Genomic DNA, 72089 nt, shown 5'->3' on the forward strand with positions numbered 1-72089 from the left:
CAGCACCTTCATGTCTATGTTGATCATCGTTAGGGGTCTATCAGTGGTGGGGTTATTCGCATCTCCCCTCGGCTTGAGTAACATACATATATCCTCCCGCATGGTAGGCGGCAAAATCCCTACCTCCATGGCCTCAAAAAAGACCTCCAATAATCCCTGAGCTAGTGTGGCTGAATATGCCTGATAAAAGTTGAATGGGAACCATCACTCCCAGACGCCTTAGATCGCAGAAGTGATTTCAGGTCCGTCCTGACCTCCTCCAGAGTAAGTTGTTCATACAGAGTTTCCGCCAAAGCCAACTCAAGTCGATGGAGTTCCAAACCCTCCAAAAAGGGAGTGTACGCATCAGCAACTATGGTTGAATCTTCCGTATGGACTCCTTGAAGGTTCAAACGGACTGCATCCTTTACACCCCCTCTATGTGTGTGATGAAAAAAGGCATCCCCAGTGCCATCCAAATCAATCCTCCCCAGGCATACGTATCAGAAGAGGCATGGAAGATCTGAACCCCACCATTTGTTAGCTAATCTAGAGGCCCTCAAGTCATCAAGGTGCGTTTCTTGTAGGCATGCTATGCCGATGTTATAGCGTTTGAGAAATGTGAGTATTCTGGAGCCTTTAATGTAAGTCCCCAGACCTCAGACGTTCCAGGTGAGGAATCGACAGTCAATCCCCATCCCGAGTGCGTACCACCCTTCCGCCCAAGCAATCATGTCCAGCTGCTGACAAACATCTAAATCAATCCAAATATTGCCAACAAAACCAACCAGAATTACCCCACCCCCCACGGACAGATATGGTGCAACCATTTGACCATCTATGCCCACCCACTGCATGTGCCAGGACTTGCACAGCATTTGAACAGCCACCCGGCCAGACGGCCTAACCAAGGGAACTGCGCTAGTCACGCCCCCGTGATGAAGATTTAAGTGAACCTGTCTAATGGTGTGATCACTAGTGCTGTCCGACACACCACAAACAACATCATCTGCCACATGCACCCCCTCTCAAAAAACATGCTGACATTCACAAATCCATGACCCATATCCCACTGACATGGATACATTCAGTCATCATTCATTTATAACCTATTTGCTATGCATATGTCAAGCATCAATATTCATTCACCCTCCTCATGCTGCCCCACCTCCAGGGCGACCCGAGTATCAGGCACAAAGTCAGTTACGAGTTTACTAAAGTTATATTTAAACAGGGTGGGATGGGAAGGGTTAACCAGATGCTTCCTTCATGGTCGTCTTCCCCAGTGGTTAATTTGTAAAATAAAACGTGCCGGGGCTCTCCTTAGAAGGCAGCGCTAATGGGAGAAATGTGCTGTGCAAAGTGCCTCCTGACTAGAGCCCCAGCACTTATTATTCCGGAGAGAACTTTGCCTAATGACTAGAGCTGCCGATTTCGAAGCTGGGGAACAGTGTTCGAGTCTCGGCGTGGCTCAAAATCCTTTGATTCTGTGGAATATCACATGCCTTCCAAATGTGTGTGTCCTTAACTGGTGCTATAAGCACCGGTGCTCAGGATTAGGTGCCGGTGCTGAACACCGGAAACCACCTGCTCAAATTAAGCACTGGTCTTCCCCTGGACGAATGTCATTCTGCGTTCTTAGCTGTAGGATAGTGCAGGTTTTGTTTAAGTCCTTTTCTTTTTTTTCTCTTCAGGTCCGGGTCAGAGGTTGGCCCCAAATGTCCCTAAAAAACAAGAGAAAATCCAGGCAGGTGAAAAAGGAAAATTAAAATCAGAAAGAAAAGAAATGAAAGCTAAGCTATCTGCTTTAAAATTGTGCCGCCCTGCTCATCCCATTCAGTGCCTGGGGCTTTAAAGGTAAAACACTCTTATTAGCTTGGGAAGGCTTTCATTACTTTTACTCTGTTTTCCTTGTACTATCTGTGAGTTCTCCGTCTACTTTTCTTTCCTCACGGAGTCCTGACCAAGACCCATATCTCTCTTCCCTTTTTACTAAATCTCATATCGCTGGGTTAAAACGCAGGTTTTGGGGGGGGTGGAAAAAAAATTAATAGTTAACCAACTTTCCCCTGTCTTATTGTCATCACCCCGAGTGCCCTTATACAGTGGTTTCCGCTTCCTACATCCAGCGTCTACCCAAGTGCCTTAGCAGAGGTTCTGGGTAGTCTATATCTCCTCTTGTTCTTCCCCAGCATGCACCCCCCTTAGCCTAATTGCAATCCCTAAGTTTTTTCACTCACCGCTGTTGAGACAACTCTCCTGAGTTGTGGCAGACGTGTCTACGGATGTAAGCGACAATCACACTCCGACCAACGGTCGGCTTCTTCAACTTCAGCTTCCTTGCCTGTCCCGTCATGCAGATTTTATTACAAGACCGGAGGCTCATATTATGCAGTCTTTTCTTTCTGTTTATTAATATCTTTTCTTGCTGCTTATTAATAGCAGCCAACCAAAAAAGAAACTAAATTACCCAAAACATCTGAAAGAGAAAACGAACAAAGATGATCTCATAATAAAACAACCAATAGAATATTCAGTTTAGTTAAATAATTAACTGAGAACAGCAGATACACGCAGTCAAGATAAGTATATTTTCTCTACCATTACTGTAAAATTATTTTTATATTCAGAATAAACGTTTTCATTGTTTATTATTGTGCCTCATAGTTGCCCCATTACCGTATGTTTGCTGTTAGCGCGCACTCGTTAAGCTTCCCATCAACACTTGCACCATATTTGCTCACAAGTCTGTTATTTCAGCGTGTTCTGCGGCCTGGTAGCTCCACAGCCTGCTGTCTCCTATGCTGCTCGAGCTCCTCTCTCAGCCTGCTGCCTTGGCGCTGCTCGCGTCTCGTTTCTTGTTGTGCGGCCACACCCGTCTCCCTCAGAAACTTTGGCAGCCTCCCCTTGTCACATGACAACTCCCCTCACAAGCCCCTTTGCCCAAACCACTCCCCCTGGCTTTCTTTCTGGGTGTTTAACCCTTTAATTGCTGTTTTTACAGACAGTTTTGCATTACTTGTTTTATTTATTTTCTTTGGCCAGTTTTTATTTTTATTTATTATATGTGAGGAAAAAGACTCATAGGTATTTAAAGATAATTTAAAATCCTTTATCAAGGATTCTGTCCAACAAGCTGTTGCTGTTTCCATGTTAGATGTATCAAAATCCATAGAAGCATTACTGTCTAAAATGCTTTCTTCCTCTGAAACACCTTCTAAAAGACACCTCTGATGTCTTTCAAAAAGACATTTCTCTTACTACTGGTCCTCCCACTCGAAAGGTTGCTTTTTCGGGGCTCCCTTCCTCTCCCCTACTTATTACCCACCTCAAAGACTCTGATGACGATGACGATTATGTCATCAATAATAATGCTTTAGATGGATTTTCTAATCCTGCATCTTATGAGCCTCCGGAGAAAAGGCACAAAATTTCTCCTTCTGACGGTGGTATTGCTCACCCAGTGTCTGATGATTTGCTTGATCATCTTGGCAAACCTATGCTCGACCCCTCCCTCATACACCATCCCAACTCTACCGAGTGGTTTCCCTCAGAGCATGTGGCTTATTATGTTTCATTTACCTTCGCCACGCTCTTGACAAGTCTTTTCGTAATAAATTAAAAGCTGAATGCCTTCCTAATAATGTCCCTTACACTCCTGTTATTGATCCCAGTATGCTCACGTTTTTCACCAAATTTAGCAAAGACCCGAAGAAGGGTGTTGACAGGGCCTGGTCCAATTGGCTAGACCGTATTTTGGATTTGGTGAGTCCTCTCATCAGGATTCTGGATTTAGCTGAAGAAGCAAACATGGAGGATCCTGATACTTTATCTAACTGGGCTCAAAGGGCCATATGCATTCTGGGTAACACCAATGGCCACATTTCTCAGGAAAGAAAAAAGAAATCATCTTCTGAAGAATGATCCCAAACTCAGCAGTCTGGCCACCAAAGAAGAAGGTCCTCTGGCTAATGGCCTTTTATTTGGAGACTCCTTAATTTAGGAACAAGGCAAATATGTTTCTTCTTTTGCCACAATCGCCTAGGCCCGACTTTCTCTGAAGAAAATCTTCTCTCCTTGGGTTTTCGCCAGGGCCGACAAAGGCAGGAGCCACTTTGTTGGCCGTTTCAACACAAAAGGTCAATCCCTCTCCAGAGACTCCTTCGACCATCAATCCCAAGTTGATACCTACACTGGGTACAAACCCCAGTTTTATCCCTGCCGCTTCAGAGGCTTCCGCTCCAGGGGATACAGGAATATAGGAAACCAATGTTCAGGTAAGCCCTTTGAATTCTGGCCTTCCTCCCAGAGGAGGCAGATTAGTATTTTGTCTAAACGCTTGGTTGTCTCTAACTTCAGATCCCTGGGAGGTCCATACGGTGTGAGGCTATCTTATAGAGCTATATAAAAAAACAAATCCAATCCCATCCTCCCCTTCCTTGTCGTTTTTCTCAACAACAATCACTCAATCTCAACAACAATCACTCTTAATCAGGATGAGATTGCTTCTCTGCTAACCTTCCAGGCCATAGAATAGACAGAGTTCAATCCGTTAGGTTTTATCAGCACAATCATTTTAGCGCCAAAGAAAATGAAAAATGTTGCCTAGTCTTAAATTTAAAGGTTTTCAATAATTTTGTTGTCTATCAGCATTTTAAAATGGAAACCATTCTTCATGTCAGAGATATCCTTCTCCAGGACGATTTGATGGTTAAGTTGGATCTGCAGAATGCTTACCTCTCAATTCCGATTCATCCTTCTCACAGGAAGTTTCTTCAGTTCCAATGGGGAACCTCACTCATCCACTTCAGAACTCCCCCTTCAGTCTTTCGTCAGCCCCTTGGTATTTCACCAAGACCCTTAAACCCGTAGTATCCTTCATCCGAGAGCAAGGGATCAGACTCATTGTCTATCTCGACGACTTTTTGATCATGGCTCAGAACAGGGAAATTCTGTTAACTCATTTACAGTGTTGTCAGGACCTGCTCCTTCGACTTGGGTTTCTCATCAGTGTTCCAAAATCAGAGTTAACCACTACCCGGCAATTGGAATTTCTCGGTTTCCTAATAGATACCTCTCGATCTGTTCTACAACTGCCTCTCCGAAAGATAATTCTTATCAAAAAGAGATTCATCACACTCTCTCTTTCTCTCCCATTTCTCTCTCAGATCATTAGCCCGTCTGGTGCATCTTCTGGCTTCCTCAATTCAAGCAATCTTTCTGGGTCCTCTACATTATCGGGCCCTTCAGAGATTAAAGATTCGTCATCTTCACAGAAGTGTCGCCTATTCAGACCTTGTTACTTTAGATCCAGAGTCCAAAGAAGCACATCTTTGGGGACTGACCCACCTAGACACTTGGAACGGGAGAACGATTTTCTCTGCAGCCCCAGATCTTGTCTTAGAATCTGATGCAAGTCGTACAGGATGGGACGCAAGATGCTGTCAGTTCTCTACTAGAGGTACATGGTCTCCTCTGGAGTCATTCTAGCACATAAACAGTTTAGAGATGCTTGCAGTTTCCTTTGCCATCCAGTCCTTTACAAAAGACAAAGCAAAATGTGTGATTCTATTATGCATGGACAATCTGACAGCAGTATGATACATAAATCATCTGGGTGGAACAAGGTCTGATGTACTTCCTTCTGGATAATTTAAATTCATTTAGATTGTGCCAAATGGGAGAAAAGCATATTAATTGGATTGTGATCTCTGTTAAGAACTAATTGATAGAGCGTAATTATAATATGGTTACATTAAAATGTTAATGCTCTCTTTTTCCTTAGATAGCTAGAAGCTAGCAGGAATCTACTAACACCAAATACAATGAGTTGTGAGCTATCTGAATTTAGTATTCTCAGCACCTCTAAGTGTTTCCTGATCTTCAAGTTCTGACACAGAGGCTTGATCCAATTTCTTCTGGGAACTACATATGCTCAACAAAAGAAAAAAATGTGTGCAATATCTTCATTCATACCTGATAAACATAGGGTGCACTTGGAGTCCCTTCCTGCAGTCTGTGATGTGACCCACTTGGCTGTGAAAGAGTTTATCTGCAGTGTCTCATATCAAAATTGTAGATAAAGTGTCTTTGCTAATTGGCGTTCGATTTTGTCCAGAAATTGTTCAAAACTCTGGACCATTTTTATAGACAGAAATTGTGTAGCAACTCTCCATGATGTGGAATCTAAAGTGACTCTGCAGGATAAAATTCCAATAAATGTGTTTAAGCTCACTCTTTGAATCTTGCGTCAGCAGGTTAGGGTTTACCCAAAACCTACTCAGGCCCCCCTCCAAGAGCCATTTTCGCACATGGGCAAGAAAGGGGAATGTAAGATGGACATCATGTTCCAATAGTTCACACAATGTCTGCCTATATGTTTTTAATTCTTCAGTGGTCCAGATTCTGACCCAATAGGACAGGGATCTCCATATAGCTAAGTGCTCCAATCTTTTAATGCCTTTATCATATGTTAATTGAATCACTGGGGTGTTTAGGGGGAGTGACGTAAACATCCACATGATTTTGTTTTCCCCTATCGTTATAGGATTTAGGTTTTCGCCACCCCATAACTCTGACCCATAGAGGGCAGCAGTTTGAGCCCTGAGCTTGAGGACCTCCAAAGCCAGAGTGATGGCCTTTGACACTGTAGACTGTTGCTTTTTTACTATAGGGATGGAGTTTTGCAGTAAAATTGTCCTATTTAATTGTGTCTTCCACGACAATTTTGAATCAAGTGTGACACCCAAAAAAATAAAGTTGGCAACACACTCCAATTGCACTTGATTTAAGACTATTTCATTTTTAAAACTTTTGTGAGGTCTTAGTCTTGGTGGGATTTATTTCTAGGCCCTTTAGTCTGCAGTAATGGCTGAAGCTTTCAAGTAGAGTTTTAACATCCTAGGGGTCTGGTACAGTAAGATTGTGTCATCAGCAAACGTTAGGGCACAAATATGGGTCCCTCCAAACTTGGGTGAATCATTGGAGGCTTTCTGCAAGTGCTGGTTCAGATCGTTCACATATAGTAAAAACGGGGTTGGTGCCAAGACACAGCCCTGCTGCATGCCCATCCTGACAGGAATCTCCTCTGTAAGCTCCCCCCCCATGTCCCAGCGAACCGTGGCAAACTTACCTTCATGGAGCCTTGCTATCTGTTTTAAAATTTCCTCTGGCACTCCTTGCTTGCGTAAACTTCCCCATAAGAGATCTCTTGGAATTGAGTCAAATGCTGCTTTCAAGTCAATGAAAGCAACATATAGGTGTCCAGATTTCAGCTTGGTATACTGCCAAGCTACTTCTAGAAGGAGGAGGAACCAAGAGCTTTTTTAATGAGGTCCTGCACCATGCTCCGAGGAGTATAGACAAAAACCAAGGGGTGCAGTTCCTCTGGGGGGTGGAAAAGAGGGGGGAAGAGCGGTTAGTCTCTATATAATGCCCTCACACACCTAGCAAGGTGTCATGCTTCATCATAGGGCTGTGCTCCTCGTCGGGCCGGCGCTGCAATGCCCGACGGGCTCCCGCGGAGGGGCTCTTTATCGGAGTTCTTTTTAAGAGACAGCCGTATGGGTGCGTGGGGGTCAGTGCAACAAGTGTAGTGAGTGGTGGTGTAGTGAGTTAAAATAGGTGTGGTATTACCAGGCAATGTGTCAATTTATTTTGATGGTATACCAGCCTAAGTAAAAATATAAGTGATCCCAAAGGGATTATGATGGTCCCTAGGGAACTCAAACGGTCAACATGTTTCTTGCTCTATGCCCAAAGGGTCGGTGGCAATTCATCAGGACCATTGTGAGAAAGTGCTCAAAGAAAATTGTGAGAACTCTACTACATAATTCGTGATGTAGAAATTATCCATACATCACCATGCAATCCAATGGGGTCCCTAAGGAAGTGGACCCGTTGTTGCAGTACCCCTATTTGGGAGTAAACTTTCCGTACGGGTTCGCCTGGCGGCCAGGGAGCGCCTGCAGAGAGTCGGCGCATTCGCTGCCGGATACCTACTGCGGCTCAGTAGGTATCCGGCAGCGAATGCGCCGACTCTCTGCAGGCGCTCCCTGGCCGCCAGGCGAACCCGTACGGAAAGTTTACTCCCAAATAGGGGTACTGCAACAACGGGTCCACTTCCTTAGGGACCCCATTGGATTGCATGGTGATGTATGGATAATTTCTACATCACGAATTATGTAGTAGAGTTCTCACAATTTTCTTTGAGCACTTTCTCACAATGGTCCTGATGAATTGCCACCGACCCTTTGGGCATAGAGCAAGAAACATGTTGACCGTTTGAGTTCCCTAGGGACCATCATAATCCCTTTGGGATCACTTATATTTTTACTTAGGCTGGTATACCATCAAAATAAATTGACACATTGCCTGGTAATACCACACCTATTTTAACTCACTACACCACCACTCACTACACTTGTTGCACTGACCCCCACGCACCCATACGGCTGTCTCTTAAAAAGAACTCCGATAAAGAGCCCCTCCGCGGGAGCCCGTCGGGCATTGCAGCGCCGGCCCGACGAGGAGCACAGCCCTATGATGAAGCATGACACCTTGCTAGGTGTGTGAGGGCATTATATAGAGACTAACCGCTCTTCCCCCCTCTTTTCCACCCCCCAGAGGAACTGCACCCCTTGGTTTTTGTCTATACTGCCAAGCTAAACATAAGAGTCTACAAACTTGGTCAATTATACCTATTTTGGCATGAAGCCAGCCTGGCAGGGTGTGAGTACATTGTTCTCCAGTATCCAGTCATTTAATTTGGCCAGAATTTGCTTTGCGTAGACTTTTTGAAGGGTATCCATCAGGCTAATAGGCCTGTAGTTAGCTGGATCCTCCCTCTGCCCTTTTTGTAAATGGGAACTATCTCAATCCCTTTCCAGAATTCTGGAATAGACCCCCTCTAGCTACTGCGTTACTTAAAAGGTTCCCATATGGCACCCAGACTTCTGGGTCATGTTTCAAAAGATCCCCTGATATTTAATCTGGGCCAGGCGCCTTTGCTAGCTTACTGGCGGCTATGGCTGATGCAGTTTCTTCAATACTAAATTGAAGTGGTGGATTTTGTGTAAAGCATAGAGGCCCCTCAGTAAGAGCAATAGTATCTGGACCAGGCTCACTGGACGTGGCATATAAATCAGAAAAATGTCTATGCCAAGGACAGGGGTCCCAGAAGTGATCTCTGTCGGTCTTGCCCATTTTACTGCCATGTGCTATTTCTCCAGAACGCAGATTGGTCCTTTAGCCTGGCGATGGTAATAAGGTCACCCCAGATGGCGTCTTTCCAATTCCTCAGTGCTGCCTCCTGCACTTTTTTGTATTCCGCTCTCTGGTACCTAATCTGGATTTTATTTTTGGCCTTATTGGCCAATAAAAGCCATTGTTTTACCTTTTTTCGTTGGAGACCAGATCCACAAGCTCTTGCAACAGACGCCTTTCTTCAATCTTGGCCCCCTTCTCTTCTCTATGCCGTCCCTCCTTTTCTTTTAATTGCCAGAGTTTTAGCTCAAGCTCACAGACAACATTCTTCTCCAGTTCTAATAACCCCCTTTTGGCAAGCTCAACCCTGGTTTCCCACTCTGTTGGAACTGTCATCAGATTTCCCAGTTTGACTTCCTCATTTTCCCAATCTCTTACTCAACCCCCAGGGTCTTTAACACAACATGATTCTGCAGGGATCCCTAATTCTCATTGCGTGGAGAATTTCGGGTCTTCCTGGAGAACTCCAGGAATTTTGCAATAAGCTATCCTCCTCATCCAACCATCATGGGCCCCTGGCACATCCAAGCTCTATAAATCAGCCTGGTTGGCCTGGAATAATTGGTGTTTGGACAGGAATTCCAATCTCGTTTTAGCGGATGTAACTCTTGTAGTCGATTTTTAGCCTCTCTTGCTTCGCAAGGCAAAGCCTATCGTACAATCAACACCTATAGGTGAGCCATTTCTGCTGAACATATTCGAGTTGATGGAAGACCCATCGGAGAACACCCTTTGGTTTGTTGTCTGTCAAAGGGAGTATGTTATGTAAATCCTCCTTTTACTAAGTACAGGGCTTTATGGGATGTCAATTTGGTATTGAATTTGTTTGTTACATGGCAAGATAATATGTCTCTTTCTCTCAGTTATCTTTAAAATTAACAATGTTATTATGTTTAATATCTCTGAAATGTGTTTCTGATATTAGAGCTCTGGATGTGTCCTCTTTTCAATATTCTCCTCATGGTGTTACTTTTCAGGTTCATAGACGTACCAAGACCAATTTGTCTACAGTTTATTACCCCTTTTTCCCTTCTCAGCCTAAACTATGTGTTGGAAATTGCCTGAAATCATACATTTCACGAAATGCAGATTTGAGGTTCTCCTCTCCTACTCAGTTTAATCTCTTATCAGAAACCCCATATGACTGTTCTTCCCCCTCTTTAACCCGCTGGGTTAAGTGGATCATGTCCTTGGCTGGGATTGATAGTTCTTCATTTGGTGCCCATTCGGCCAAAGGAGCTATGGCTTCTCGGGCCTTCTGGGCCGGTGCAGGTTTGCCAGACATCCTCAAATCTGCAGATTGGTCAAACGTTAATACATTAAAAACCTTGTATCGTGAACCTATTGCTAATATATCTGATTTTGTTGTTGCGTTGCTTTGAACAAGCATAATATGAGCTTCCGGTCATGTAAAAAAATGAGATTTCCCTAGCCTTGGTGTCAGAAAGGCTAGATTTTATCAAAGACACGGAGGCGAGTAGTATCTCACCACTAGTTTTAACCTACCCTGTCTGTTTTTTCTGCAAATCTGGTGCCCTCTACTGGTGCTTCCTCCTCCACATGATCTTTCTATACTTTCTCGTTTAATGAATTTGGGATCAATTCTAAATGTATTCCCATATGACTCTGCCTCGTTTTATGTTCTTATGCCTGGCAGATTTTTTGACTGTTCTTTTTTCTTTTACTACCGTTACATTGGACTAATTCGCTTCAAGAAGTAGTTTCTTTTTTCATTGGCTGCTATTGATAAACAGCAAGAAAAGCTATTAATAAACAGCAAGAAAAGACTGCATAGTACTCGCCTCCATGTCTTTAATAAAATCTAGCTTTTCTGACACCAAGTCCAGGAAAATCTCAATTCTCCTCATGCTCTGTCCCACTTTGTAACACTGAGGTTGTTTTTGCCCGCCGTTTCTCCTTGCGGTTGTTCTGTCTTGCCTCTGCGCGTTTTCTTTGTCGATCTCTTTGTCTCTTTCTGTTCCTCTGACATTCTTTTTTCTTCCTGTAGTGTGAAGAACCGGGCCGTTAAGGGCCTGGCGGCGCAGGGCACGCCTGAAATCTCCGAGTTCACCTGCCTTGTTGTACAGAGACACGGAATACTCTGTTAGCGTAGAAAACCAAATTTATTAGCTGCAGCTACGCACAGTTATCCTAGAAGTACATCAGTGGTAGGTTCTCAGGAGACTGCCACTTTACTCTGTGGCTCACAGTCTTTTATAACCTTATACACCCAAAGAAAAACACTCCCCATGCACCAAATATTAGCCAATAGGAAATCATTCAAAACAAGGCACCATGTAACCAGAACATCCCCCTTGAGTCGTGTTCTTGCCCAACCCCATAAGTCAATCAATGACAGCACCTATAGGTCAATCAGTAATGGCAGGACGTGTTTGTGTGCTTCAAAGGACGACTTGCAAAATAAGATAATGCAGAGAAAGAATACCGATGGCCAACAGATAGTTGGGACAAGGATTAGTCAGTCTAGACAAGGATTAGTCAGTCTGGCTAGTTCCTGGAATTGGCTTCACAACAAGGAAGGGGGGTTATTTGACACGTAGCAGTACAAAGGGCAGAAACACTTCGTTCGCCGAGCTGCTTGAGTGAGGGCAACACAAAATGGTGACGGAATACAAAATGAAGTCGAAACTAAATTACCTCAGACCCTCCTTTTGCCATTACGCAGGCAAAACACATAGACTCATGTTAATCTGAGTCAATGTCAATAGCCATGAGGTCGTCAAGCTGTTGCTGTAACATCCTTTTCATATTTTCTGCTTTCTGTGAGACAGGCCTTGGAACACACATGGTGGCACAAAGGCCGCAGATAGCAGGACCACATTGTAGACAGAGGCAACACGAGAAGATAATGGCCAAAATCATTCCAATGAAAGTCAATACTTTCCATCCCCATGTGGACAGTAATCCCCAAAACCATTCTGTCAAAGACCAATCTCCTTCGTCCTGGTGAATGGACTCAGTGATCAGATGCAATTTAGAGATGGCCTGGTATACTGTAGGGGCGTTGTCAGGTATGTAAATGCAACAGCTGGATCCAATCAATTTACATACTCCACCACGGTCCGCAAGAATGATATCTAAAACCATCCTGTTCTGTAATGTCATAAGGCGGTCCGCCTGAAGCTCGGCTGTGAGGTTACTCAGTGCACCTACAGTTTCATCTATCGTTTTAAAATTTCCTCTGGCACTCCTTGCTTGCGTAAACTTACCCATAAGAGATCTCTTGGAATTGAGTCAAATGCTGCTTTCAAGTCAATGAAAGCAACATATAGGTGTCCAGGTTTCAGCTTGGTATACTGCCAAGCTAAACATAAGAGTCTACAAACTTGGTCAATTATACCTATTTTGGCATGAAGCCAGCCTGGCAGGGTGTGAGTACATTGTTCTCCAGTATCCAGTCATTTAATTTGGCCAGAATTTGCTTTGCGTAGACTTTTTGAAGGGTATCCATCAGGCTAATAGGCCTGTAGTTAGCTGGATCCTCCCTCTGCCCTTTTTGTAAATGGGAACTATCTCAATCCCTTTCCAGAATTCTGGAATAGACCCCCTCTAGCTACTGCGTTACTTAAAAGGTTCACATATGGCACCCAGACTTCTGGGTCATGTTTCAAAAGATCCCCTGATATTTAATCTGGGCCAGGCGCCTTTGCTAGCTTAATGGCGGCTATGGCTGATGCAGTTTCTTCAATACTAAATTGAAGTGGTGGATTTTGTGTAAAGCATAGAGGCCCCTCAGTAAGAGCAATAGTATCTGGACCAGGCTCACTGGACGTGGCATATAAATCAGAAAAATGTCTATGCCAAGGACAGGGGTCCCAGAAGTGATCTCTGTCGGTCTTGCCCATTTTACTGCCATGTGCTATTTCTCCAGAACGCAGATTGGTCCTTTAGCCTGGCGATGGTAATAAGGTCACGCCAGATGGCGTCTTTCCAATTCCTCAGTGCTGCCTCCTGCACTTTTTTGTATTCCGCTCTCTGGTACCTAATCTGGATTTTATTTTGGCCTTATTGGCCAATAAAAGCCATTGTTTTACCTTTTTTTCGTTGGAGACCAGATCCACAAGCTCTTGCAACAGACGCCTTTCTTCAATCTTGGCCCCCTTCTCTTCTCTATGCCGTCCCTCCTTTTCTTTTAATTGCCAGAGTTTTAGCTCAAGCTCACAGACAACATTCTTCTCCGGTTCTAATAACCCCCTTTTGGCAAGCTCAATCCTGGTTTCCAACTCTGTTGGAACTGTCATCAGATTTCCCAGTTTGACTTCCTCATTTTCCCAATCTCTTACTCAACCCCCAGGGTCTTTAACACAACATGATTCTGCAGAGATCCCTAATTCTCATTGCGTGGAGAATTTTGGGTCTTCCTGGAGAACTCCAGGAATTTTGCAATAAGCTATCCTCCTCATCCAACCATCTTGGGCCCCTGGCACATCCAAGCTCTATAAATCAGCCTGGTTGGCCTGGAATAATTGGTGTTTGGACAGGAATTCCAATCTCGTTTTAGTGGATGTCACTCTTGTAGTCGATTTTTAGCCTCTCTTGCTTCGCAAGGCAAAGCCTATCGTACAATCAACACCTATAGGTGAGCCATTTCTGCTGAACATATTCGAGTTGATGGAAGACCCACCGGAGAACACGCTTTGGTTTGTTGTCTGTCAAAGGGAGTATGTTATGTAAATCCTCCTTTTACTAAGTACAGGGCTTTATGGGATGTCAATTTGGTATTGAATTTGTTTGTTACATGGCAAGATAATATGTCTCTTTCTCTCAGTTATCTTCAAAATTAACAATGTTATTATGTTTAATATCTCTGAAATGTGTTTCTGATATTAGAGCTCTGGATGTGTCCTCTTTTCAATATTCTCCTCATGGTGTTACTTTTCAGGTTCATAGACGTACCAAGACCAATTTGTCTACAGTTTATTACCCCTTTTTCCCTTCTCAGCCTAAACTATGTGTTGGAAATTGCCTGAAATCATACATTTCACGAAATGCAGATTTGAGGTTCTCCTCTCCTACTCAGTTTAATCTCTTATCAGAAACCCCATAAGACTGTTCTTCCCCCTCTTTAACCCGCTGGGTTAAGTGGATAATGTCCTTGGCTGGGATTGATATTTCTTCATTTGGTGCCCATTCGGCCAAAGGAGCTATGGCTTCTCGGGCCTTCTGCGCCGGTACAGGTTTGCCAGACATCCTCAAATCTGCAGATTGGTCAAACGTTAATACATTAAAAACCTTGTATCGTGAACCTATTGCTAATATATCTGATTTTGTTGTTGCATTGCTTTGAACAAGCATAATATGAGCTTACTTGAAACAGAAGGGGGATGGGAGCACACTGCTACCTCCCAGCACAGTTCGCCCCTTTGCATCCTGGTACATGCAGTTCAATTTAAATGCTTACTTGAAATTTTGCAGAGTGTCTCACCAAAGTTGGTGCAGGTTAGTGCTGTTAATCTCTAGACACATGTGTTTCTGGATTTCATCCTTCTTCAGTAGAGATAAAACAAAATTCTTCTGGGGTTTGCTGAGAAAGCTGCCACAATACTCTCAGGTCTCTGTACCTCTCCCTGGCGCACAGGTGCCTCCTATGAGCTCGTCAGCCCAGTGGCTCAAGGGAGCCTTTTTGAAACAGAAGGGGGATGGGAGCACACTGCTACCTCCCAGCACAGTTCGCCCCTTTGCATCCTGGTACATGCAGTTCAATTTAAATGCTTACTTGAAATTTTGCAGAGTGTCTCACCAAAGTTGGTGCAGGTTAGAGCTGTTAATCTCTAGACACATGTGTTTCTGGATTTCATTCTTCTTCAGTAGAGATAAAACAAAATTCTTCTGGGGTTTGCTGAGAAAGCTGCCACAATACTCTCAGGTCTCTGTACCTCTCCCTGGCGCACAGGTGCCTCCCATGAGCTCGTCAGCCCAGTGGCTCAAGGGAGCCTTTTTGAAACAGAAGGGGGATGGGAGCACACTGCTACCTCCCAGCACAGTTCGCCCCTTTGCATCCTGGTACATGCAGTTCAATTTAAATGCTTACTTGAAATTTTGCAGAGTGTCTCACCAAAGTTGGTGCAGGTTAGTGCTGTTAATCTCTAGACACATGTGTTTCTGGATTTCATCCTTCTTCAGTAGAGATAAAACAAAATTCTTCTGGGGTTTGCTGAGAAAGCTGCCACAATACTCTAAGGTCTCTGTACCTCTCCCTGGTGCACAGGTGCCTCCCATGAGCTCGTCAGCCCAGTGGCTCAAGGGAGCCTTTTTGAAACAGAAGGGGGATGGGAGCACACTGCTACCTCCCAGCACAGTTCGCCCCTTTGCATCCTGGTACATGCAGTTCAATTTAAATGCTTACTTGAAATTTTGCAGAGTGTCTCACCAAAGTTGGTGCAGGTTAGTGCTGTTAATCTCTAGACACATGTGTTTCTGGATTTCATCCTTCTTCAGTAGAGATAAAACAAAATTCTTCTGGGGTTTGCTGAGAAAGCTGCCACAATACTCTCAGGTCTCTGTACCTCTCCCTGGCGCACAGGTGCCTCCCATGAGCTCGTCAGCCCAGTGGCTCAAGGGAGCCATTTTGAAACAGAAGGGGGATGGGAGCACACTGCTACCTACCAGCACAGTTCGCCCCTTTGCATCCTGGTACATGCAGTTCAATTTAAATGCTTACTTGAAATTTTGCAGAGTGTCTCACCAAAGTTGGTGCAGGTTAGTACTGTTAATCTCTAGACACATGTGTTTCTGGATTTCATCCTTCTTCAGTAGTGATAAAACAAAATTCTTCTGGGGTTTGCTGAGAAAGCTGCCACAATACTCTCAGGTCTCTGTACCTCTCCCTGGCGCACAGGTGCCTCCCATGAGCTCGTCGGCCCAGTGGCTCAAGGGATGGCTAAATGCAACACATACTGTTTTCTTTTTACACATCGTGGCATAGGCGTACCCGCCGTCGCCACTACATTCACCACAGTCCTTTGGGGCAACTTGCTGGTGTGACGAGCAGTGTGCGACCAACTTGTGTTCAAATTATTACGGCTCCCGTGAGCTATCGGGCTGACGAGCCCTGGTTCTGCACCTGCGCGCCATGAGAGGTATTTGACCTGTTTTAATTACATTTTGGCAGTCCACTCGGCACCCCTTTACATTGTCCTGCTCCCTGCTGACGAGAGGCAACTACCTCGAAACACGTGTCCAGGGATGGCTAAATGCAACACATACTGTTTTCTTTTTACACATCGTGGCATAGGCGTACCCGCCGTCGCCACTACATTCACCACAGTCCTTTGGGGCAACTTGCTGGTGTGACGAGCAGTGTGCGACCAACTTGTGTTCAAATTATTACGGCTCCCGTGAGCTATCGGGCTGACGAGCCCTGGTTCTGCACCTGCGCGCCATGAGAGGTATTTGACCTGTTTTAATTACATTTTGGCAGTCCACTCTGCACCCCTTTACATTGTCCTGCTCCCTGCTGACGAGAGGCAACTACCTCGAAACACGTGTCCAGGGATGGCTAAATGCAACACATACTGTTTTCTTTTTACACATCGTGGCATAGGCGTACCCGCCGTCGCCACTACATTCACCACAGTCCTTTGGGGCAACTTGCTGGTGTGACGAGCAGTGTGCGACCAACTTGTGTTCAAATTATTACGGCTCCCGTGACCTATTGGGCTGACGAGCCCTGGTTCTGCACCTGCGCGCCATGAGAGGTATTTGACCTGTTTTAATTACATTTTGGCAGTCCACTCGGCACCCCTTTACATTGTCCTGCTCCCTGCTGACGAGAGGCAACTACCTCGAAACACGTGTCCAGGGATGGCTAAATGCAACACATACTGTTTTCTTTTTACACATCGTGGCATAGGCGTACCCGCCGTCGCCATTACATTCACCAAAGTCCTTTGGGGCAACTTGCTGGTGTGACGAGCAGTGTGCGACCAACTTGTGTTCAAATTATTACGGCTCCCATGAGCTATCGGGCTGACGAGCCCTGGTTCTGCACCTGCGCGCCATGAGAGGTATTTGACCTGTTTTAATTACATTTTGGCAGTCCACTCGGCACCCCTTTACATTGTCCTGCTCCCTGCTGACGAGAGGCAACTACCTCGAAACACGTGTCCAGGGATGGCTAAATGCAACACATACTGTTTTCTTTTTACACATCGTGGCATAGGCGTACCCGCCGTCGCCACTACATTCACCACAGTCCTTTGGGGCAACTTGCTGGTGTGACGAGCAGTGTGCGACCAACTTGTGTTCAAATTATTACGGCTCCCGTGAGCTATCGGGCTGACGAGCCCTGGTTCTGCACCTGCGCGCCATGAGAGGTATTTGACCTGTTTTAATCACATTTTGGCAGTCCACTCGGCACCCCTTTACATTGTCCTGCTCCCTGCTGACGAGAGGCAACTACCTCGAAACATGTGTCCAGGGATGGCTAAATGCAACACATACTGTTTTCTTTTTACACATCGTGGCATAGGCGTACCCGCCGTCGCCACTACATTCACCACAGTCCTTTGGGGCAACTTGCTGGTGTGACGAGCAGTGTGCGACCAACTTGTGTTCAAATTATGACGGCTCCCGTGAGCTATCGGGCTGACGAGCCCTGGTTCTGCACCTGCGCGCCATGAGAGGTATTTGACCTGTTTTAATTACATTTTGGCAGTCCACTCGGCACCCCTTTACATTGTCCTGCTCCCTGCTGACGAGAGGCAACTACCTCGAAACACGTGTCCAGGGATGGCTAAATGCAACACATACTGTTTTCTTTTTACACATCGTGGCATAGGCGTACCCGCCGTCGCCACTACATTCACCACAGTCCTTTGGGGCAACTTGCTGGTGTGACGAGCAGTGTGCGACCAACTTGTGTTCAAATTATTACGGCTCCCGTGAGCTATCGGGCTGACGAGCCCTGGTTCTGCACCTGCGCGCCATGAGAGGTATTTGACCTGTTTTAATTACATTTTGGCAGTCCACTCGGCACCCCTTTACATTGTCCTGCTCCCTGCTGACGAGAGGCAACTACCTCGAAACACGTGTCCAGGGATGGCTAAATGCAACACATACTGTTTTCTTTTTACACATCGTGGCATAGGCGTACCCGCCGTCGCCACTACATTCACCACAGTCCTTTGGGGCAACTTGTTGGTGTGACGAGCAGTGTGCGACCAACTTGTGTTCAAATTATTACGGCTCCCGTGAGCTATCGGGCTGACGAGCCCTGGTTCTGCACCTGCGCGCCATGAGAGGTATTTGACCTGTTTTAATTACATTTTGGCAGTCCACTCGGCACCCCTTTACATTGTCCTGCTCCCTGCTGACGAGATGCAACTACCTCGAAACACGTGTCCAGGGATGGCTAAATGCAACACATACTGTTTTCTTTTTACACATCGTGGCATAGGCGTACCCGCCGTCGCCACTACATTCACCACAGTCCTTTGGGGCAACTTGCTGGTGTGACGAGCAGTGTGCGACCAACTTGTGTTCAGGGGAGGAAAACGGTAACCAGCGAAAACGGACTACATCTCCCAGGATGCTTAGCGGTTGAGAGGTTATGTAAACAGGAGAGCTGTTACATAACTCAAGGAAAACACGCCCTTATGTAAACAGGAGAGCTGTTACATAACTCAAGGAAAACACGCCCTTATGTAAACAGGAGAGCTGTTACATAACTCAAGGAAAACACGCCCTTATGTAAACAGGAGAGCTGTTACATAACTCAAGGAAAACACGCCCTTATGTAAACAGGAGAGCTGTTACATAACCCAAGGAAAACACGCCCTATAAAGGGAGGAACCGGGAGGTACAACGCGGTCGGATATTGTGTTTACACCGACGTACCTGCTTAGTGAAGAGCAGTGTTCCGGAGTGGTGCTCCAGTAAGGCAAGAACGGAGGTAGGTCGAGTCGTTACTCCCTGGGCCGTGTCTTGCCCCATCGTCACCTGTGAAGGACCCGGAAGCTCTACCGGATAACCATTGAGCTTCGCTTTTTGACTCGGCTGAGTCAAAGCGCAGTGGCGCTTTTGCTGGTTGGAGTCGTAACTCCCAGCCCGACCAGAGATACAGGGACTGCCAGCTGTAACGCACACCAGGAGGTGTTTGCCGCGTTACAGACTCGGAAGTCCACGGGATCGATCGAGCGGCTGCTCTCGGTTCAGTCTTCTTTGCTTGTGATTGGGGTATCGGTGACGCATCACCAGGAGGTGACTCCGCGTCCCGGTGCAGTCTGAGGAAGAGGTTGAGCGGCTGCTCCCTTCAGGTAGAGACCCCGGCTGGGTGTTTCCCTGACTCCTCGATTCTCTCCAACACTCTTCGTGCCCCTCACAGCCTACCGATTGGCATTGTCGGCCATTTCATTTCTGCCCTCTGTTGGCATACGCCGGGATCGGCGTATATGCAGAGGACGGTTAGGACCATCCGTGCTGTGGGCTGGTAACGTACTTAGCCTGGAGGATTCCAGTGACTATAACCTTTGTTTATTCCTTGTATTATTTTTGCCTTCATTAAAATAACTAAACCTTCACAAGTGGTTGCGTTCTCATTATCGTGTCTGTTAAACGATCCTGAGCGCAACCACTTGTGAAGGTTTAGTTATTTTAATGAAGGCAAAAATAATACAAGGAATAAACAAAGGTTATAGTCACTGGAATCCTCCAGGCTAAGTACGTTACCAGCCCACAGCACGGATGGTCCTAACCGTCCTCTGCATATACGCCGATCCCGGCGTATGCCAACAGAGGGCAGAAATGAAATGGCCGACAATGCCAATCGGTAGGCTGTGAGGGGCACGAAGAGTGTTGGAGAGAATCGAGGAGTCAGGGAAACACCCAGCCGGGGTCTCTACCTGAAGGGAGCAGCCGCTCAACCTCTTCCTCAGACTGCACCGGGACGCGGAGTCACCTCCTGGTGATGCGTCACCGATACCCCAATCACAAGCAAAGAAGACTGAACCGAGAGCAGCCGCTCGATCGATCCCGTGGACTTCCGAGTCTGTAACGCGGCAAACACCTCCTGGTGTGCGTTACAGCTGGCAGTCCCTGTATCTCTGGTCGGGCTGGGAGTTACGACTCCAACCAGCAAAAGCGCCACTGCGCTTTGACTCAGCCGAGTCAAAAAGCGAAGCTCAATGGTTATCCGGTAGAGCTTCCGGGTCCTTCACAGGTGACGATGGGGCAAGACACGGCCCAGGGAGTAACGACTCGACCTACCTCCGTTCTTGCCTTACTGGAGCACCACTCCGGAACACTGCTCTTCACTAAGCAGGTACGTCGGTGTAAACACAATATCCGACCGCGTTGTACCTCCCGGTTCCTCCCTTTATAGGGCGTGTTTTCCTTGGGTTATGTAACAGCTCTCCTGTTTACATAAGGGCGTGTTTTCCTTGAGTTATGTAACAGCTCTCCTGTTTACATAAGGGCGTGTTTATATTTGACCTGTTTTAATTACATTTTGGCAGTCCACTCGGCACCCCTTTACATTGTCCTGCTCCCTGCTGACGAGAGGCAACTACCTCGAAACACGTGTCCAGGGATGGCTAAATGCAACACATACTGTTTTCTTTTTACACATCGTGGCATAGGCGTACCCGCCGTCGCCACTACATTCACCACAGTCCTTTGGGGCAACTTGCTGGTGTGACGAGCAGTGTGCGACCAACTTGTGTTCAAATTATTACGGCTCCCGTGAGCTATCGGGCTGACGAGCCCTGGTTCTGCACCTGCGCGCCATGAGAGGTATTTGACCTGTTTTAATTACATTTTGGCAGTCCACTCGGCACCCCTTTACATTGTCCTGCTCCCTGCTGACGAGAGGCAACTACCTCGAAACACGTGTCCAGGGATGGCTAAATGCAACACATACTGTTTTCTTTTTACACATCGTGGCATAGGCGTACCCGCCGTCGCCACTACATTCACCACAGTCCTTTGGGGCAACTTGCTGGTGTGACGAGCAGTGTGCGACCAACTTGTGTTCATAATATGAGCTTCCCGTCATGTAAAAAAATGAGATTTCCGTAGCCTTGGTGTCAGAAAGGCTAGATTTTAGTAAAGACACGGAGGCGAGTAGTATCTCACCACTAGTTTTAACCGACCCTGTCTGTTTTTTCTGCAGTTCTGGCGCCCTCTACTGGTGCTTCCTCCTCCACATGATCTTTCTGGACTTTCTCGTTTAATGAATTTGGGATCAATTCTAAATGTATTCCCATAAGACTCTGCCTCATTTTATGTTCTTATGCCTGGCAGATTTTTTGACTGTTCTTTTTTCTTTTACTACAGTTATATTGGACTAATTCGCTTCAAGAAGTAGTTATTTTTTTCATTGGCTGCTATTGATAAACAGCAAGAAAAGCTATTGATAAACAGCAAGAAAAGACTGCATAGTACTCGCCTCCATGTCTTTAATAAAATCTAGCTTTTCTGACACCAAGTCCAGGAAAATCTCAATTCTCCTCATGCTCTGTCCCACTTTGTAACACTGAGGTTGTTTTTGCCCGCCGTTTCTCCTTGCGGTTGTTCTGTCTTGCCTCTGCGCGTCTTCTTTGTAGATCTCTTTGTCTCTTTCTGTTCCTCTGACATTCTTTTTTCTTCCTGTAGTGTGAAGAACCGGGCCTTTAAGGGCCTGGCGGCGCAGGGCACGCCTGAAATCTCCGAGTTCAACTGCCTTGTTGTACAGAGACACGGAATACTCTGTTAGCGTAGAAAACCAAATTTATTAGCTGCAGCTACGCACAGTTATCCTAGAAGTACATCAGTGGTAGGTTCTCAGGAGACTGCCACTTTACTCCGTGGCTCACAGTCTTTTATAACCTTATACACCCAAAGAAAAACACTCCCCATGCACCAAATATTAGCCAATAGGAAAACATTCAAAACAAGGCACCATGTAACCAGAACATCCCCCTTGAGTCGTGTTCTTGCCCAACCCCATAAGTCAATCAATGACAGCACCTATAGGTCAATCAGTAATGGCAGGACGTGTTTGTGTGCTTCAAAGGACGACTTGCAAAATAAGATAATGCAGAGAAAGAATACCGATGGCCAACAGATAGTTGGGACAAGGATTAGTCAGTCTAGACAAGGATTAGTCAGTCTGGCTAGTTCCTGGAATTGGCTTCACAACAAGGAAGGGGGGTTATTTGACACGTAGCAGTACAAAGGGCAGAAACACTTTGTTCGCCGAGCTGCTTGAGTGAGGGCAACACAAAATGGCGACGGAATACAAAATGAAGTCGAAACTAAATTACCTCAGACCCTCCTTTTGCCATTACGCAGGCAAAACACATAGACTCATGTTAATCTGAGTCAATGTCAATAGCCATGAGGTCGTCAAGCTGTTGCTGTAACATCATTTTCATATTTTCTGCTTTCTGTGAGACAGGCCTTGGAACACACATGGTGGCACAAAGGCCGCAGATAGCAGGACCACATTGTAGACAGAGGCAACATGAGAAGATAATGGCCAAAATCATTCCAATGAAAGTCAATACTTTCCATCCCCATGTGGACAGTAATCCCCAAAACCATTCTGTCAAAGACCAATCTCCTTCGTCCTGGTGAATGGACTCAGCGATCAGATGCAATTTAGAGATGGCCTGGTATACTGTAGGGGCGTTGTCAGGTATGTAAATGCAACAGCTGGATCCAATCAATTTACATACTCCACCACGGTCCGCAAGAATGATATCTAAAACCATTCTGTTCTGTAATGTCATAAGGCGGTCCGCCTGAAGCTCGGCTGTGAGGTTACTCAGTGCCCCTACAGTTTCATCTATCGTTGCCTCAACAACTCGAGTGAGGTGCCTTATGTTTCTGCTATTGGCCATAGGGCCCCAAAATGGGAGGAATCCTTTGAAAAAGTCGCCTCCCTCTTGTCCTGCTGTATCTTCTGAATTAATGACGCCCCTACTGTACCTATTTCTGTGATGTCCCGAAGGGGCGGTATATGTCGGAGGAAGGAGAAAAGCCACGTAACATGATCCTGAGAAATTAGTTGGTAACCATGTATAGGCCCTGTCATGGCAAACGAAATACGTTCCCTGTTATTGGCACTAACGGTGGAGAAGTCTTAGATGCATAGGTAGATGTATGTGCACAAGAGCTCGTTCCCAATTGGGCCTTAGCATTCTGACCATTTCCTTGGAGACACAGGTGGCCTCGGTGGGGTACAGTCCATATGGGCGGGGATCTCTTTCGTCTGGCCCTATCTGTAAGGCTAGTAACGTAACAGGTCATGTTCCAGCCAATGTATGCCCGTCGTTCGTCGGCGGGGAACTTATTAATTTTACTGTAATATTTGGTCATAGCCAATATTCCCTTTACCAGAGGGTCATGACTAACTTCAACCCCCCCCCCATATGGACCAACAGGGTGCCGGGGTTGGTTCTCGTAAGCATTAGAGAACATAGACACATAAGCCCAAGCAGACCCCTCCAGGAAAAAAGGTAAAACTAAATATGGCATCCCTTTATCCGTAGTATGGGGCAGGAGTCCACAAACCCACCAATCGGTGGTATTGACCAACAATTGATGCTGGTGCAACAATTGAATGAATGAATTATTGAAATATTCCATTCTCCTACTTTGCTCATGTTCTGGTAGTGTATGTAACTGGTGCGGGGAGGCAGTGGTGTGAAAAGACACGGGATGGGAGGGAGGTGTAGGTGTCTGCTGCATAATATAAGTAACCCAACCCACACAAGCTAATATAATACATAAAAAGATTAAAATACACAACATTATACCACATCTATTATACAATAATTTGCAATATTTCTTCTTCATTTTATCGTTCATATCATTTTTCCTTAATATAATAGAATCCATCCTCTAAATGTTGCTCGTGGCAGTCTTCCTTCTTCACTCAGCTGTGATTATCAGCCGTCCTATGACACTGCAAGTCCTGCAGGCCTATTGCCACTACTCAGGTCACAAACTAAGACTCTTACCACGACCCTGCAACCTAATTGGATGGTCAGTATCACTGAAAAGCGTAATCAAAAGAAAAATTCTCAATTGTCTCTAGCCACTCTAGGCCTCAAATTGTATCTCGTTTTATTCGGCACAGTCTGGTCCTGAAAAAGTGTCTCCGGATTAGTCGTGTTTAACCTGAGATGTGGTGGTACAGCCTCCTGCAGAACGTCATCATCCTCTTTCTCAGATCGAGTCCAATCTAGGTGTGCATTGCTAAAAGGTACGAATCGGAGGACCCTTTCACCTTCAAAATCGCCAATACCTAAACGGACCCACTGGTCTTAAGGCAAAGGCAAGGGTACCTTCTTACAATGCACACCGTGGATCCAATTTTTCTTTCCGACCACCTTCACGGCTGTGCGTGTTGTCAATAATACTTGACGAGGCTCTTTCCAGCGAGGTTCCAAGTTCTTCGATCTTTGAAAATTCTTCACACACACCCAATCGCCGGGTTGTATGGTATGACCAGGATCAGTAGAAGCCTGAGGCAAAGCTTCTTGTACCTGTTGATGAAGGACACGCAATTTAGTGGTGAGGTCATGCAAATAATCAATCAATATTGGATGCTCTATCTCGGAATACTTCTTTGGCCTTGGGACTCCCCAGACATTTGCTGGGCGTCCAAACACAACCTTGTAGGGACTGAGTCCCATACGGGAATGAACAGTTGTTTGAGTAGACAAAAGAGCCAAGGGTAAAGCATCGGGCCAGGCAAGACCCGTGCTGGCCTGTATCTTCGCGAGCTTGTGCCATGGTAACTACTGGAAGTACATAGGCGTCTGGTAACAGCCAGTGCTGATGTTCCAACAATTCTGTCCAACACCCTGTCGCGTCCAACATTCCTGTGCCCTCTCTCCACTTACTCAGTTCTTTCTCTGTAGCCTCTACCTGGATCATTTTTACACTTTCTATTGTGTCCTCACACATCCCTCCTTGTCTGACCCATCTAGCAGGGCCCGCAACATACATGCGGCTTGGGACGTCTCTGGCTGTCTCTTTCGCTGTCTGGTCTGCAAAAGCATTTCCTCAACCCACATCATCAGTGATTTTCTTATGCGCACTACATTTGACAATTGCTATCTGAGTGGGCAAGGTGAGTGATTCGAGAAGGTCATTTATCAACTGACCATGCTGTATCTTAGTGCCGTGGCTATCAGTGAACACATTCACTCTCTTTCCTTCAGCCAACACACAAGCTCTAGTCAGAGCTATCAATTCAGCTGCCTGGGCTGAATTGTTCCTAATGCGTGCTGTTTCCGCAATTGTGTACAAAGTAGTGACTGCGTAGGCCGAAGTCGTCTCACCATTGGGGAGCTTGAAACAAGAACCATCCACCCATAGGATCCCATCCGGGTCCAGGAGTGGAGTGTCCTTTAGATCCACTCTACCTTTTGTCTCCTCCTCTGTACGGAGGAAACAATCATGCTGCTCCTGAGTACCTGTTTCTACTGGGATCGGGAACAGTGTGGCTGGGTTTAGGGTATTGCATCGTTTAATATGTACATGACTGGCCAAGAGCGTCAGCTCGTACCCTGACAAGCGGGCGCTTGTAAGGTGCTGAGTCTTTGTTCTATTTAGGAGAGTATCTACTGCATGCGGCACCATGACAATAAGAGTATTGTCCAGTACCAATCCAGCAGACTGGCGAATGGAAACTGCTGCTGCTGCTGTGGCATTCAGACAACTGGGTAACGCCTTGGCCACTGGGTCTAGTGTGGCCGAAAAATAGGCACATGGGCGCAGCTTGTCTCCAAATGGTTGCATTAAAACTGACAATGCGCAACCTTCTCTCTCATGAACGTAGAGTGTGAAAGGCTTACTGTAATCAGGAGTACCTAACACCGGAGCAGAGCACAAGGAAGTACGTAAATCAGTAAAACTTTTCTGACATTCCGCAGTCCAAGGGAGAGGTTGGGGTGTATCTTTGAGAGTCAGTGCCAACAGAGGTTTTGCTAGCAAAGAAACATTTGGAATCCACTGTCTACAATAAGAGGTAATGCCCAAAAAGGCACGCACCTCCCTTTGTGTACATGGTACAGACATTTGAGCAATTGCTTGGATACGTTCTGGGGTCAATCGCCGTCCCTCGTTCGACAAGAGATGACCTAGATAGGTAACCTCTTGGCGACAATATTGCAATTTAGAGGGTGAAACCTTGTGATGAAGGTCAGACAAGTGACGTAACAGTGAAATAGTAACCTGTTTACAAGTGTCCTCAGAATCAGCAGCAACCAACAGGTCATCTACGTATTGAATAAGGATGGCACCTGGGGGCAAAGAGAAAGCATCAAGCTGCGTTTTCAAAGCTTGACTGTAAATGGAGGGACTCTCGCAATAGACTTCCTCAAGTGAACCGGAAACTTCGGCCTCCTAAAGAGAAGCCGAAAATATCCCTACTTTCCTCAGCAATAGGAATGCTGAAGAAAGCATTCTTAAGGTCGATAACAGAAAACCAAGCAGCCGAAGCAGGTATCATTGTCAATAGGGCAGTGATATCTGGGACGACAGGAAATTGGGGTACAACAATCTTGTTGACCTCCCGGAGGTCAATCACAAAACGATAAACGGGTGGCTGGGGAGAGTCAGTGCATTTAAGAACAGGTAAAACAGGACTATTGCATACATCTCCCCTTGTCTCTTCAATCACGCCTTTCTGAACCAAATCATAAGTAATAGCCAATAGAGCTTTTTCACCATCACTGGAAATCTTGTACTGTGGAATGCGGGGTAACTTAACATTGGATTTGAGGGTGACGATGTAGGGCGGAATCCGCAGAAGACCAACATCATTGGGACCTGTAGCCCAGAGGGTTGCAGGAAGGGAGCGCAATTCAGGGGGGAGTTGGTCTTTAGACAAATACGCCGGGGAAATCAATTTCTTACCTAAAGTGAGGTGTACACCAGAAGGGGAACAATGCAATGTCACGTACAGTCTTTTTAACAAGTCCAAACCTAACAAATTTTCACCACAACCAGTTGTCAAAATAAGCGGAGCCTCCAAATCATAAGGACCTATTGAGATGGGCAGAGGACAAGAAACTGGGTTATGAACTGGGGCGCCAGAAAATCCTACAGAAACATTTGTTAAGCCAGACAAAGGTGCCCCAGGGAGTTTAGAGGGGATGATAGAACTCTTCGTTGCACCAGTGTCCAATAGAAATGGCTCTGAAACACCTAGTGCAACGACTTTAACATAAGGCCCATTTTGGTCCACTGGAACTGATCTGACTCCCTCACTTTGTCTATGGGTGTCCTAGCTAGTATGAAAACCCTGACTCTCATCCTCGGTATAATAATCATCATTGTAATAATGGGCAGACTTAGCATTATGCTGATCAAAATAATTCATGGCGTTTTGAGGGGAAAAGGAACGCTGGTCTTGAGATGATGTGCCTCGCCCCCTACCCCTGGGTGTTGACTGGTAGCCACCTCGGCCTCGCGGCCCAGGCATGCCACCAGCACGCTGCAACAAAACCGGGCAACTATTTTTGAAGTGACCTTCCTCCTTACAATAAGCGCATTGATTTGGACCCAGTGGGGGCCGGGGAACAAAGGGCTCAGGTTTTTGCAACAGCTTCTGGAATTGGGGAAGCGGCTGGAACTGACGCTGAGCTGGGCGAGGGGGATAAGCCTGTTCCAAAAGAACTTACGTTTTTAATTCCTTAGTCTTTTTATCAAGTTTGTCCTTTTCCTCTTTATCCCTATTTTCATAATACTGAGCAGTAGCCAATATCTGTGCAGAAGAGGAAACGGCCCACGCACTTTCGGAATCCTTCAGTTTATTGGAAGTTCAGGGAGCAAATTAAACACAAATTTATCTACAAATAATCGTTGGCCACCTTCCGTGCTCATATCCTGACCACTGTGATCAAGAAACATCTCCTCAAATCGAGTAAAAAAGTCGGAAACGCTTTCATCTTTCTTTTGCTTACAGGCAGCTAACTTGTCCCAATTAACTCGCAGAGCGGGCATCATAGTTTTCATCAAGGTAATAATCCTAGCGGGAAGGTCTGCAATTAAGGCATCAGGTTTAGCACCACCCACTTGGAGTCTATCTGTGGCAAGTATAGCAGCCCAATCACCCCCCAATTCTTGGGCATGGTCCTCTTTCCGAATCCTAGCCCACAATGGTTATGGGACCACATTTCCCATCAGCATGTATATATTGGCTAAATTCATAATGCATGCATCAACAGTCTGGGGCAGTTCTTTGTAACAACCAGCAGGATTTTTACGGGGGTCTGGTAAGGATTGTTTAAGGGTCAGAACCTCAGATCTTTTCCAAGGAACATGTACCCATACACGTTGGAAATGAGCGGGTATACCAGGATTGGCGCCGTGGGGTGCAACCGCTTCTCTCCACACCGGAGGAACTTCTCTCATAGGATAGTGTTTTAGTTTCCTTTTAACAGAAGGATCTAGTTCAGGCAGAGACCGGTAAGTGAACATTGTTCTAAAGGTGACAAGTGTCCTTACAGCATCCTCAACCTCAGCACCCACAATTATCCCTTTGTTAAAGTCAGCCTGAACATCTAGCAGACCCTGGGGGGCTGATCCTAATCCCATATCCTCCCACTCTTGACCAAGAATGACACACATGTTATCAAAAACATGTCTTTGTGTGGGCGCATCCCACTGCTGAAAAGTGTCCATGATATCTTGTATACCATACTGGGGGTCATTCATGATCCACTTACGGGTGAAGAGGTCTAACGCATCACGTTCTTGGGGACCTGGGAGCTGACGACGGGTCTGCCTACGAGGAAGAACAGGAGTCATGTTTAATGACCCAAAGAAAGGGGACAAAAGGCCAGAAACAGTGTCAACCAGCCGCTTACGAACTGAGGGGGAATTCGACATAAGGACAGGGGACAAGGTATTAGGCGGGGCAGAAGAGGGGGCAGAAGAGGGGGTGACAGGTATAAAGGGGGTCAAAGGCAAAGGAGTCTGAGGCAAAGGAGGTGGCGGGATTGGCATTACCAGAAGGGGCTGTGGTTGAGGTGCAAGGACCTGTTGGGGAACAACAGGTAGTTGAGCGGGTGGCAATAGTAGGGGTGCATTGGCACCCTGTGCATAGGGCGGGGGTAATTTCAGCAGGTGGGACATTAAAGGATCCTTTTCGGGGTCAACATCCTTGTCTGGAGGGGAAGTGGGCAACACCGGATAACACTTATCTACTGCCATACGATGTTGTCTATCTAAAACCTCAATTGTATAATCATTCTCATTATCTTTAAACTGCTGGGCAGCCTGTATAACAGTCATGCCCTTTTCCTTCCTATCTCTTTTTGCCTGTTTTATTTCTTTCTGTTTGGCTTCCTTGCGCCAAAGGCGAAAAGAGTCAAACATAGCCGGCCGGGCTTTTCTTTTAAACAATGTAGCTTCCAAATTATCTAATATATCAGGCTCAAAACTACAATTTTTTGGCCACTGCAAAACGCCATCTTTTCTCGTATAGCGGACCCACACTTCATTAAAGGTGATGGGGCCCACACCATGTTTAGAATAGAGCTCATAGGTGGGAGTTCCAGACGGAGGAATTGGACAAGAGTCCTCCAGTCGGGAATCTCTATTACAACAACAACAACACCACCTTCTGAACTTACTGAAACCAGGCATCGTTATTTCACTGACCTCTTTACAAGCATCAAGGGGTTAATCAACCAACACAGCACAAATGTACTCACCCCTTGACTTCGGCTTTTGCAAGAGCCGAATCAAAAAATCAAAAACAAAGAAGTGGGAGCTACCCACTATTACTTAACCAAATGTTCTCTCACGCCAACAGAGGTCCGTCTAACGTCTCGCAATACCAGTCATCACCAAAGGGGGGCCAAGGCAGGGCGGCAGTCAGGGCAGCAATCACAAGCAGCCGTTGGAAAGGAGAAGCCGCGCTGCAAAGACCTTCAGTCCACTTGCGACATGCAGGGGTCGATCACGTGGTGCGCTTCCTCTGGAATTTTCCTTGCGGGGCTCCTCACGACCCTCGGGCTCGACCGCTACCTCTGAAGCCGCCTCACAGAGGGCACCAATTGAAGAACCGGGCCTTTAAGGGCCTGGCGGTGCAGGGCATGCCTGAAATCTCCGAGTTCACCTGCCTTGTTGTACAGAGACACGGAATACTCTGTTAGCGTAGAAAACCAAATTTATTCGCTGCAGCTACGCACAGTTATCCTAGAAGTGCATCAGTGGTAGGTTCTCAGGAGACTGCCACTTTACTCCGTGGCTCACAGTCTTTTATAACCTTATACACCCAAAGAAAAACACTCCCCATGAACCAAATATTAGCCAATAGGAAAACATTCAAAACAAGGCACCATGTAACCAGAACATCCCCCTTGAGTCGTGTTCTTGCCCAACCCCATAAGTCAATCAATGACAGCACCTATAGGTCAATCAGTAATGGCAGGACGTGTTTGTGTGCTTCAAAGGATGACTTGCAAAATAAGATAATGCAGAGAAAGAATACCGATGGCCAACAGATAGTTGGGACAAGGATTAGTCAGTCTAGGCAAGGATTAGTCAGTCTGGCTAGTTCCTAGAATTGGCTTCACAACAAGGAAGGGGGGTTATTTGACACGTAGCAGTACAAAGGGCAGAAACACTTCGTTCGCCGAGCTGCCTGAGTGAGGGCAACACAAAATGGCGACGGAATACAAAATGGAGTCGAAACTAAATTACCTCAAGTGCCACCCCTCTTTTCCTGGAGGCGGTAGTCCTTTGTCACTGTTTGGTTTTATTTACAGGTTAGCCCATCCCATTTACTTAATGATGGTCTTTACAGTCGAAGCCGTAGACTCAGTGGGTACTAACATTGGAGCCCTTTCTTCAGCAGTTGAGACAAGGAAGCATCACCAGCTTCAGGAGAAGGTTAGTTAAGGGCAGGCCCTATTTAGTAGGTTCTCCTGCCAAGAATGTTGGGATGGAGGAAACATTCCATGTAGAATACCAGAATAAACATGAATGGGACAAGACTTCCAATGAGTAAGATCTTTGGTAACCAGAATGGTAGGCAATGGTGGTCCTGTAAAATGACCCCTTGGAGATATGAAGTTCAATAGGAACAATGAAGTGGGAGCAAATGTATCCACGCCCTGTCCCAAGGGGCATCTGGGGTATGAGTCCAAAGGCACATTTACCAGTTCTGCAGAATGTTGAGAAAAGTCTTGCAATCTGGCAGACCCAGCATGCAATCAGGTCAGGCTGGTTAAGAAGGTCAAACTCAGGGGAAGATCCTCAGGACTCTGAAGAGAGGTGGGGGATGTGAGGAGAAGTAAGAAACACATTGATTGCTTCAGTGAAGGTAAACAGGACTGAAAAGGTCATAGTGGCATTAACAGGATCAGCTGAGACACCCCTGAGGACTCTCAGAAGGGTGAATGGTGACAGGTCTATCCTGTCCAGCAGGCTGGCATTTGCACCCCAGTCATCTTGGTCTGGACGTCAGCTCATAAATCTTGAGAGCTGATGATTTATGGGTGATGGAAAGAGATCCACATCCAGGGGATTCCACCACCAGTGCTCCTCCTGAAATGCTTCAGCGTCTAGCATTCCATTCTTTGAGTCACGAAGTGCCTGAAGTACTAATCTGCACTTGAATCAGAGAGGGCGAAGTGATGCTCACCAGTGACTTCCTGGTTTTTCGTTCGGCGGTATCCCAAAAGATCCGCTTGTGAGCATGCACTCCATGTTTGTTCACACATTCAACCGCAGATTATCTGTTCGGCCAAGCTCCCCGTGGGAAAATGCAAATAAGAAGGTGTAGAGCAGTGGTTAGTAACCTTTGAGTTTTGTGGACCTCACTGAATCATTACTGGAATCCGGGGACCCCACTGTGTCAGTATTGGAATATGGGGGCCCCCGGCTGAAGCATTTTCGATGAAATGCACAAAAATACAAAAGCAAGCATACACAAAACAAATGGTCAAATATTGAAATAGTTTGTGCAATTCACAATCAAATATAAAACAGGTTTTCACATTTTCAATGTTGCTTGTTTCTCCCTCACACTGATGCAGTGCTGAGTTGTTTACATTGTTTTCCCCTTTGGCCCTTAGGCAGGGAAAGGGGGCTGTCCTTCTCTCTGGTTCCCTTTAGTCAAGAGAGGTTTAGCATAGAGAACCATTACCTGAAATTTGCACATGCAGTAAGTGATCAGGCATTGTCTCTTTACCCATACCCGTAGACAAGGCTGGTAGGGAGTAAATTAACCCTGCTGTCCTTAGATAGGCCTGAGGTCTGCAATTAGCCCCTCTGGTCCTGACTGGAGGAGGGGTTATGGTGAAAAGCAATTCAACATGCTGTAGAGGGATATTTTTAAGTTTGTAGGCTTATCCACCCACTTATGAGTGCTGTGTCATTGGCTCTCCTCGGCTGCTGCTTTCTGCTGCAAACACTGAGAGAAAAACACCTGTGAGCGGCCAGTATTTGTGCAAAGAATGTTCTAGATGTGCGCTGGATTATTATTGCCCACAATCAATAATGTCAGGATTGTACCATTCTGCCAGCAGGTGTAACTCACCACAAGAGCCACTAGTTTAGCACAGATCACTTTCTGGCACCCTTCCTCCACATCTGACTCTACTCCTAGTTTCCATTCCACCATTTTGATTATGACGAAAACAAAAGTGGCCCCATTTGCAAACTGTGTAGTAAGAAAATGCGGCCCACATTTATAAATCAAGAAACTCAGAATTTTTATGACAGATTGTCTCTGAGGCATGAGGAGCTGCAGTCATTTTTATGGTAATATCAGGGAAATGCAGCAGTGACATACATAGTGGTCCCACCCTATCGAAAAGATAAAACCTTGACGCATCTCTGCTCAACTACTCCCAGAGTTCCCTTGGTCCATTGACTCTGCCTTGTATGAGATAACAGCATCAACAATGCACACTCCTCTCTCCCTCCATCGTGTCCCTCTCCTTCCCTCTCTCCTGGTCCCACGTTTCCACCAAAACTGTCCCCATCGGTGCTTTAGGGGGCGGTGCCATCTTATTCTGGGTTCAAACATGTGATTGATTGGTTACATGCAGCCCTTTGCAGTAGACAGATTCTTCTCAAGTTGTGTTTCGATTATTCAAACTTCAAGCCATAGGTTTCACACAGATATTTTTACCTGATGCAACATAAAACCTGAAGAGAAATGTTTATATAAACAAAATAACCAGTAGATGGCAGTGTTGTCCAGTTCTACCAATATGGGGAGAAAGTGACCTGAGATTGTCACACGGGCTCGTGCAGGCACACTCATATATCTGCCCAAAACAAGGTCATAAAATCGAGTTACTCCTCGGTGGCGTCACAATAAAAAGACCAGGAATGTAACAGCTGGTTCATGCATGCAACCAGTAAACAACAAAAGAAGTTCCACACAACAGTGAATGAAGCCAGTAATTCAACCACGGGAACATGTAAGAGCCCCCTTTTGAGATATATTAAATACAAGAGATTTCAGAAGCACAGCACAAGCACTGTGCAAGCGAAACCTAAAAAAGTCACTGCAAAGGGACATTTAACTGTTAGGTGGGCAGAGCCTGAACCCCTGATTATGCGCTTTGCAAACGAACCCTGGCAAATCTAACAACAATCTGGCCGTATTTGTAAATTTGAGAGGTCCGTCACATGACCATGCTGTCCTGACCAGTGCTTTATTTTTATCTCCTAGAAGCCTTGGTCTGGTTGTCTTCTGCCACTTTAGACAATAGACAGCAAAGGCAGAGCACATTGGTGGGCGGCATGGCAAGGCCTTCTTCCTTCCATGCCTTCTAAAAGTAGGCCGCAACCCTCTTTCACCTAAACTAACTACAAAAAATACCACTCAGCAAGTGGGGCGAGGGAATAATAAGCAGTGTTCACCCCAGGTATAATTTTGTGAAGTCATCAGTTGCATTGGCTGGATCTGGACTGTTCAACGCAAGACGGAGCTGAAGACGCCATTGCAGGCTCTACATGTTGCCCTTAAAAAGAACCAGACAGATGGTGCAGTTTAGGCAGGGGCGGCTGGTGACATTTGAAAGTGGCGGGGCGTAAAATGATTGCAAAGGAAGCAAACGAACGTGTGAGCAGTCGCGAGGGGGGGGGTCACGCGCGGGGGGTGGGGTGGGGGCATCGCACGGGAGATAAGCAAACGAACGTGTGAGCAGTCGCGAGAAGGGGGGTTGCGAGGGGGGGGATCACACGGGGGGGGTCGCACGGGAGAATACTATGAAAATTAAAAGGAAAACTTACCTGACCGCCTCTGCTCCTGGTCCGCGTTGGCGCCTCTGCCCTCTTCAAACTGGATGGAACAGCACGTCACGTCAGCACTGCAGTGGCAACCCCTCAGCCAATCCTGGCGCTGCTGCAGCGCCAGGATTGGCTGAGGGCACAGCCTAGTCCTCGCCCGCCGTCTGCCCATTAGGAGACCGAGGGGCTCCTAATGGGCATGCGCAAATCTGTGAAAACACAAGTGCGCATGACTGGGCACGGGCTAAAAATTAGCTCACCATGCCCACTCATGCGCACTTGTGCTGCAGTGCTGCCTGGTCTGACAATGCATGTCAGTCAACATGACACCGGACCGCCCACGGTCCGACGTCATGCTGACTGACATGCATTGTCAGTTCTCCCCACCCTCGGCGTCTCTGAACTTAAGCAAACTAAGTTCAGAGACACCGAGGGAGATGTGGGCGCGGACGGGTGCGCGGGGGCGGGGGGGCAACGCCCCCACGCCCCAATGGACGCACCGCGCCTGAGTTTAGGGTAGAGGAAACAGCTTGGACTGTCACTGAATGGCATAGTCTTGGGCTGACTTGATCTTTGGAAAAGATTGCGCAGGCTGGGGGTCACTGACAGAATATCGGCAAAAGAAATTTCGTGCGGACATTATATTGTGTCAAAACTATCTTGGTTCAAAATATCGAGTGCAAATGGGTAAGACTAGATTTACTATACTTAACTCCACATCTATCTTGAAGAGATATACAGAAGGTACATATGCATGGAGTTATATATAGTATAACTTTGCTTACCTATAGAAACTTACCTCCACACTATTTGTGCCCTCAATATTCTTGACACAATATCTTGGTTCACAATACTCCTGTTTCTGGTAATCTGTCTAAATACCCAGGCAGTGGCCACCCCACCTCCTGCTCTGTCTTAAGGGGGGGGGGGGCATATTCTCTAATCGCTGGCCCCAAGAAAACTGTCAGTAGCAGCAGTGGGTGACAGCAGGGCCTTGGACTATCTGGCACTGGGTAAGAGCATGCATGGATAGTGCTGCAGGCAATCAGGTGATTGGTTTATATATCTACCTCCCTGACAATGGCTAGTTGATAAGGACATTCAGGAGAGCGCCCACTGTGGCTTCTTCAGTGTGCCACTCATGTGCATGGGACTCCGCAAACACCCTGCCCAGGCTGCCCAGCAAGGGGATATGGGTGGAGGAGCAGGCTACATGTTCTCCCTTTTATTTACTTTCTGAAGTCTATATAGAAAGCACTTTGGCCATCCTAAATGTGAGTACAGAAAGGTGAAAATAGAGATGGGAGATTAGTGGAGAGGCAGAAGAAGCAGGAAGATGGGAAGAAGGCATGGGATAGAGGGAAAACAAGACATAAAAGATGGGTGGATGCAAAGAAGAGGGGTGAGGAAAGGCATTGGAGAGGTAAGTGGACTAATGTGGTGTTCTTGTGGGGATACTTTCACCAGGACCTATGGGCCCTTTCAATGCTACTGTGCATTACACTACATTGGAGTGTTCCTATTACTGATTGTTTGGGTTTATGAACCTTCCAACTTGTACTGTCAAAACATAATTGAAGGATCAGGCATTCTTGGCTACTCCCTTCTCATCATGTCCCCAGTTACCCACAAGGGCGTTTTCCACCATAACTGAACTCCAATGCAAATGCCAGCACTTATCTTGACCAGACCAATTCATTTCTCCAATGAAAGCGAGTTCTGTAAAAAAACTATTGTTTCTTCTACCCCACAACACTATATTGCTCAGAAACTTGAATGAACACATTAATTTACTTTATTTTATAAGCATGACTGCTACCTTCAGATTTCACACAATTGGTTCTGGACTCACCGGGGCCCATCGGGAGGTACCTGATGAGATTCTAGTACAACTTTAAAAAAATAATCTTGAACAATCAGTGATTCATGGCATTTCTCTAATTACCTAACAACAGTTTAGAACAACTGAAGGGCCCTTGTTCTCCGTGTGTTCAGAATTAACCCATCCACAGGTTGGCCATGCAATAGTAGCAAGGTGAGCATATGTTCGAAGTTGCCCTAATGGCAAGTCATATTTCTAATTCAGCTCTTCTAGAAAGGTGCTACCTTCAAATAAATCCTCAATATGACTTTTTCATGCCACTATCGAAGTCTCCTCCGAACTTCTAATGATGGATGTGGAGGGCTTTTTCTGATGATGTGCGCATAAATACAAATTAACCTAAATGTATGATAAACATGACCGCACTCATTCTTTAGAGCATTAAGTAAAAGGCTTGGGGCACAGAAAACTGATATATTGAATAGTGTAGAACTGCCACATAGTAATCAGGATGACATTAGCCATGCTAACAGAAATGCAGCAAAGAGGAAACTTCCCTTATTTTGCTCAGAAAGGGACGTGTAGTGAGGAGAATCGCAAGGTCAATGGGCCAGATAGGGAGCTAGGGTTTTGATACAATGCTTGCCTTGCTGTTATGTCTCTAGCTGAGGCATGGTTTACGCATTGATACAAGAAACGGTGCAGTAATTCCCTCTCCATGGAGAATCACTGCCTGGGAAGATACAAGGAGGCCTAAAACGTTGTGCGGGGCAGACACTGACACGAAGACTCGTGAATGGCGAGCCGATATCTGACTTCAGGCCTGGATGCTTCCGTGAATGGCGAGCCGATATCTGACTCCAGGCCTGGATGTGAATGGCGAGCCGATATCTGACTCCAGGCCTGGATGCTTCCGTGAGCCGATACCGGACTCCAGGCCTGGATGCTTCCGTGAGCTGATATCTGACTCCAGGCCTGGATGCTTCCGTGAATGGCGAGCCGATATCTGACTCCAGGCCAGGATGCTTCCGTGAATGGCGAGCCGATATCTGACTCCAGGCCTCGATGTGAATGGCGAGCCGATATCTGACTCCAGGCCTGGATGCTTCCGTGAGCCGATATCTGACTCCAGGCCTGGATGCTTCCGTGAATGGCGAGCAGATATCTGACTCCAGGCCTGGATGCTTCTGTGAATGGCGAGCCGATATCTGACTCCAGGCCTGGATGCTTCCGTGAATGGCGAGCCGATATCTGAATCCAGGCCTGGATGCTTCCGTGAATGGCGAGCCGATATCTGACTCCAGGCCTGGATGTGAATGGCGAGCCGATATCTGACTCCAGGCCTGGATGCTTCCGTGAGCCGATATCTTACTCCAGGCCTGGATGCTTCCTTCCATGAATGCTGGTGAGCCGATATCTGACTCCAGGCCTGGATGCTTCCGTGAATGGCGAGCCGATATCTGACTCCAGGCCTGGATGCTTCCGTGAATGGCGAGCCGATATCTGACTCCAGGCCTGATGTGAATGGCGAGCCGATATCTGACTCCAGGCCTGGATGCTTCCGTGAGCCGATATCTGACTCCAGGCCTAGATGCTTCCGTGAATGGCGAGCCGATATCTGACTCCAGGCCTGGATTCTTCCGTGAATGGCGAGCCGATATCTGACTCCAGGCCTGGATGCTTCCGTGAGCCGATATCTGACTCCAGGCCTGGATGCTTCCGTGAATGCTGGCGAGCCGATATCTGACTCCAGGCCTGGATGCTTCCGTGAATGGCGAGCCGATATCTGACTTCAGGCCTGGATGCTTCCGTGAATGCTGGCGAGCTGATATCTGACTCCAGGCCTGGATGCTTCCGTGAATGGCGAGCCGATATCTGACTCCAGGCCTGGATGCTTCCGTGAATGGCGAGCCGATATCTGACTCCAGGCCTGATGTGAATGGCGAGCCGATATCTGACTCCAGGCCTGTATGCTTCCGTGAGCCGATATCTGACTCCAGGCCTAGATGCTTCCGTGAATGGCGAGCCGATATCTGACTCCAGGCCTGGATTCTTCCGTGAATGGCGAGCCGATATCTGACTCCAGGCCTGGATGCTTCCGTGAGCCGATATCTGACTCCAGGCCTGGATGCTTCCGTGAATGGCGAGCCGATATCTGACTCCAGGCCTGGATGCTTCCGTGAATGCTGGCGAGCCGATATCTGACTCTAGGCCTGGATGCTTCCATGAATGGCGAGCCGATATCTGACCCCAGGCCTGGATGCTTCCTAGGGGTGTGCGGGGACAGCACATGGCTGGGCATAAGGTAGTGACGAATCATTCAGCCAATACCATAATTAGGAATCTGATAATATTGTTATTTTTTTACTGAGTTTTATATATCACGAACTTGACCGGAATCAGGTATCAGAGCGCTTTACATAGTACCAGTTGCATTACACGAGGACACATTCATTTTTGTGAGGAACGGGAGATTAAGTGATTTGCCCAGAATCACAGGATGTTCAGCGTCATTGCCGAGACTCGAACCCAGGTCCCCAAATTTTCCAGACTCTCCCCAATATTTATAGATATAAATATAAATATTAGGTAGAGGTTAGACTCATTATTACAGATAGTAGGGATGTGCGATGTAAGAAGCTTTGGGTTTGTCTAATATTCATCTTGTTTTATCTTCTGGCTGGCAAGGTTATAACCATACTTATCACAGTTCTGATACACAAGGTTTTTGTGTGGATTCTACATACTATGTCATCATTATAAACACCAACTGCTATGCATGTCCAATGCCTTCAGGGTGAGGGTCCTTGCACCTACAAATGGCCCCTGCAGATAAGAGCTTCTCTGGCAGGGTGTCTGACTCACAACTCTCTGAATCTAGATAAGCCCAACTCCTTACAGAGAAGAGTGAGAGGCAAGATACTCCTCTGTTTTTCTTTTCTCTGATGGGGGTACAACAAGCAAATACCTCCTGGGGCTAAGAACATCTTTCCAGGTGTGCCGTTCGAATTGGGGGGTTTCACGACACAAGATCCAGTTCACTTAAACCCTTGGCGTCACTAGAGAGGAAGGTGTGGGGCATATGGCCTTGTGCAGCTAGAGTATATACAGTATTGACTCTAGCTAGAATCTTTACATCACTCATAAAAGTGAGGTAAGCACGCTTTGTCTACGGTGCTCACCCCTAAGTCTGCCTCTAGCATGGTTAGAGATGGAAAAGCATGTTCTCTGTGTCAAGCCTCTTTGTGTTTGTCTGGAGGCTAGCCGCCCACTGTAGCTGAGTTTGAGTTTATTTCAACACTTTCAGCTACCAGAGCATTCCTTGTGAGAGATAATAAAAATCACGAAAACAGTGAGCAACTAATGACTTATTCATGTTTTAATTGACACTTATGTTTATTGTTGTATAGCATTAAGGGCAGAACAGAAGGAAAAGGAAAAAAGAAATGCAAAGCAACCAGACACTACATCTGATATACATCGTGACAACCAAACTCCACCGTTTACGTACAGTATTTGAGTACAATGAGGAACATTCATCATGGGGTATGGATCCTGAATTCCACGGGTCTCTCCATTTGTAGAATTCTTTTTCAGCACTATAGCAGTAGCAGTAGTCCATGCTGCAAGACCAAGCGGACTCAAGATGGGGATCAGGTGATGTCCAGCTTCGAGCAATGTCTCTTATGGCTACTAAGTAGCCTGTACCTAGAACTCCACCTCACGGAGCACACGTGCGCATGTCTTCGGGCAATGTGGGTGGGCGGGAAGGACATTGCATGTTACTCAAATTATGCACGCGGAGTAGCCATATTCCTATGGAAGGACATAAGCACACAGCACTTTGTGACACACAGGGGCGATATGTGATGCTGGAGGGTGTATTAGCAGGGCACCCTATAAAACTGATCTCAATATCCGGGCTGAACTCGGACAACCCAGACATCTTTACAGGCATCTGGAGACTAGCGGACACACTTGGCCCAGGCAGGGGACAATAACATTGTGCTTGATCCTACTGTAGACCGATCGACCAATTTATGCCGACCCCAGCCCAGGGCGGCCACTCTTTTACAGTCCACCATGGCTGACTTTGGTCTGGTAGATGTCTGGCGCAGCAGGAACTTTGGTGCTCCATAGGGAACCTGTGCATCATCTGCCTGGCCCTCGTGGTCGCGGATCGACTACTGGCTGACCTCGCGGGATGTGGCTGGTTGGGCGGTGGAGGTGCTCCATCTGCCCCGCACGCTCTTGGACCACTTCCCTGTGCTGCTCAAGTTGGACTTGCCTGATTACCCGACCAAGGCGTTCATCTGGAAACTCTCGCCTGGTGCACTGCATGACCAGGTGTTTCGGGAATCCATCAGACAGGCGATAGTCACATTTTTTATGCTCATTGAAGGATCGGTCGACTCCCCCTCAACTTTGTGGTTGGCGTTTAAGACCGTTGTACATCGCTGAGCAGGCCAGCGTGCTGCGCTCACTCCGTAGGGATATCCAACGACTAGAGAGTGATATACGTGCCCGAGAGATTGAGTTTTTCGCCAGCAAAAGTGAAACCACATTGAGGCTAATTAGGGAGAAGATCGACGTATTTGAAGAGGCAGCCACCAGCGAGACGCACTACCTCAGCAGAGAGATCAGAACCCGTAGATACGGGGAAGGAGATCGGGCCGGGAGGGATGCTAGCGGGTCTCCTTAGGAAGCCATGAGCCAGCAACTACATCGCTGAGCTGCGTACTCCAGAGGACATGCTGGTCTCGGGACAGGCAGCTGTAAATCCAAAACGGTCTCCTTCTACGAGCCCCTATACAGCTCTCTATGGAGAATGCCTCCCCCGGACCTCGAGCCATTCTTTGATTCCATACAACTGCAGTGGCTGGAGAGTGGACACAGAGCCTACATGGATACACCGTTCTCGGTGGAAGAGGTGGTGTGGGCTGCCAAGTAAAAAAAACCCTAGCTTGGACGGCTTGTCTGCTGCTTTTTATAAGGAATATGCGACAATACTTGCCCCACACCTGATGCACATGCACGAGGAGTCCTTGGAGCGGGGGATGCTACCCTCCTCGGTAAAAGAAGCCCTCATGATAACTACCCTAAAAAGGATCCTCTAAGATACGACTCGTACCGGCCGCTCTCCATGATCAATCTTGACAATAAGATACTCACTAAGCTTATTGCCGCCTGGCTACTCCCTTTGCTACCTCAGGTGCTGAGACCTGATTAATGGGGTTTTGTGCCGGGTAGATCCATTGCTCACATCCTGCGTATACTCTACGCTACCATGCAGGAGGTGGACCGGATGCTGCAAGCTGTAGAGGTTTTCCTCGATGCCACCAAGGCATTAACATGCTCGAATGGTCATACATGTTTGCGCTTCTCGCCCGCATTGGGCTAAGCGCCAAATTCATTTAACCTATATCCTTGCCGGACTCCTCCCCCTCCGCTCGAATCCAGGTGAATGAGGTAGTGTCCTTCTGGTTTCCGGTATCTAGGGGCAAGCGCCAGGGGTGTCCGCTGTTGCCCTTATTATTCGCCATGGCCATGGAGCCCCTGGCGGCATGCCTAGGACAGCACCATGCCCCGTGGGTGATACTGGTCTCACTGTATGTGGACGATGTCACACTGTACATCAAATGTCCGGAGGAGAACTTGGCCCCCCTGATCAGGGAATTTCTTAGATTCAGTGGACTCTCTGGCATTTCCATAAACTCATCCAAGTCTGTGATTTTCCCACTAACAGATGTGACAAAGCACTTTCAGGCAGAGTTTCCGCTGCAATGGCCCGAAGGTCCAGTTTGTTATCTAAGCATTTGGGTGAGTCGTAACGTTGAGGAATTGTGGAGATCTAATTATGGACGGTTGATGGACTGGCTCGAGGCCCGTATTGCTGGCTGGACCAAACTCCCATTGTCAAATCAAATCAAATCAAAGATAGCTTTATTCGATTTAAGAACTAAATAATAAAAGCACAATTTTAAACATTCGTTTAAATACACTCTAAAGACATTTTTTGCAGAGTAGAGAATTACACTGATAGTTAAAAAATAATCAGGGGTCAAATACCCCCATATATTTTCTATAATTAATGACACTTTTCAAATAAGAAGCAACGGATAACATAGTCAACTCACCATCTAAAATTTGTAACATTAGGAACGCTGTGCAACATTGTCTCAAACCCCTCTTTTTTAAAATCGATTTTAAAAATCTTTTTCTTGGGTACAGATAAAACTTACAAAATAAGGTAATATGCAGTGTAGATTGTTGCGATATGGCATCACACGGGTAAACACCCACATTTTTGGACCAATCATTTGTTGTTGTGAAGCTTATAAGTCTGGAACTCCCATTGTCATTAATGGCGCGCATAGCCATCGCAAAAATGTTAGTCTTGCCCAAGTTCCTTTATCTTTTTGCCAACCTACCCCTTCCAATCAACGCCGTGTTCAGAGACAGACTGCAGTCTAGCATGATCTCGCTGATGTGGGCTGGGAAACAGCCCAAGATCTCCTAGGATACCCGGATGCTCCTTTTTGAACAGAGTGGGTTGGCCGGCCCAGACTTTGATCTTTATTACTACTGCGCCCAAGCGCAGTTTGGTTTTCATTGGGTGTTCCCGATGCTGTTTATGGCACACACAGCTCCTGAATGGGATCAGGCAACACCGCACCCGCTCCACATGCGCTATCCCACAGATAGGGCTGGAAATGCTCTATGCCCCCTCAATCCTTCTACCCAAACACTCTGCCTTGCTTTCTCTATCAAAGGCAGGCCCATGCAAGCGACTAGAGAGACTTCATATCACCTCAATGGGAGACGCGTTCCCTGAGGGGACCTTCATAGAGCTCAAGCAGGTGCGGGAAGGAGGGGAAATTACTTGCCCTATAGAAAATGACCTACTTTCAGTTACGGGCGGCACTGCGCGATTACATAGCTTCTTTCCTCGCAGCACTGCCCACCCTTCACCGCGCACTTTGGTTACACAGCTATACACCGACATGCAACGCACAGCGCCCATATGCACCCATATGCACCCCAAGGGCCCACAGAGAGTGGGAAGTCTCACTTGGCATAGCGATTACTCCAGAGTAATGGTCCTTCTGCTGCACGCAGATAAAAGCCCTGCACCCTAACTATCAGCTGCACCTCCTTCACTTCAAATTCCTGCATAGATTGTATAGAATACCTGATTGGTCTGGCTGCTGAAGCACGTCTGGGCATACCTGGCGCACTTTGGGCGAGAAAGCAAAAGACACACAGTTGATGGACGGAATGCAGAACAAATCAAAACATTCATCCCCAGTCAAGAGATCTGGGTTAAATTCATCATTCTTTTGCTCACCGTCCATCACCGTCCTTCAATTGTGTGTCTTTTACTTTCTCGCCCTAAGTGCGCCAGGTATGCCCAGACGAGGGTCCTGGGCTCACTGGGCCACTGGAATCAAGCTATCCTGGCAGAAGAGGGGTGAAACCCCGAAACCGGTCCTAGGATGCTTGTTTCCGGTCCAGGGAGGACCTGGCTTGGCAGTTCAGGCTGGACTGTTCCCATGAGACACAGGGTCAAGACTGATTTGAATATGGCCAGGTCTGAACTGGGGTGACTTGGTGAGCAAAAGAATGATGGATTTAACCCAGATCTCTTGACTGGGGGTGAATGTTTTGATTTGTTCTGCATTCCGTCCATCAATTGTGTGTCTTTTGCTTTCTCGCCCTAAGTGCGCCAGGTATGCCAAAACGAGGGTCCTGGGCTCACTGGGCCACTGGAATTAAGCTATTCTGGCTGAAGAGGGGTGAAACCCCGAAACCGGTCCTAGGATGCTTGTTTCCGGTCCAGGGAGGACCTGGCTTGGCAGTTCAGGCTGGACTGTTCCCATGAGGCACAGGGTCAAGACTGATTTGCATATGGCCAGGTCTAAACTGGGGTGACTTGGTGAGCAAAAGAATGATGGATTTAACCCAGATCTCTTGACTGGGGGTGAATGTTTTGATTTGTTTTGCATTCCGTCCATCAATTGTGTGTCTTTTGCTCTCTCGCCCTAAGTGCGCCAGGTATGCCCAGACATGGGTCCTGGGCTCACTGTGCCACAGGAATCAAGCTATCCTGGCTGAAGAGGGGCGAAACCCTGAAACCGGTCCTAGGATGCTTGTTTCCGGTCCAGGGAGGACCTGGCTTGGCAGTTCGGGCTGGACTGTTCCCTTTGGGCACAGGGTCAATACAGATTTGCATATTGCCAGGTCTAAACTGGGGTGGCATGGTGAGCAAACAAATGATGGATTTAACCCAGATATCTTGACTGGGGGTGAATGTTTTGATTTGTTCTGCATTCCGTCCATCAATTGTGTGTCTTTTGCTTAGTTATTGGAATAGGCTCCATGTGATCTGTAGTCTGGTGTACGGCATGGGTGAGAGAATCGACCCAGTCAGGTGTATATAGTGAGATTCCCCCAAACTAACCTGCAATCCCGAAGCATCTCCACATATATTGATCATTTGGGTCTGACAGGGCAGAGTCGTCTGGGGAGGTGGTAGGTATAATAACATTATAGAAACACAGAGAGAGAAAGGGAATTATAGTGGAGCCACTCTTTGTCCCCTTTGTAATCTATAAATAAACAATGAAATAGTGATTCCAAATGATTGGCTTGAATAAGACAGAAGGAGTCACAACTATGTTTTAAAAGAACCCTCACTCACCAACCTAGTTGGTGACATGCTTCATCATAGGGTTGCCACCTGAGGGGCCGAGTGCCTCTCGGGTGTGCTGCGACGCCTAATTACAGCTGAGCGGGTTTTGTTGGAATGTGCAGTGAGTGAGCAATAACACCATGAGTATTAAAATTGCCTTTACTTATCCTAAATAATTGTAATAATGGAGAAGTAAGGCAAGATTAAAAAGTACTAGTGGATGCTTTAACTGGTTAAATTGACCAGTAACATCCTTAAGTGAATCAGAGATTCAACTGACTAAAAATCACTTTAAAACCACGATTACTGCCTATAAAAAGAAGCTTGATTAACTGAATAAGGAAATCAATGAATATAAAGAGAATTTAACACAATCCAAATCCAAAAGTATCAGAAAGATCTGAAACGTTTTTCCTTCAACAAAACCTATCCTTATGTAGATCCAGATTTTGTTCCCCCTACAAAAAATGCCAACAACTCTGACCTCTCGGAGGATGACTAGTGGAGGGAGTTTCAAATCTAGACAAAGAGGGAGAAACAGATTTCATAACACACAACAGCCGCGGCCCCCCTACCCAACACCCAGAGGGGGAGGTTTCCCCAACCATTTCAATCCACATCATCAATGTTCAATGATGGGCTGGAATCCGGCCTACCTACTTGCCCCACAACCACTCCTCTTCCCTCAGAACACTTAAAGACTGCCTTTTTTAGGGAGAGGCAGGAGGGGAAGATGAAGGAGAAGAGGAATGAACCAGGTTCATTGGGAGGAGGACGACCCAGTAGGGAACAATACCCGGAGCAAGTCATGGGAACAACAGGCAGGGACGAGCAACCTGAGAGCCTGATTACAAATTTGTCTTCAGTCACCTTAACACCCATAGAAGAAAAAGTACTCAATCGTGGACTGGGTTTTGTACCAACGGCCCGTCTTGATAAATGTATTTTCATTGTGAATTATCCGAATTCTTCAGGAAACTGAGACTAAAAGCTTGCTTGAAAAACAGGAAACTAGGGAGAATCCCGTGGGCAAAACAGGACTACGGTTAAAATCCAGTTTCTGTCCACCAACACACACCACACCTGTAGAAATTCTAACATTCGAGCAGGCAGTGTTTAATGACATAGAAGAAGTGGAAAACAGAGGCAGCTTCATAAACCTGAGCAATGAAGAGACCAAAGCCCTACAACATTTGCAGGCTAATGACACTATTGTGATCAAGCCAGCTGAAATGGGAGGAGAGGTGGTCATACAGGATAAATAAGAGTACCAAAAAGAATGTAGACGTCTTCTAAATGATCGCACTAATTACACCCCCTTGACAACTAATCCTACCCAAGAATTGAAAAACAAGATCGGAAATCTGGGTGGCAATGCAGAAACTAATGGGCACATCTCCAAACATGAGGCAGATTTTTTAACAACTGGGGAAGAAAAAATCTCGTATTTTATGCTCTGCCCAAAATACATAAAAACAGGACCCCTGCCCTACCCGCCCAATCGTCTCGGGGATTGGGTCCTTGTTGGAACCGCTGTCTCGCTTTTGAGATTTCTTCCTGAAACCCCTTATACAACAAACGCCAACTTATCTGAAGGATACCAAGAGCCTACTTAACATGCTACATGACATGACAGTGGATGATGACTCAACAATTCTGGTGACCCTCAATATCGAGAGTCTATATACAAGCATCCCACAAGATGATATAATCAAAGTAATTACCAAGGCTTTGGTGGAGTCAAACTGGATCTTCCGAACACCGAGACAATTTGCCATTGAGTGTGCTACACTGGCTGTCAAAGAGAACTTTTTCGAATACGAAGGCGAGTTATTCCTCCAGACCACTGGCACTTCAATGGCAGCACTTTTGCCCCCGGTGTGGCAAGGCTGTATGTGCATGATTTTGAGAAAAGATACATCTTGGACGAAAGCAATCCCTTTGGCAGATGTATCTCTTTTTGGAAGAGATACATTGATGATGTCCTTGTCATTTGGCAAGGACAGGAACATACACTCACAGATTTCCTGGAATGGATAAACAACTGCAACATCAACCTCAAGTTTACCCATTCCTTCGACAGGAAGGAAATGGTTTTCCAGGATGTAACCATCACTAAAGAAACCAGTAAATTTGAGACAAGGACGTATTACAAACCAACTAAAAAGAACAACCTCCTTGAATTTTCCAGTTTTCGCCCGAGGGCTTTGAGAGAGAATTTGCCTTATGGGCAGTACCTCTGCATAAGGAGAAATTGCAGTAAACTGGAGGATTTCTGCACCAAAGCAGCAGATCTATCTAAGAGACTTAGAAACCAAGGTTACCCGGAAAGAATTCTGAATAAAAGCCAAAAACGAGCTTAAAATCAGCCGTGTGAGGTGTTACTGGAAGACAATCCTAGACACACTAAAGAGATCCCTTTGACCTGTGTGACCACCTACAGCACAATATCAAATGCTGTTACAAAATCGATCATATAACACTGGAGAATCTTAGAGACCAACAGCATGAAATGGGTTAAACCCCTTTTTTTATTTAAAAGAGCTAGGAGTCTGAGGGACTCCCTAGTGTGCACCCGTCCCAGGAAAAACAGACTACGACTTAAATCCCTCTGTCCTTAGTGCCTGTGGTTTTACAAGTGTGACAGGGCACTTTCCCTGTGGGAAATGTAGCATCTGCCACTTGACATCCCCGACAAAAACCCTGGATCTTGAGCATAACAAAACCCGGACTTTGAGGACACCAATTGTAACTCTATGAACGCGGTGTATCTGATTACATGCCCATGTGGCCTCCAATATCTGGGGTTAACCAGCAGGAAAGTGAAGCAGCGCATTTGCAAGCACAGAAGTACTATCCGCTGTAAAAAGAATACCACCCGAATGACGGAACATTTCCTGCTAAAAAAGCACACTACCAACAATCTGAGATGGAATACACTAGAACAGATAAAACCCACGATAAACACACCCAAACTCCTGTTTGAAAAAGAGCAGCGTTGGATTTACAGGCTTTCCACGCACAAACAGGGGTTAAATGATAATATTCTATGGAATTTGTCATGCAAAACTAGACATCTCGTATTGACAATTCAAGGAATCCATACTAGTACACCCCAATAGATCAACACTGTATACACACTTTAAATGCCCAGGGCACACTCTGTCCCCCTGGTGGGTTATATATTAGACATATGCAGCAGATGCTTTATTTGCCTCTTTTTAAGTGCCCCAAACCTGACATATGTCTGCCATAGGCAAAGATGATATAATTACAACCAATCTATGGGATACGGTTATACGGAGTCTTAATTTCATGTTATATGTCCTGAACCACTTGATTTTAGACTCAAAACTGTAGATCTACTTGCTCGGTTAACCAATAAAGTTTTCAAATAGCCAACCTTCCGAGAAAGTTAGCACATCACTCTCCTCATACTCGAGAGACCAATCAGGGCGGCCACATCCGCACGCAAGCGCGATGACGTGTACGCTCCGTGCCGGCAAATGCTGATGCGGCACGCCTTCCAATGCAACCATGACGGTTTAAATACACCCGATGCAAGGTCTCCCGCATCCATGGGGTCCTGGATCAGAACAGAACTAGGTGCCGAGAGGGCGTTTGATCTTGGCGTAGCGAGTATGACAACCTCGAACTCCAGTCTGAAGGTATGACTCCGACATGCGCATCTGTTTTAACTTGAGGAAGCTACCTTATCCCTGCTTCCTAGTGTGTGACTACAGACCAACACCCCCCGCTAGGATTCATGGAGTAGGAACTTTCTACAGCCCATGTAAGCCTTTTATTGACCATCTCCCCCAGGCCTGAAAGAGTATGAGCACAAAGACACCGTGTTGCGCATCGATTTGTCATGTTCACAACTTATTCTCCACCGAAATTATAATGTTAAAATCAGCAACCCACAGGACATGGAGTGCTGATGAAAAATAGATGTAGTGCCAAGACACACTGAGTATGTGTTTAGTCTAACACAGCACTTTGGATAAACTTAGTCCACCTAATGTACTAGCGAATAAACTGTAGTGCTAAAATGGAATCACCGACAGAATATCGACCTACAAAAATATCACAGCAAGAATATCGAGGTCAAGAATATCGACATCCTATCTACATTATGGTAAGTACAAAACTATCGGGAAAAAAATATCGATATCAAAAATATCGTTAAAAATATTGTTTTTTATTTAAGTTAAAACAATGATGTAAATAAAGTACATAATACATACAATTAAAATAAACATAGTTAAAATTATTACAAAGGTGCCGATTCCGATCCGTCAAAAAAAATTACCGTCCGACTCACATCCGTATTTTTTTACGTACGAATCGTACAAGTCCCGTACAAACGGCGAAGTACGATTCGTACGTGAAAAATCCATACGAATGACTCCGGGAAAAGTCCCTTGACATTTTTACATACAAATTGTAAAAGTGAAGTCCGAGCGCGCAAGTACGATCTGTACCGGCCGTCCGAAAACACAAGCGCATGGGAAAGGCTCCGTACGGATCGAACGCAGTACCACTCGTGTCCGGGTAAACTTGTGCCCAGGATACGAGTCGTACAGCCCCCCCCCTCCCCCCACATGTGTGCCCCGTACCCCCCCATGTCTGCACTGTACCCCAGCCCTGTACGTGTACGCACCGTACCCCACCACCCTACCCCAATCCCTTACTAGTACGCACCGTACCCCAAAACCGTCCCTCAGCCCCATACTTGTACGCACTGTACCCCACCACCGTACCCCAGCCGCGTACTTGGATGCACTGTACCCCACCACCGTACCCCAGCCCCGTACCCCAGCCCCGTACATGTACGCACTGTACCCCACCACTCTACCCCAGCCCCTAACTTGTACGCACCGTACCCCCCCACCGTCCCCCAGCCCCTTACTTGTATGCACCGTACCCCGCCACCGTACCCCAGCCGCGTACTTGGAGGCACCGTACCCCACCACCGTACCCCACCACCCTACCCCAGCCCCTAACTTGTACGCACCGTACCCCACCACCGTCCCCCAGCCCCTTACTTGTACGCACCGTACCCCGCCACCCTACCCCAGCCGTGTACTTGGAGGCACCATACCCCACCACCATACCCCAGCCCCTTACTTGTATGCACCATACCCCAACACCGTCCCCCAGCACCATACTTGTACGCACAGTACCCCACCACCGTACCCCAGCCGCGTACTTGGATGCACCGTACCCCACCACCGTACCCCACCACCCTACCCCAGCCGCGTACTTGGATGCACCGTACCCCACCACCGTACCCCAGCATCCTGTATGTACGAACCGTACAACAATATTGCATATGTGAGCACTGTACAACAACATCGCGTATGTACGCACGTTACATACGCTAAAACGACTCGTACAGAACCAGGACACTGCAAAACAGCACAAGGAGGGTCAATTCAAATCGCACAACACCACAAAAAACATCTACAGTACTAAAAACATCTAAAAGACTGACCTGGCACATCCAAACAGGCAAACAGAGGCCCAAACTCACAACCACCTCTTATGACACACCCACCAAAAATTCAAACCCAGCCACTCCCACAAATGGACCAATAAAAAGGGCCCACACTCACAAACCATGAGCCTTTGCAACAGACTCACTGCTGACAGACACCACACACAAACAACTGCACCCATACACCTTATCTTACACACCATCACACAACCTCCTTCACACATACCCCCTCTACAAATTCACACACACACCTACACATTCACACCCACACACCCACAACCATCCACACCCACACCCCACACCATGCCCACAGACAAGAATCCAAAGTTCACAAGGGAGGAGCTGGACATCCTTGTCAACGAAGTCATCAGAGTCGAGCCACAGCTCTTTGGAACATTGGTCACACAGACAAGCATAGCTGAAAAATCACACCTGTGGCAGAGGATCGTCGATCGGGTGAATGCTGTTGCGCCCATCAGAAGGACCAGGAATGAATGCCAAGCCAGGTGGTACGATCTGCGCAAGGCAGTCAAGCGCAAAATGAACGAGGACTACGCCCAGAGTAACATCACAGGAGGTGGGCTGCCCCGCAGAGCGGTACATTACCATCCCTGGGAGGAGAAGGTGATGGCCCTGCTTCCGCCGGTGGGAGTACACGGAGTCGAAGGAGTTGCCGAGCCTGGTGAGTACACAAACAACTTACGTAACATGGGGGTAATGGCATCCACACCCCAACTACAACAAATGCACACACCTACCCCCAAGCCCTCACCGGACACAACCACACTCAAAAACAACGCTCATGCCACTAACATGTGTATGCCCCATTCACAAAGCAAGGCCATGCCATGTCCCAGCCTACACAAACCACAAACCCAAGACTGGATGTCCAGGATGCTGGGAGGGTGGGGATCACCAAACATATTGTACAACTCAGAAACAGACACCATTGCCCACAGCCCATATGGCCCAGGTACATACCCATGCACCATGCGCAATGCACAGGGACTGGCAAAGTACTGACAAGGTAGCTGACACTTGGCCCTGCTGTAGCCAGCACAAGGCCCTCCTGTGACAACTGCAAAATCTAACACTAACACAACCAGCTCAGATACCCAGGACAGGAACTCACACTCACTGACATGGCAGCATGCTCCATGGGGGGACAGATACATCACCTGGGAGACCCACTGCCAAATCACACTACACCCACCAGCAGGCACCGTCAATCAATCAACAATCAATCAGGGTACTTGTAAGGCGTGCTACTTACCTGTGAGGGTCTCAAGGTGCTGAGGGGGGGGGGGAGGGTTCCACTACTGCTCGAAGAGCCAGGTCTTGAGGAGTCATCTGAAGGCAAGTAGGTCTTGGGTCAGTCGTAGATGGGTTGGGAGGGTGTTCCAGGTCTTGGCGGCGAGGAAGGAGAAGGATCTCCCGCAGGCGGTCGTACGTTGGATGCGGGGGATAGCTGCGAGGGCGAGGCTGCCGGAGCGGAGCTGGCGGGTGGGGTTGTAGAAGCTGAGTCTGATGTTCAGGTAGGCTTGTCCGGCGTTGTGGAGTGCCTTGTGTGAGTGGGTGAGGAGCTGGAAGGTGATCCTCTTGTCGATGTGGAGCCAGTGCAGGTCACTCAGGAGGGGGGTGAAGTGGCTGTGGCGGGGGGCATTGTCGATCAGTCGTGCGGAGCCTTTTTGGAAGCGTTGTATCCGCCGTTGGTGTTTGGATGGGAGTCCTGCGTAGAGTGCATTGCCGTAGTCCAGTCAGCTGCTGACGAGGGCCTGTGTCACAGTTCTACTTGTTTCGGTCGGGATCCACCAGTCGATCCGGCGGAGCGTGCGTACGGTGTCGTAGCAGGAGGAGGAGACGGCGTTGACATGCTTGGACATGGAGAGGGAGGATGCGAGGATCAATCCTAGGTTGCATGCGTGGTGGGTGGGTGTCGGTGCTGTCCCCAGAGCGATCGGCCACCAGGAGTCGTCCCAGGCTGAGGGTGTGGGTCCCAGGATGCGGACCTCTGTCTTGTCCGAGTTCGGTTTCATTTGGCCGCTCCGCATCCAGTCGGCGATGGACCACAGTCCTTGTGGATGTATTTTTTGGCGGTGTGAGGGTCCTTGGTGAGGGAGAGGATGAGCTGGGTGTCGTCGGCATAGGAGATGGTTTTGAGGTGGTGGGGCGGGCCACTTGTGTGAGGGGGGCCATGTGGATGTTGAACAGCGTCGGGCTGAGGCATGATCACTCACCCCTTACACAAGCACACACCCCCGGGGCAGCCAATGGAGTTACCCACTCTCACAATGGACATGTGACACAACAAGATCAAGCCACAGCCAAAGAAGCATCCAAGCCCAAATTCGACATGTCAAACACCCTGGAGAACATTTCAATCAGTCCCCTGCAACATACCCATCCACAAGTGAACATTGATGTGAATGCTAGGCACATACAACTACCTTGAGGAACTGTGGCAAATAGAATATGTGTGAAACATGGATGTCGCATTAAACAGCATTAACATTGTTTCTCTCTCACACACAGGGCAACGTCATGGATCTCCCCCCAACAATGGGGGAGAAGAACCACAGTCCCAGGCTCGGGAGGAACCTGATCCCACCGGCAGCGACACCTCACAACACTCCACGGATGACCCCAACCCACCTGGCCCCTCTGGTGTCCAAGCCCCTGCAGCACCTGCTTCAGGTACATCTGTGCCAACCACCACCACCATTCCTGCCACATCCCAGGAGACACCCAGGAGCTCTGCCCACACTGAACAACTGAGCCAGTCTGACTTGGAGGGACAAGGTTCGCCGGGCACCCAGGAGGAGGCAGACAACACCGACACTGCCATCCCTCAGGGGTCCCGTAGACCCGATGTGCCCACAACGGCAGGCCAGGCCCGTGTGGGCAGGGGTGGTGGGAGTGGAGGCAGGCGGAGGCGAGAACCTGACCAGCCAGCTGAAGGAACTGGTATGTCACACATCCGCAACATCATGGAGGCATACCGGCGTGACACCAGGGCCATCAGTCAGGTAGTGGCGACCCTCACAGACATTAAGAATCAGCAGGCCGAGCAACACGCCAGTCAACAAAAACACCAAGGACGGATGGAGGCAAGACTGGCTGAGCTCGTGGCGGTGCAAAGGGACATAAGCCATTCACTCCATTGGATCGCCGACAACATCGGCAACCCTCCCTGTGACACCAGGCGCAGACCAGCACCAGCCACAGGGAGGGAGGAGGAGGAGGAGGATTCGTCCGACGGAGCGTCCCAAACATCGTCAAGGCCTGCATCTGAGGGTCCCCGGAGGAAGGTGGGTCGTCCACGGAAAAGACCGTGAGAGCCATCGGACCATCCACATCTCCCAGGTCACCTGGACTGGCACCTGGCCTCCATGCGCAACAGCAGCACATCATTCACTGACATTCTCTGCCACATGGACTTGCTGGTCACAGTCTGACCAATGATGACCAACACTGTGGTCTTGACTCTGATGCCTTCAAATGCCAAGGATAGCATCTCCCCCTGTGAACTTTGGATTCTATGCACCCGTTAGAGCACCTTATGTCATCTACCAAAACACGCACCCCACCGGGAATAAAACGTTTTTTTTTTTCATGAGATGTTGCCGTCATTTTGCATTAGTCCACAACATACCTGTGTGTTAAGGTCAAACTATGCCTCAGTGTGGAACCAACTCCAGCCATCCATACCCTGGGATCTGGGTCGGGTACAGGACACACATGGGTCACAATGTATCATCCAATACAGCCTGGGAGCCCAATACTCACCCGTGATGGCCTCAAGCTGCTGAGGGGGGGCTTGAAGTACTGTGCTCACACACCAATCAGGAAGACGATGATGAAGGCCTACAGGTCATGGCTCATATGGAGGTTCCCGGGGAGTGAGTCCCAGGTATGTTTGGCCAGGTGGGAGAACCATCTCCTTCATGCTGGAGTGTTGTGGATGTGAAGAATGGTGGCCAGGCCAAGTTCGGATGCATTGAGTTGGGCCAACGGGGTCTTGGATGACAGACGTACAAGGTTGGTATTGGGCTCTGGGGTTGTTGACTGCCTCCTGAGTGTGTGTGAGGAGTGTGAAGGTCATCCTGCAGCACACAGTGATCCCTTGCAGCTATCTCAGGTGGACGGTGATGTTGATGGGCCGCGGGATGTTGAAGCTGAGTTGTGCAGATGCACCCTGGATGTGGACAATTTTCCTGTGAGTTAGGATGTACTTGCTCCGTAGAGGGCGGGGCAGTAGTTGACACGGCTGGTGTCGTGGACCTGGGGGATGGTCTGTCTTTCCTTGGAGTGGATCTATCAGAGGATCATGTGCATCATGCAGAGGGTGCTGCAGCATGAGGTACAGATGATGGTGATTTGCATGGCAAATGTGAGTGACAAATCCATGATGCACAACATCTTGTGTGCGTGGCCACTGGGACACAAGGAGTTGAGCCAGCTGTAAGGGGACAATCCTCAGATGCTTACCTCAGTCCTGTACAAGTTCAGCCTCAGGTGGCTGATGTTCAGCCATTCATCCACGGACCAAATGCCTTCTTGAACGTTGGAACTGGCAATGGCTGGGTCTTTGGTGAGGGTGAGGAGTACCTGGGTATCAATGGCATACAACATGATGATGAGGTTGTGTGCGCATGTGATGGTGGAGAGGGGGGTCCTGGACACATTGAAGATTGACACGCTGAGAGATGAGCCCTGGGCCATGTGCCAGATGATGCCACTATACCACATGCTGAAGGCCTGAGTCCCACTCCCATGGCCTTGCTGGTGTGGAGCAGGAGGGACATGATCTGGTTGGTGTGACAGGGCCTGGAAGGAGTGGCAGCGCTGTGTAGGCAGTTGGAGTTGCACACTCAGCATGCAAAGGTGTCATGTGTGCGCTTAGGGTATGGCTGAGAGCAGGCGGTTGAGTTTCGAATAGACATTGCTTGGAGGGTGACTACAACCTCAGACTGCAAGGACATGAGGGTCGTGCAATGTGCACGTTGCATGTGCTGACGGACCTGCCTTTGGCACCGCGTGTACCCAACAGTGGCACAGACAAGGCGATGACAGGGGTACGCACCGTACATACATGGGTGGGGGTACGACTCGAACGTACACGGGTGTACATACACGGGGGGTACGACACGTACACGGGTGTACATACACGGGGGGTACGACACGTACACGGGTGTACATACACGGGGGTACGACTCGAACGTACACGGGTGTACATACACGGGTGGGGGTACGACAAGTACACGGGTGCACATACACGGGGGGTTCGGCGCGTACTCACGGGGGCTGGGGGGGTTCGGCGCGTATGCGGGCACCTGTCTCCATGGTTGCTATAGGAGTTCGGTCCGTACGGTGCATTTTCAATACGGTTGTGACATCGGACGCACGGGATGGATCGTACTTGCGCGCTCGGACTTCACTTTTCACATTTGTACGTAAAATCTTCCGGGGATGTGTCGGACACTTTTCCCGACCCGAGGACGTGTGGGGAAATTTTCCGAATGCGATTCGTATGGTCTTTTTCCCATCCGAATCGTACTTGGCAGTTTGTACGCTACTTGTACGATTCGTACGGTAAAAAGACCGGATACGAGTCGTACGGGGAATTTTTTTCCAGGATCGTAATTGGCACAAAAATGGTGGCACAATATGAAATGGAGTCAGTCTCGAGAATTACAGAACCTCAGACCCTCTTTTTGCCATTACGTAGGCAATAACCTAAGGCTCATGTTAATCTGAATCTAGGTCTATATCGATATTCATTAGGTCGTCAAGGTGTTGCTGTAACATCATCTTTATTATTCTCTACTTCTCTCGGGACAGGACTCCGAACACACATAGTAGCACAAAGACTCACTTCTGGTGGACCATTTTTGGATGCTAGAGGCGGAGCCACTTCCTCTTCCATGGCAATTCAGTCAAATGAGAACTTAATTAACATTTACTTTACACAATTGCACTGAAATCGCGTGTGCAACTGTGCTCAAAGTCCGTTCAAAGCCTCTCTGGCAGGCTTCTATCGTCCATCAAATCTGCTTCCATTGTCTTCTTCCGCATTGGGCCTCTCGATTCAGGCCTCTTCATGAAAATAGTACTGCTTAGTTGGAGTGCCCTCCTAGCAAACACTCACAGCTCACTCGAAAGTCTCAATGTCTCAAGGCAGTGCACCAGTGTCTCTCCTCTGCAGCAGACACTACAAATAATGTGCTCTTCATTGGTCATGGGCACAGAGCATCTTGTGCAGACCCGGGTCTACATTCTCAGGATCCAACACTCATTATTCAGTGTCAAAGGACGCTCAGGCTGCTCTTTCATGGGCACCATAATGTAGTGCATTTTGTCAATCTTAGATCCTCCGGTGCACTGCCCTTCCATTGGAGCAAAGAAAAGGGGGGGGGGGTGTGGCCAAAACTCAGGCCAAGGGGTTCAAGGGACTGCCCACTGTCAGAGGTTACCAGCACATGACAGGTAGAAAACTCAAGGCTCAAATCAACCCTGCCATCAACAGCTCCTCCTTCTTTTCTGATGTTCAACGCCTTCTGATGAAGCAAGCACGATGCTTTGGAGATACCATTGATGGCGCGCTGGCGATCACTGTCCAGCCTTGCTACTTTTCTGGGTGCTTGGACTGTGGGGCCAAGACCTCCGGCCCTCATCTGTAGCTGTCACTGATGGGAATTAGGCTTAAATCAGCGTTCTGCAGGTTATTATGACTTAATTCCCGCAGAATCTAGTGACGTAGGAAATGTGACACAGTTGTTAGTTTCCTTCAATTTAGTACAAAAAACAGTTCATTGTATTTAACAATGGGACTGCAAGCAGGTGGCCTACAATCTGCAAGGGAGTGACCATACGCCATGGGACAACTCTGGTCTAGAATACACTGTCATTCTCCAAGGCAGTACTTCTAGTCTCTTCAATTTGGGTACCCTTCATTATCCTCTGCCATCTAAGGGTAGATAGTTACATGGAAATTCTATCTGAATAGATGTCCTCACACATAGTGGCATTGTCTAATGGGGTAAACACATATTTTCCTCAATGATTAAGTCTAGGTGTTCCTAAATTCTTTATCTAGAACCCCTCAAAAGAGAAAGCACATGATACAGATTATCAGGGACATGTAGATACCTCCCTTAAAAACCCATCTGGTCATACGAAAGGGAATTATACATAATATGGGGGTCCCTTGTACATCACTGCAGTCTGGAAGTGTGAACCTAAACAATACACCAACAATAATAAATGGGCTGACTGGTGAAAGGAATACGGAAAAGGGAAATGCGACTAGGACACAACTAAAATCCCCAATAACTAGGCACAATGTGGCATCGATCAGGGGAGAAGCGGCAAAAGAAAAATCTATAGGAAGGACAAGAAATTACTTGGGTGATAGTCAGGCATGTGACACAACACCAAGAGTACGGGTGATACACAAAAGGCCAAAGTTACACAAATTTGAACTCTACCGCTGTCCGCTACACCATGTTTATGTTTATGTTTATGTTTATGTTTCTCAACTTTTATTGCGCACGACTACCCTAAGGTGTCTCGGCGCATACAGAACATCCTCCTGACAAAGACATATGAAGAAGCTATTGGTTAAATAACCAAGTCTTCAGGAGTTTACGAAACATGATAAGGGTAGGGGCAGTTTTTATAGCAAAGGGAAGGGAGTTCCACAGCTTAGGAGTAGCTACCAAAAAACGTCTGTCTCCCCATGTGGAGGTTCTAGTGCGTGGCACTGGGAGAAGATGAGTAGAGGCTGATCGTAAAGTTCTATTGGGAACATAAATCCGAAAAGCATCCTTCAGGAACTTAGGTCCCGAATCATGAATGGCTTTATAAGCGATACATAGAGCCTTAAATTTTATCCGACTCTTTACTCTCAGCCAGTGCAACTGATGAATAGCCGCAGATGTGGGGTGACGGAATGGAACATTAAGCATTAATCTAGCTGCCGCATTCTGTACAGATTGCAGCTTAGCTAGAACTTGCTCCCGAGCGTTAAGAAAAAGGCCATTACTATAATCCATTTTTGAAAAGACAAGTGTAGTAATTAAAGTTTTTCCCGCCATTGAAGGAAGGTATGGCAGCAACTTCTTAATCTTTCTAAGCATATAAAAGGAAGATGCCGCCACAGCGTTGGCATGATACTTGAAAGACAGTTTGTCATCGAACATGATACCGAGATTCCTGACCTTGGTTACAGGAGTGGGAGGGGGACCCATATCACTGGGCCACCAAATCGCAGACCACTCAGGGGAGAGCCTACCAAAGGTCAGCACCTCGGTCTTGTCCGAATTCAATTTTAAACTATTATCCGCCATCCATGAGCTAATGGCCAACATCCCTTCCTGAAATTGGGCGGCGACTGCAGGACCGTCTTTTTGAATAGACAGCACCAATTGGGTGTCGTCGGCATAAGTGGTTAACCGCAGCTTATGAGTTTTTATAACCTTCGCCAAATCTGCCACATATATATTAAATAAAGTGGGACTTAGCGAGGATCCCTGAGGAACCCCGCAAGGAAGAACAAAAGTGGGTGAGTAAAAATTACCCATCTTAACCGTTTGAGTTCGGTTGGCAAGAAACGAAGCGATGAGGTTCTTTGCAAGATGGGTTACCCCCATGGATGCGACACGGTCGACCAAGATGGAATGGTCGACCGTGTCGAAGGCGGCGGACAGGTCGAGGAGCACCAGGACTGCTGCCCCCCCCTGATCCATGATGGTCCTAATCTCATCAGAAGCTTTTATCAAGGCCGTTTCAGTGCCATGATATTTCCTAAATCCGAACTGCGTGTCATCCAGAAGATTATGATGGTCAACAAATTCGGATAATTGCAGGTTCATCACTGATTCAAATATTTTAGCCGGAAACGGTAGGCAAGCAATGGGCCTATAACTGGCTGAATCAGTGGGGTCTAAAGAAGGTTTTTTAAGTAGTGGTTTTATAGCTGCCTTTTTCCAAATATTCGGATAGGTGCCAGATTGGAAAATGGAGTTGCAAAGGTCCGTTAGGGGAGGTGCTATGACCTCAGTGAGAGTATTCAATATCGCGGGAGGGCAAGGGTCAAAAGGAGAGCCGGACTTAATAGAAGTGACCAACCTACCAATATATTCAGATGAAACCGGAAGAAAATTGGTGAACATAGGTGTGTGAAAGGGGAGATCAGGAGCAACAGAACGTGTAGGGAGAGAGAAGGACGAATAAATCGTGGAAACCTTGGAAAAAAAGAAAGTAGCCAGCGCATTACACAGGACTTGGGAGGGTTCTGTCGGGGGACCTATAGGTGGATTAGACAGAGTGTCAACCACCTGATACAATTTTTTGGCTGAATTATGAGCTAACTCAATTTGGGCCGAGAAGAAACTACTTTTGCATCTTATAATAGATTTTTTATATACTGCAAGGGTATCTTTATAAGTCTGCCTATCGACAGGGTTATAATGCTTTCGCCAACGTCTTTCCAGGTTCCTGCAATATTGTCGCTGTAAGCGGAGATCCTCCGTGAACCATGGAGCAGAGGGCGAAACCCTATTAGGAATAAAAGATTTAACCGGAACCACACGGTTCACTGCATTAGAAATCCATGCTTGATATCTAATGGATGTTTCACTAGGATTAGAGGAAACTTCATACTGAGAATCCGCTAGAGTCTGGGAAAAAACTGAAAGATCCAGACTGTTCCAGGCTCTAGTACAGATAGAAGTACGGGGCAGGGTATTTGAGGCGTTACGATTGTTAACTTGAATAGTAAATACTACTGCGGAATGGTCTGACCATACCACAGGAATAACTGAAGAAAAAAAGAGCTTAGGATGGTTAGTGAACAGCCCATCAAGCGTGTGTCCAGCTTGATGTGTAGGAACATCTACCAGTTGCGATAGACCGGCCACATATAGGTCGGTTATTAGTTGGGCGGTGTATTTATCCCCTAGGTCCTCTAAGTGGAAATTAAAGTCTCCTAAAATAGTAAACTCCGGATAACTTATGGAGAATTCTTGAAATTCTTCAAGAGCCTGGAGGAAGCGCGAATGTGGGCCAGGGGGGCGGTATAGCAAAATCCCTTTAAAGGTCTGATTGTAATTAAGTGAGATCGAAAAAAGAAGCGCTTCACAGTCTTGTCGACTTATAGAGTCAATCTTGACTCTTAAGTCGGCTTTATAGATTATGGCTAGGCCGCCTCCTCTCCCTGTGGTTCTGTCCTGTCTCACCACACAATATCCCTCAGGGGTAGCTGAACAAAAGTCCGGGCCTGAAGAGGCCATATACGGTAATCTCGGCTACTGTTCCAGTTCCTTCCCCGGGGAAAATGAAACCTGGTACTTAGGAAGCAGAACATGATTAACTAATGCAATATAGAAATTAGGTCACCTTGTACAAGAGTTACAGATCTATAATTTCATCCTTAGGTCCAATCAAGGAAACATAAATCTAGGGCTGCCTGTTCCTTGGGGAAGGGAGAGTAACGTGACTAACTGCAGGTGACACACTTTGATCCTGTATATCTCTTTTATTTTTCTTCAATACTATTATAGCCAAATAGACATGATGCACTGGTGAAGTGCTGTCTGTCTTGTTCACAGTATGAAAATATCATATCTGTGAAATTTAGTATCAGAGCAAGTTCAACCAATTGTTGCTCAAAGATGTACATCGTCATGACATCCCCTCACAACACAGGAAAACTTGTAATAGTATCAGAAGCAACAACAAAAAACAAAAACATACATAAAATAAAAAACACACATGTCAAGCCATCAGATATACGTGCTGTATACCAAGCACAAAAAGCATAGACAAATTACAATAGCACATGTAAATGAGCGGTGACGCACGCACTTTATGCAGCCCAAAACCCAATATTCGGGCCTGCTTAATTTGTCAGGCTTAAAATTAAAAGTACACTTTCCTTTACTTCCCTCACCCTCCTTTTGACAACTGGTCACCAGTTAGTGGTGATCAGCTGTCAAATATAACTTACTGTGTCGCTTCTGACATACAGGACCAGCAGGAACAATTCATAGAAGGACAAAATGCAAAAACGTGAAAAACACACAAACATTTTTTCTTCAAAGGAGTCATACAAAAACTCATCTTGTTTCAACAAACTGCTAACCCCCACCTTACTGACCTCAAGGTCAAAATCTGCCTCTCCTCAGCCCTCTCTCTCTTCACCCTGAAGCTGTCAAAGACAAAAAGCCTCCCTAACTCTTTCTAACTTGCAATAACCAACCCTATCCAAAACCACATACCATATATATTACTCCCTTTAGGGGCCACAATCCACTCCTATTCCCAGACTCAAAAACATCTACTGTGAATAATTCACAGAACACAACAACACAACATACCAGCTTTAGAACAAATGCGTGTTACCACCCTATGCAATGGTACTCATTTCATCAACCTTAAATGGATGAACGTCTCAGTAGGTCCAGCTAGAGTTAAAACCTTCAACCCTGATATTAAACTCAAACCTCTGCACCGGGCACATTGGCTCACTGAGCCATTAAAAGAAACCCCAAATGGGAACAACCTGAATATTTGTATTATACCTAAATATATGCATTTACTGAAGCCTAAGGCACTTTAAAGCTATTGTAAAGGGCAAGAATGCTGTTTAAATAGTCTATTCTACCCAATTTCGACTTTGATATTTGGGGCACTTAAAAATAAATATCCTATAATTGTGCTACATATTAATCATGCTCAGAATGTTCTTTACAGATTGCAGATATTGGACATTAGACATATCTCTTGCAAAACCTTTTGAAAAAATGTTTTTTTAGCCTACGCCAAGTGAAATTCCATATACAAATGTCCTCATTATGCAGTAAAACACAACTTAAATGAAATTATAATGCTAGGAGGTCACAGTATACGTATTAAGCTTTATACATAGTAAAAAACAAATTTAGAAGCACTGATTTTTAATAATAATTTTTCATAATTAATCATTATTTTTGATAAACTCAATCATTTTTGATAATTTCACATATAAAAGCAAGCTGCATCCCTTGCCCATCATTTTAGACGCATTCAAGCACAGAAGCCTAACTTAAAGCATGACAAATTTTTGCGCCACTTTTTTTTTTTTTTAAACAGAACAAGTATTTTAACATTAGAACCAAGAATCTGCTTATAAAAATGCTTAAAGAGAGGAAACCCTTAATTGAAATGTCTTCCTGTAATACAAAATAATGAGCCATAGTTTTGGAACCTTTTTAAAACAACATTTTGAAATGCAAAGTTCCACCCGTGTTTAACTGAGGGCGAAGTCCTGGCTTGAGTAAACATTCCTGTCTATTCGTGACCTGCTATTTGCTCCGCGGCAGTAAAAGCTTGTCTCTCAGTGTTATAACATGAGCATGGTGTCAGTCTTTTTCGAACTAAGACATATCAATGCGTGTTGCGTTTGAGTTCAGCAAAAATTTACTTCAGCTGAAGTGTTTGCCTGTTAATATCTAATACAATGTATGTAAGTAAAAAATACTATAAGTTATTTTTTCTACAAAACACACAATTTCGTTTTTGATGCCTTTTTATTCTTAGTGAATGTGAATTTTAATTTGATCTTTTAAGCATTTAAAGGTTTGTACATATGCATAATTGCTTACTCTATAAATTAAATAGCAACATATAGCTATTTTAGCATATCACATTGTTCATTTCTGGATTTTTATTTAATTTCTACTTAATTAATTAACTGACATTTTGCTTAACAGACTGAAAACATCAAGAAAAACCACAAACACACATTGAGCTCATTTCAGACATAAACAGACAGGGGTCAAACACTCAGGACACACAATACAGCGCGCTTTAGTCATTTATTTCATAAATAGCGCCATCGCTATTTACTTACAGAAGTTGCACTAATGGCAAAACCACATAGACATTTAAACACACATTTAACCCACAGATCAATACTCAAGACAGAAACAAAGGACAGCCCACAGACTGTACTTAAACCAAACCATTTGTAAATACTAGTTGTAAGGCATATTTACAGGAAGCGCTTCTCAATAGTGTTCCAAAAGACTGCAAAAACAGCCCCACAGACCTTTATTTCCAAGAAGCCAAGATACACTCAATTTACTAGCTTTGGCTGGCAGAACACCAAAAATCGCTCTGCATATCTCCATTCATAAGATTGCGCAGAACAAAGGATCCTTGTATGTATTATGTCCATATTTTAATTCCCTGGGGATACAGAATCACCAAGGAAGAAATATGTTTTTATACCTAAACCTATTTAGGTATTCCCTCTAGGGGAGCCGGCTAATTTACTTCACATGACACTATGGTACCTCCATGAAAAAGCAACACATTCTTCAATGTGAGCTTTGAAAACAGGCATGCCAAAAATACTGCAGAATATGCAATATTATAATCAAAGTAGTGCTTAAGGTACTCTTCGTACGTTGCACCGTTCAACAAAACCAGATAGAGAAAAATCTCCTCATTACCTGCCTACACAAATTGCAATTCGCATATACAAACCTATACAAAATCAAAGTTGGCCAACACAAATTCCAAAATTCCAAAGCTATAGTAAGTGTTACTAAACTACCTTACCAATCCAAGGCAAAAACCAACAGTAAGAGCCGCATAACGACTTTTACCCAACAAATGGTTGTCCAAATTCTAACTGCCAAGTTCTAAATGACTTAACGGTCTTTTTTTAAAATACTCACGCCAAAAAGGTTCTCAGTCAGAGGTGACATCATGTGGAGGATCAAAATCAGGAACATCAGAAATATACTGGGCTGCAGAGACAAAGATGCCCCAGAATCTCCGTGCACAGAGTACCTCCTTAGTAGAGTCCTGTCCTGTCCTCCTCAGTAGATTTCAGTCTCCTGACAAGATCGCTCCCTCAGATGGCCACTTCTGATGAGGCCCACGTTGGCCGCGCCAATTGAAGAAATTAAAACTCCTTCTCAAGGGTCTCACTGATACTTAGTCCATTCAAACCAATAATAAAGAATTTGGCACAGAAGCTGAAATATAAAAGAACATTTTTATTAAACTCAAATGAGTGTGACTACGTCACACAGAAGCCGTAGCAACTGAATGAGGTAGTCCACAGAATGGTCTTACTTCACGTCTTATATACTCTTTATCCTGCCCAGGCATGTAAGGGAGTTGTACCAATTACATTACTAAACAAATGGAAAATCTGGAGGGTCAGCAGGTGAGTAGCCTTTGGGGTTTTAGCAGGATATGGGCAAAACATTATAATTACATAGTTCACAAAGGTTAATCTGATTTAGATGGCACTGCAGGGCATGGCATGATTACATGTACAATCTCAGACAAAGATCGATCAGGGAAATTGGCTTTGCGAGGTAAGTTTCAGGTGAAGAGGTCAGTTTCTTACAGTTCATTCCAGAGTCAGAAAGAAACCTAGTTAATGTATACATGGACTAAGAAGGCCAGGCCACTTTGTTCGCCAGGCTACCTTCACAGGCCTACGTGAGGGCAACACAAAATGGTGGCACAATATGAAATGGAGTCAGTCTCGAGAATTACAGAACCTCAGCCTGCAGAAACAACAGTGGCCACTACCTGTGGGACTCACGGTTGTTTTTTGGCGTGTACATGATACGCCATGTCATGCCACTGTCCATGTGGCAATACAGGGACCCTGGGTATCTGCATGTCAAAGAGCTGTGATGCCTGGGAGACATCAGGCCTCACTTGTCACTGTGGTGTGTGTTTGGAACGCGACAGCAGTACATAGGTACTGTGACACAGCCCAATGATTGGCCATTGCACTACATGGAACTTATGTAGGCATGTGGACTTGAGATGTGAGGTGATGGGCATGTAGGTGACATATGTGTCCATACCGTACACCACACACCTCAGTTCATTGTGTATTGTCATGATGTATCATATGATATTTTGCTTGGTCATAGCCACATGGGTGGATGAATTGACAATCTTCCTTTGTTTATCTCTGTACTGCAGGGCACCAGCTGTCCATAGACCGTTCCCAGACCTTGAGACCATGCAGGAACGCGACTGCATCTGACGGTACCGCTTCACCAGGCCACTGAATGAGGAGTTGGTGGAGCAGTTGACGCCACATCTGCTACCTGGCCGGACATACCCTACAGCACTGACCCCACAGGTGAAGGTGATATCAGCCCTGCACTTCTTTGCTACTGGTACCTTCCAGTACACTGTGGCTACTGCTGGTAGTATGTCGCAAACTATGTTCAGTCGTGTGCTACGCGATGTCTTGGAGGGGATGTTGCATTTCCTTGACCTGCACATCAAGTTTCCTAGCCCAGGTCAACTCACTGAAATAAAGGATGCTTTTTATACACTGGAGAGGATGCCGAACATCATCGGATCTATTGATGGTACACATGTGGCCCTGGTACCACCACGGGCACATGAGCAGGCATACCGGAACAGGAAACATATCCACTCCATCAATGTTCTGGTGGTATGTCTTGCAGACGTGTAAAAACACATGTGTGTGCACGTTTCCCCGGTTCTGCGCACGATGACTACATCATGAGGAGTAGTCGCATTGCAACGCTGATGTCACAGATGCCAGACCAGCGTGCCTGGCTTGTCGGTGTGTACTGACTGTTTACCATTGTGTGTGTTTGGCAATGGTGTATTCCACCCTCTTTCAAAACTCATGCCGTGGTTGCTGACACCCCTCAAGAACCCTGTGACACCAGCCGAGATGCGCTACAATGAGGCACATGGTCGGAGCAGGAGGGTGATTGAGCGGACCTTTGGTCTCCTGAAAAGCCGCTTCCGCTGCCTGGACAAGACCGGAGGGGCCCTCCCATATGACCCTGCAAAGGTGTGCAAAATTATCCTTGTATGCTGCATGCTACACAACATGGCAGTGCGGAAAAAGTTGCCTCTCATCCAGGATGACGATGATCTACCTCCGCCACCTTTGGAGAATCCAGGCCTGGGCCACCATGCCAGTGATGATGATGATGATGAGGGTGACTTAAGCACACAGCTCATCAACAACTTCTGCACCTGAATGTGAGTTTACAGGGTTGTTATGTCAATGTATTGAGTTAGCCTGAAATGTGTTGGGGCTGCTCTGTTGTTGTTTGAGTGTGTCTATGTGCCACTTGACTGGATACGTGCAGTGATGTGTCCTTTCAGGTGGTCTGTACTCCACAATAGTGTCGAACTGCTAACTTGTTTCTGTGTAGGTTTATTTTGACATGTTTTGTGCATGTGTATTGCATTTCTCTCCTGTTCTGCTGTGCTTTTGATTGTGTCTTGTGTCTGTCCTTCCCAGGGTACTTTGCCTGTTGTTTGGTCAACAATGACCCCCAACACCCAGAATCCAACACCAGTGTGGAAGTTGTCAATTCCCATCAAGTGATGTGCCACACACCCCTGGACTTCAATTCTCTGACACTTTGTGACCGTGTGTCCACTGTAACGTACAATTACCTTGCGACTATTGTGGAATAAACATGTTGCTGATGTGTAATGAACCTGTGCTATGCTTTGTTAGATGCGTTGTCTGTCTTCCCACATCTGACTGACATTTGCTTACCTCACCTGTGGGATTGTTACCACTGACTGTGGATAGGTGTGGTGTCGCTGCATTCCAATGTATTTCAGGTCAACATCACTGTGTGGGATGAGTAACATGGCCATGGTAAGTATGTGTTGTGGTGCCATAGTGGTGTGTCTCCCTTACATGTGTCACATCACCATGACTCACATAACCATGATCACATTGTTGTAGTATTTGGCATGCACTGTGTTGTTTAGCAGATCAACATCTCCATGACACATGACAAGTTGGAATCACAACAGAGGCAAGTGTAGTGTACTGGTGAGGATGTGTGAGGATAGTGCACGGGATGGTGGGTGCTGTATGTTGGGTTTTGAATCCAAAGTTCACAGTAGAGTTGGAAGTGTTGGTAGCTGAAATGTCCAGAGTAAAGTCCACAGTCATCTGCTACATTGGACCAACATGAACCCTCCATGTCATGTAGGCGAGTGGTGTTAGATACAACAAGGTGAACGGTTTGCGCACAAAGAACATTGTCCAGAACAGGTTTAGAGGCCCTGGGGGATGTGCATGGACATCTGCGTCTCACTTGTCCTTCTTAGAATGACCCCTCTTCTTCTTGGGGGGGGTCCTCAGGTGCAGGCGTCTGCGGTGCAGAGGATTCTCTGCCAGAGTCATCCTCCCTCCCTGTGGCACTGGCAGATGGTGCGGCAACAGATGTTGTGGCCACACAGGGAGGTGTGGACATGTTGGTGCTTATCTGGCGGAGGCATTGGAGTATGTCCCGATGCACCGCAGTAAGTGCACCCCACTTTGCCTCCATGCGGGCATGATGGGCAGCCTGCTCCTGTTGAATGTCCTTGAGGATCTCCACTACCGGGCCGAATCCTCTGGTGCTATCCTGGTACGCATCTATGATGCGTGCCAGTTGGGGGTCATCATGCAGTCCAGACCCCTCTGCAAGGCGCGCCCTCTGCCTACCACCCCTCCCAGCACCCCTATCCACACGGGCAGGACCTGCGGAGGCACGCACAGGTAACACTGGGCCCCCTTGGGTGTTGTTGCTGGTGGTGTTGTCCGTAGCTTCCTGGGGGTCCTGTGTCCCTGTGCTGTCGGTGTTCTGTGGCCTTGGTCTGTCCATGTTGGAAGGGTGCCCTGTCTGTTCCCAGATGCTGGAGGCGTGGGTACAGGGGGTGCAGATGTTGGTACTGCTGGTGCTGCATGATGACTCACACCGGAGGTTCCAGGTTGTTCGTCGTCATCCGAAAAGGACAGAGACAGATCCACACCAGAGAGCTGAGGGTCCACCAGAGTCTGGGACAGGGACTCCTCTTCATTTGGTGCTGTGTCCCCAGCACCACCTGTCTTTGGAAGATGTAAGTTATGTTTCTACAGGCATAAATGGTTCACATACATGACATTTTCCACAGTACGTCAGGATGCGTGCCTGTACACTGCTTTGTCCAAGGTTGTCACGGACAGAGATTGATATTGTTGTGGCACATTGCCCAGCCAAAATGAAACATTTCTATGTGCATGTCGAAGTGTGCGCATGCCCAGCTCATGTATAGATTTGGCTGTACATGGCCATTACTACTCAAGGGCCATCACGTTGCTGACACAGGTGTGTCATCCCTGTACACATTTGAGCTTTAACAAGGACATACGTGCAATTCCACTGATGGGATGTTGTAAGATTGGGGTATGTGTGGTAGCAGATTTTGCTAGTCTTTGTGTGTCACATTGGTGTATTGGTCCGACATGGTCACAGTCCGGTATGCCTGTGATCTCTTGGGAGAAAGCGTTTTTTTACAGTGTTCCTAGTCACCATTGTTAATGAGTCTGGTGCTGAGTTTTGTACGTGCATATGTGATTTGACTTGTCAGTGTTCTCCATGGTGACATGGATTGGGCAAGATAGCACTCTGGCTTTTCAATGCTCATGACAGTGAGAGCTGGTGGTGTGTGTGTTGGAGTTTGGCTGCTGTGAGTAGCATGTCTCCTCCAATGCAGTCCAGGTTAGACCTTGTAGCTACAGTGTATATGTCAGTGAGTGGTGTGTTGACTGAAGGATGTATATGTTTCAGCACGATGTAGGAGTGGAACGCAGCTCACAACAGCACCGAGTGTGAATGAGACCATGCTATGGTGTCCGCTATATTGGTGTGTCCATTCTATTCACTGTCAGATGTCCCCTGTCAATGATTTATATGTGAGTTCCTGTGTGTTTTGTGCAATGTGCTATATATGGCTCTCCACACTTGTCATCTGCAAGACACACCTCCACAGCCAGGCCAGGGGGCACCCCTGGACACTGCATCCCCAGACAGTGAGTTTGAAGATATGGTTGCAATGGCTGTGTGTGCGACCGTGTTTGGTTTGGCCAGTGCATATGTGTGATTTTCAGCCACATCATTTATCAGGCCCATGTGTCAGACATCTTGCCCGGGCATTATCTTTGTGAGTGACTGGTACCACGTGTGGAATGTGTTTTAGCATAGAAGGTGTGTGTATGGCCAGCATCGGTGTTATTTGTTTTCAAGTCAGGACCTCCTTCTCCCCCAGGCCAATTATCCCATCATGAAGCGTGCCACCATTGCAGTGGGTGCAGGTTAACTTTCAGGATGTCAGTCAGTGCAGTCCTGGTGTTTGTTGTTGCCCAGTTCCCAGCATGGCCTTGTGCTCCCCACAACAGAGCCCAGTGTCAGACATCTTGTCAGTCCATTCCCACTCCCTGTGAGGCAAACATGGTTCAGTGTGAGCTTGCTGGGCCATGTGGGTGGGTGGGGATTGTCTGTGACTGCAACTCCCATCATGCTTTTGGCTACACCCCCCTACCCAGCATGCCCATACTTCCTTCCTTTTGACTCTGCTTCCCTTTGAGGGAGTGTGACAGCAATGGCAAGATGGCTGACTGTGAAGTCCTGGTGTTTGTTTGGCTACAAGTCCATAGAGAGCCCCTGTGCTTCACACAGCAGCACCCAGTGCGGTGTATCTTTGGGTGATATTTCACGACAGTGTGAGTCAATGCATTCTACCCGGTGAGTTGTGTGGAGTTTGTGTTGAGGGGTGTGTGTGTCTCCGCATGCTGGTAAGTATGGTCAGAGCTGTCAGTCCTCCTTCCCACCCGGCCAGACATCCCACCATGAAACGTGCTTCCATTGGAGGGCGTGCAAGTTGTCTTTCAGGATGTCAGGCAGTGGTGTCCTGCTTCTGATTTGCGCACAAGCCCTATCAGGGCATTGTGCTCCCCACAGCAGGACCCAGTGTCTGCCATCTTGTCAGTCATTTTCCACTCCCGGTGATGTGGGCATGGTTCAGAGAGGGCTTGATGGGCCAATTTGGAGGGGGAGTATTATCTGTGACTACAAACCCCATCATGCTTTTGGATACACTCACTTCACCTGCATACCCACTATTCCTTCCTGTCAGTCAGCTTCACTGTGAGGTAGTGTGTTTGTGGTGGCAAACTGTCAGACAGTGTTTATTTGGCTTTGTGCCACTGCCTTGCTCTATTTGTTGGTAGGTTTTTACATGTCATGACACAGTTACAAGTCACTATGAGATGGCAGGTATTGTGTTTGTCTGACTAGCATACACATCTTGGGATGATTATCTATTGGTTACTGTGGCTTTGCTAACAGTGCATGGTTTCACTGTCCCCTTGCCACACAATATTGAGTATGTTGGTTGTGTACTCACCAGGCTCTGGTATGTCTGCTAGACCATGGACGCTCTCTGGTGGTAGGATGTCCCGCACCTTCTCCTCCCAGGACCTGAAGTATACTGGTTTGGCAGGAAGGCCACCACCAGTGCGCTGACTCAAGGCGTGATCTTTCTTGATGAGTTTCTTGACCCTCCTGCGCACGTCATACCACCTGTTCTGGATATCGTCCTTTGTGCGCAACGTTGGTGCTTGTGCGTTCACCTTCCACAATCCTCGCCCACATCTTTGTTTTCTGTGACATGGGGGTCCTTGGGACCAATGTACCAAACAAATATGGCTCTACTCTGATGATCTCGTCTACCAACACTTCTAACTCACTATCTGTGAACTTTGAATTCTTCTTTTGGGGCATGGTGATGAGTGGTGGTGATGAGTGGTGGTGGTGAGTGATGTGTGTGTGAGGGTGCAAGTGAGGGTGGGTGAGTGTCCGTTTTGCTAGCTGTATGTGTGGGTGCTTTTGGTGAGGTGCTAATGGTGTGAAAGTTGTGTGATGGGTGAGTTGTGAGTGTGTCTGTGGTTGCTGTGTTATGGTGTTTTCTGCTGGCTGCTGTCTTCTATTTGCAAAGGATCATGGTAGTGATTGATGTCCTTAATATAGGTCCATCATCTTGTGTGTTTTGCTGTTCGCCCTATGTGGGAAGGGGTATGCCCAGGCGTGGGTCCCGTGCTCACTACGCCACTGGAGTCAAGCTATCCTGGCTGAAGAGGGGTGAAACCCTGAAACCGGTCCTAGGATGCTTGATTCCGGTCCAGGAAAGACATGTCTTGGCAGTTCGGGCTGGACTGGTCCCATGAGGCACAGGGTCAAGACTGATTTGCATAGGGCCATGTCTGAACTGGGGTGGCGTGGTGAGCAAAATAACGATGGATTAAACCCAGATCTGTGACTGGGGGTGAATGTTTTGCTAATGTGCAACATTCCGTCCATCATCTTGTGTGTTTTACTGTTCGCCCTATGTGGGAAGGGTATGCCCAGACGTGGGTCCCGTGCTCACTACACCACTGGAGTCAAGCTATCCTGGCTGAAGAGGGGGGAATCCCTGAAACTGGTCCTAGGATGCCTGATTCCGGTCCAGGGAAGACATGGCTTGGCAGTTCGGGCTGGACTGTTCCCATGAGGCACAGGGTCAAGACTGATTTGCATAGGGCCATGTCTGAACTGGGGTGGCGTGGTGAGCAAAATAACTATGGATTAAACCCAGATCTGTGACTGGGGGTGAATGTTTTGCTATTGTGCAACATTCCGTACATCATCTTGCGTGTTTTGCTGTTCGCCCTATGTGGGAAGGGTATGCCCAGACGTGGGTCCCGTGTTCACTACGCCACTGGAGTCAAGCAATCCTGACTG

The 72089-nt window shown here is 47.0% G+C and overlaps 1 long non-coding RNA gene and 1 pseudogene across 1 annotated transcript; both read right to left on the bottom strand.

Annotated features, from left to right (window-relative positions):
• Positions 1-1285: 1285 nt before the first annotated feature.
• Positions 1286-2761, bottom strand: LOC146863192 (uncharacterized). Its single transcript, XR_014978569.1, has 3 exons — positions 2659-2761; positions 2220-2458; positions 1286-1703 (listed from the first exon to the last, which is right to left on the bottom strand). It is a non-coding gene; the product is annotated as an uncharacterized LOC146863192 (long non-coding RNA).
• Positions 2762-22553: 19792 nt separating this feature from the next.
• LOC146863193 (endogenous retrovirus group PABLB member 1 Env polyprotein-like) lies at positions 22554-23934 on the bottom strand (annotated as a pseudogene).
• Between the last annotated feature and the right edge of the window lie 48155 nt (positions 23935-72089).

This window comes from Triturus cristatus, chromosome 2_2, assembly GCF_964204655.1.
Source record: "Triturus cristatus chromosome 2_2, aTriCri1.1, whole genome shotgun sequence".
NCBI classification, from domain to species: Eukaryota; Metazoa; Chordata; class Amphibia; order Caudata; family Salamandridae; genus Triturus; species Triturus cristatus.